Source organism: Hoplias malabaricus, chromosome 2 (genome assembly GCF_029633855.1).
Source record: "Hoplias malabaricus isolate fHopMal1 chromosome 2, fHopMal1.hap1, whole genome shotgun sequence".
Classification (NCBI taxonomy): Eukaryota; Metazoa; Chordata; class Actinopteri; order Characiformes; family Erythrinidae; genus Hoplias; species Hoplias malabaricus.
The window spans coordinates 33,889,964-33,940,755 of record NC_089801.1 but is presented as its reverse complement, the minus strand read 5'-3'; the positions used below and the strand labels follow the sequence as shown (position 1 = coordinate 33,940,755).

Genomic DNA, 50,792 nt, shown 5'->3' with positions numbered 1-50,792 from the left:
TTTGTACTGTGTAAGATAATCCACATTATACACCACTAAAAAAGGGCAGTAATATGGAATGATAACTTTTCATAACCCAATGACCTTGCTGATGTTCATATTCTATAATTCCTTTTCAGAGAGGACAGATAAAAGCCCAGTCCAGCCTGATCCACTGGTTGAAGGATTAATCAATTTTGATGGTGCTGCAAAAATGCTTACCCATCCCACAAGTTCCTTGTTATTCATTTATTTATTTATTATTATTTAGTTTTTTGACTGGCTAACACTGCTGGCTTTGTGGATGTTTACTGTTGGACGATGATTTCCACTTTGTTACAAATTGACCATTCATAAAGTGGTGTGTATACTAGACTTTATTAATAAGTGAAATTGTAGATACAAGCATCAACATATAGAATGGGGAAACATAAAGCTATCAGCAATGACAATGTAAGAAAGAATATGCTTTTTTTCCCTGGAGCTGTGGTTTCTGACTGCTCATCATGAGACAAATTAACACAGGTCAGTGTTGGGGAGCTACCAACATGAGCGCATGGACAAAACCTGATGGAAGCTAACAGTACGTTTTTACATTGCTTCAGGTCATTTTTGAAAATGTACTTATACTTACTGAATATGTACTTACTGGTTTTTTGTTTTTTTTTCAATTTTAACCACACTAATGACATCTGCAATCTATGCATTGTACTATGAGGAAAATTCAGGTATTATAACCAAGGATTTATATGTTCTTATATACATATTTAGAAGTGAATTTGTGTGGTCAGCAGGGGTTCCGGCTAACTTTTTCTCCTCTCTCCTCCTGTCTAAGTCACTAATATTCTCCTCTGCTCTTTAGACACCTCTTTTTTTTTTCTTTGACTTTCCTTGGACAACAGATAAGAGTCTTCTCTGCTCTCTGGTCTTTTCTCGCAATGTAGTGCAAACAAATACAACTTAATCTCCCTGATAGCAAGGAGATGGCAGACCACTGTTGTCCCACTGAGAGCAAAGTTGGAGGTCAACTAATGTTTTGCACAGCGTTTTCTGGGCGGACCGCTGGTGATTAAACAGAATTTTAGACAAAATTTTAACACTTTTCCATTCACAGTCCAATTTACATTTTTTCCTTGATTTGTTCTTTTGTTGTTGTTTATAAATAAGATTAGTAAATAATTTTAATCCAGCACAGTGCCAACATGTTCAGCATAATCATTTTATATCAGGCTCATACTCATTATTATATCTTTCATAGTTGCTGGTAATATTTGTATTAGTTTGTTTTCCAGAATAAAAGTTTCTGTAATTTTAAAATCTGTTTGAGGAGATTATAAATGAGTTATGTCCTGTACAGGACAGTAATCTGAGTGGTCCAAGGGTGGACCAGCAGTGGTACATGAATTTGATTTGTTGATGTATTAAGTTTTTAAAATATTTATTTTTGTATACTATGTATTTTTATATAGATGCATTTCTTATATTAAGGATTTAAATCATGAATTTAAAGAAACCATTAAAATGTCTCTGGCTTCATTGGTCGCTACATGTAAGCATAAGAATATACAGTTTAAAATGCTGATGAACTTGTTGGGTGTAAACTGACCTGTTTCCTGTGGAAGCGCTGGTGGGCTGCAATGATTAAACAGGAAATATCTTAAATGACAAGTCTTCTTAGAGAAGTCTTAAATTGTGTAGTCCAGACAAACGTGATGGTACCTGCCCACTCTACTTCAAATCCTTTCATGAAAATGGGACACACCTTGTAGTTGCCAACAATCAGGGCCATTGCTGTAGCTTCAATCCTATTTGGCACTTGAGTTCAGAATGAGTGGTGTGGAAAGGAGAAAAGTACAAATTTAAATATTTAAATGTAACTGATGTGGCATTGGAAGAGTCAAATTTCATGCATATTCAACTGTTTTTTTGGCATTTCTATAGACTGGAATTTCTCCACATATATATATATAAAGAAAATGAAAAGAGAAATTAAATAAAAGAAAAAAGAAGAAAGAAAAGAAAATGAGGGTACCATCCACTAGATGCTTCTAAATGTGTTTACTTGAAACACAAATTTCTACAATTCCAAACTGAACCAACCATAAACGTTTGTAAAATAATTTCCATACCCACATACATTCAATCAGTTATCAAACAATATTAACATCATTAGGTTTTTTTTTAAGTCTCAGTAAAAATTAGATATATCTCACAAGACAGGAAGACGTTAAAGTCCTTTAATAGTTTATGAGTTCTGTGAGCAGCCTTTACGTAAACAATGGGCGATAGAGGAGTTTCCCTGAAGTAGAGTAGACTTGGATATCCAAAATAGTGCAAGGTCCTTTGAATGTCAGATGAGGAAAAATCAGTTCAACTGTCCATTCATGACATGATCATTTCATCTCAGAGTTTCTCAAAAAGAAAAAAAAAATAAATAAAATAAAAAATAAATGAAACTTCTTGAAAGAGACAAACAGATAAGCACTTCAAATGTACTCAAAGTAAATCCAAAGGTTCTTCATCATTTTCCCAATTTAATCAGTTTCTTCTTACGTGAAAGAACAATATTAATAAGTTAATTATTAAGTTCCTCAAACAAGATTTTACAACAGAGCTGTGAAGCTCACTTCAGCTGAACTCCATGCTTTACAATGGCTTGTCCCTATTTGGCTTGTAAATCATAAATAACACCACTACTACTACTGAGTTAGAATAGCAACTTATAAAAATAACGTGGCAAGTTCACAACACAGGCGGCACCGTGGCGCAGCAGGTAGTGTCGCAGTCACACAGCTCCAGGGGCCTGGAGGTTGTGGGTTCGATTCCCGCTCCGGGTGACTGTCTGTGAGGAATTTGGTGTGTTCTCCCCGTGTCCACGTGGGTTTCCTCTGGGTGCTCCGGTTTCCTCCCACAGTCCAAAAATACACGTTGGTAGGTGGATTGGCGACTCAAAAGTGTCCGTAGGTGTGAGTGAATGTGTGTGTGTCTGTGTTGCCCTGTGAAGGACTGATGCCCCCTCCAGGGTGTATTCCCGCCTTGCGCCCAATGATTCCAGGTAGGCTCTGGACCCACCGCGACCCTGAACTGGATAAGCGCTTACAGATAATGAATGAATGAAAGTTCACAACATCGTGCCAAAATAGCAAACTTGTGATTGGTCCTTCTGTGTGTCAGTCAAATTTAGTAGGTGATTCTTGGCAACATTAAGTGACGACATGTACCAGACATTCCATAGACCTTACTCACCTTTTCTTTTTGTTTATATTGCCTCTCTTACTATTTGTTCTTTTTCTCAACCATAAATAATGAATTCTGCCCCAGGGCTGCCTTGAATCAACTCCACTCCCCACTTTTGATCCTGATCTAGATCTAGATTCGGGCCTTGAATCTTGCACAGTAACCTGCTCTGAATTGCATTGGACTGTTCAGCCCATATTGCCTTCACACCAGTTTATTTTCATCCCACAATATCACTGAGGACCTGTGCTGCACGGTTTCATCTTCACAATTTTCTCTCTCTCTCTCTCTCTCTCTCTCTCTCTCTCTCTCTCTCTCTCTCTCTCTCTCTCTCTCTCTTCAAGCGGAGGAGGATGGGTTCCTTCTTTTGAGTTTTGGTTCCTCTCAAGGTTCCTTACACTTGCTCTGAGGGAGTTTTGCCTTGCCAATGTCACAGTTGGATTTCTGATAAAGTCTTATCATCAGGATCTGTGTAATATACTTTTACTGTACCACGTTTGCTGTACGTTTTAACCCAGCTCATTTCTTTAAGCTGTATTTTAAATGGGTGTCATTGTTGAGGCATGAAAATCTACAGCCTGACAGGATGAAACTAAACTGCCCTCCATAAACATGAAAATCTTTTCTAATGCCAAGTTGTAATTACACTGAGAATGCCACAACACTGACAGCAGGCATGTTAGAACATAAACAGAGAATGAGTCAGATATCCGTACTTCATCCACAAATCTTTCAGTTATTCTTTATGTAATAGTACATTTTTGTTTTATTTTCTTCATTTGTTTTTTTTTTTACAACCAATGAGCACTGATTCAATGATCATTAGGTTATCATTTCATGATGTCATGGACTCTGTGCCCTGCTTTTCCCTAATCCAGTATATTGCGTTTATAGTAAAACATGCAGTTATGACTCCAAAAATAATATGCAGGATGCAATTTTTAGCAATATATTTAGAGTAAAGTATATATAAATCTACCTGTCACAACTGAGCCAAATACACACTGCATTAATTTAATAACAGCAGTTTTTCAAGTTTTTCATTGTGCTCTTGTTTGATAAAATGATTCAACAATGTCACATTTAAATGCTGCATGCACATAATATAGCGAAGTTCTGTGGTCAAGTTCATGCTTATCAAGCTACATGTGAAGAGCAACATGCTTCTTACTAATTTGATTTGATAAACATGTTTTTTTTGTAACATTTCTTTACATTTTAAAATGTTCCATTACCATTCGATCCTGCTGACACATTTGTTTTTGTTTTCTTTTTTGTTTGTTTGTTTTAATTTAGAGATGGCACAATGGTGTAGTAGATAGTGTCGCAGTCACACAGCTCAAGGGACTTTATTATAAAAGAAATAATGTTTTTCAGGGTCGAAACATGCAATGTCATTGCCTGACCATGTTAATTTGCTAATCTCCAAGCCTACTGAATAGGCTTTTTATTTAGATCTCTATATAATTTGCATGAAAAACAAGGAGAGTTGAAGCAGCTAAAATTGGTCATAAACCAAACAGCTCTATTTCTACTCATTCTGTTGGATAACATTGCTAAACCATAGCTCCTCACACTCCTTTTACACTGAGGTAGGAACTTTCTAATCTTTTCTCACACAATCCACAGAATTATTTCTTAGGAGCTATTGTTTGAATCCAAAGTTCTTTTGTGGTAAGGCACACCCTCTTTCAACTTTCGTTTTCTCAGAATTGGCATCTGTATACTTTCCTTTCCTTTTTAACGGAACATCCCTGACTATGAAAGTCTGCATTAAACCAGTAAGAGTTGAGGATTACATTTACAGATAAATGTTACAAAATAACTTTAATTGCAAGTTAGTTTAATAATATTTCGGTGCTTTTTAGAAGCATTTACATTTCTCTGTTCACCATGAATGATTTGCACAATATACAGGGAGACTACTATGCTGAATGATATAGAAAATATACAAATAGAAAAATCAAATATATTTACTTTAATGCTTGTTTTTTCTCTTATGTTCAGTCTCTCTCTCTCTCTCTCACAAGCACACACACACACAGCTACCACACCCTCTTCCAGACTCTTACATTTCTTGTTGCTGAGTCTCAAGGTTCAATATAAATTCAGCTTCTGAAGATCCTCCTGGAGACCACCAAACAAACTTTAAGTTATAGTAAGTATTCTATTTACTATGTATAAACATACTGTCTATGTCTATACATTTTTGTTGATGTCACTGTGGCCAAGTTATTTTCTGAAGATCTGTTTTTTTTAGTTATGCTATTCTATCAATTCTAATTAAGCATTAATAAACCATCTCTGAAGCCACTTTAGCTAAATGTTATATGCACATTTTGTCAAGTAGCACTTTGTGCCTTTGATCCTCATTGGTTATACTTTGATATATCCAATAATTTACATAATATTGCATGTCTGGGAGTCAAATAAATATGTACATATGTAAAAATATTTATATACATGCATAAGGAAGCAAAGAACATTCCCTGCTAGTTGGGTCTGTTGTTACTACTCTGAACTTGGCATGGTATAAACTGTGTATGTAAAATTTGCAGGCAGGCAGGATACCTAATGCAAAATCTTTGTAATGCTTATTGCATATACAAACAACTTCAGGAAGAAAACTGTGATGTGTCCCAAATAGATTTCTTTGAGAGATGTGAAAGCATATGGGAAATGTGAAGTTTATAGCTGAATATAAATTGTCTTAAATTTTGACATACAACACACCATTGAGTGCAGGAACTTATTATATGATCTACACTGTGCACTACAAAGGATGTAGGGAGACATTTGCAAGAGAGTGAGCAAGAGACCAGACACGTAAATATTGGACTGGACTTTGCTCATTGGCATGTGCTAAAAGAGATAAAATTAGACACAATCAGCTATGTCAGCCTATGCTCACTAACATCTTGTTGTGGTGTTAGCACACAACAAAAATCTGACAGTAGAGTGTACATTTCTGCCAAAACATTTTATATATATAATGTATACTGTGCTGTCAGATTTTTATTGTTTGCTAACACCACCACAAGATGTTAGTGGGCTGACAAAGCTGATCTTCACAAAATCTAAAAATATAATGTAAGTGCAAAAATATGGTGTAAACTGTGATCTTACTGTCACAGCTGGGCTGGACAGACAAGAGAGGCGGACGTACATCTACACACACAGGAAACACACATCTACATACACAGGAAACACACATCTACACACACAGGAAACACACATCTACACACACAGGAATCAACCAGGGAGCACTGACACAAAGGGACTATATATACAAAGAGCATTGACAAGGAACACCCGGGACTGATAACGAGAGGGCAGGACTACAAAGGAGACACAGATGAGGGGGCGGAGCTAAGGCAGGACTAGGGCGGAGCCAGGAACAATAATAACAGAGCCATGTGCAAGAGCACATGGTGGGGAAAACAGACATATGACAGGACCAGGGCGTTACACTTACTGGTTTTCTCAGTTCAACATTTTGAAGCTTAAACCAAAAATAGAAAATTCTATGTACATCTTTAGGTTATTTGGTTAAGTAAAAAACAAATGGGGTAATATTTTCAATGATTTTCAATTTTTCTAGTATTTCAAGGAAAATAGGAAACTAAAAATCTTGAAAACTAATGACACAGCATTTTCTTTTCTTTTTTTTTACTATTCTAAATGAAAGAATGGGCAGCATAGTGGCACAACAGGTAGAGTCGCTGTTGCACAACTCCAGGGTCCTTGGGTTGTAGGTTCGAGCCCTGCTCCGTGTGACTATCTGTCAGGAGTGTGGTGCGTTCTCCCTGTGTTCATGTGGGCTTACTCTGGGTGCTCCAATTTCCTCCCACAGTCCAAAAATGCATGTTGGTACGTTGGCTAATCAAAAGTGTCCATAGGTGTGAACGTGTATCTCCCTGCTAAGGACAAGCGCCACCTCCAGTGTGTATTCCTGCCTTGCACCCAGTGATTCTGGGCAGGCCCCGGATCCACCACGACCCTGAACTGGATAAGCGGTTACAGAATGATTGAATGAATGACATATTCTAATATTCAAACATTTTCTTCAACAGGATGATACTCTCCAAATGAATAACAGAGGTATATGTTTATCATTTCTAAATATAGATTACATTTTATTTTCAAATCACCCTTTTTTTAAAGGTTTTTGCACTTTTTACATATCTTCTTGTTTTTCCTAACAAGAAGATAAAAGGACACTTGGAAATGACAATACTCCTACTCCACCCAGGACAAGTGAAAAACAAAGAAGGCATTATAGCCCTGAGAGGACAGGGGCTAGTAAGTAATTTTTTTTTACAATCTTCAATGCTGAACATTTCATTTTACCCTCGTACATTTGATGTTATGGGTATATTTATTTTAGTCAAAAACATACCAAAAGACAACCTTCCTAATGGTCCCAAAAACTCCAATCACAAGAATGAAAGAGACACAGCAGGAAATGTCTGAACAACCTTTCCAAATTGTTAAAGAAAAAAAAAGAAATAATAAAAGCAAAAACCAGAACTTGCGGAATGAAGTCCACATCCTCCAACAATTACTGCACATGTAGGGCTCTTTGGACACAGCACAAGTGCAGAAATAAAGTGTAAGGCCATTGCGCAATCACATGTGGGATATGGTGAAATGCTGTGTGGTAATTCGAGAAGCACCATTACAATATTTACAGTAATATTTGATACACTGAATACTTGATCAACAGTTTTGTTTAGGCAATGTCCAGTCCGATGAACCCACCTCCCTATGCTGGTGACACAGTGCATTTTAATTATGGCGGCAAGCAGCTACAAAATATATTCAGATTATAAGTATTTAATTTTATTGTTCTTATCAACAATAATCATAAACACAATAATTAAAAAACAAATTATTAAAAATAACTATAATTAACTACAAAACAGTACTTGTAATAATATTATAACTAATAATACTAAATATATTATGATAATAATGATAAATAGCAAAATAATATAATGTCAAAATTTGCACTTCAGAGAGTGACATGAGTAAAATGTGGCATTTAGGTTTAGCACCTCAGCACATATTCAAAATTAGAGCCAATATTAACATATTAGAAAAAGAAATAAAACAAACAAACTGCAAAATATCTTTTTGCTATGTTGAACTCAGCAAATACTGGAAATAGGAACTGTGCACATTATTAAGATTGCTCTCACTAGAAAAGGTACAAAATGTGTCATTTAACCACTCGTGTCCAGATTTTTCATACAACTCTGTCTGACACAAACTAGGTGAAGAGCAATAAACATGACCACTGCTCTCTAATAACAAGCATATGACAATGGCAAAAAAAGCAAAAATTGCAATCTGCCAGATGATTGTTGAACAAGCAAATTTGTTCCACAATAATAGGTAATGAGTTCAAATAGCTACAGACACAAGCCCTTAAAATATTTTTATTACAAGTTCAACATTTAATATAAAGGACCAAATTCCTCTCGTAACATACATTATATATGTGTGTAATAAAATATAATTTAGTTCATGCAATTTCCAGTTTTGCAGTTCATGCCGTTCCAGTTATGTTTGCAAGCAGAACTGACTAGCACTTGGTTTTTTAAATGAAATATTATTTGTAAATTCAGATCAGCCTATGAATACTTAATGACTGTTCTTGAAGTGGAGTAAAGCAAAGGATGAAATATTTTACCACACATATTTTTAATAATTTGCCCCTAATGTCATGTGTGCTGTCTTAATTAATTTACGAATTAGTTACTCTTTTATCATTGTCTTTGTAGTGAAACATATCAGAAATGCCAGAAGGATTATGGCAAACGTTAATAACAAACTCTGCAAATGTGAAGACCATAACCAGCTCATTCAATATGTCAGGTACAGTAATATAAATATTAGCACCATATGAATATATGTAAATCACAGTTGAAAAAGTCTATATAATATTATCTTTACATTAAGCATATCATATGTACACTTTCAGAAAAACTGCCTGGAAGGGGTATACTATTAGTCATTAAAGGTGCAAACAGAGTAACTGTACCTTTAAAGATACAACAGTGGCTTTAAAGTCCAATTGTGTTAATTCCCTAAAAGTACATTATATTCTCTTCTTCAAAATGAGAGGTGGATATTTGTAAACTTTCATTATAGAACTGTGTAAATAACATAAGTCCTGGAGTTGAAATATTCCCTAATTAAAGGTATGAATAGGTGCACAGCAAATTCACCAGTGTTAAATCAACACCATTAGTGTAACATTGTAAACTTGTCAACACTCTCAGTGTTAATTTAACACTGATAGTGTTGATTGAACATTGGTGAATTTGCTGTATGTGACAATTTTCTAACAGTGTACAAGAACCTTTAATTAATGAATGCAGCATGGCATAAGTCAGTATGAATATCTTCATTTTGGATTTTTAAAAAACATCTGTGATGTGTCAATACTCTTGACGCATTCTTTGACTGACAAAAATAAACAAGGAAAAGATTTTTAATTTTATGCCAATGGATTTGCTAGTCTTTTGTAAAGATAACTGTAATTGCAAATATTTTTTAATTTGATGCCTTCCACACACTTAAGTTAGGTTATGGGAAAAATATATTGGAAGTTCAGCTTTGCATGAGAATCCATCATGCTACTGTAATACATATGAAATTAAATGAAATTTATTTTTAAAGCACATTTAGAAACCAAAAGGGCTAGCCAAAGTGCTGTACAGTACAAAAACACAGACACATGGGCTCAAGAAACCTTCAGAAAACCACTGTCAATGAATACATCCCACTGCTGCATCAAGAAATGCAACCTGAGACTCTACTGTGCAAGGAAAAATCTATACATGAACTCTATGTATTTTTACACAGACAGTGGAAAACCGTGCTAGGTAAATGAGTCCAGGTTTCAGGAAAAGTTGTTTTTTAGGAAAAATTAATGTCAATTAATTAATGCCCCCTACCAAACTAAGCAATCGGGGAGAATGGCCTTGGTCAGAGAAGTGACCAAGAACCTAATGGCCACTCTGGCTGAGCTCCAAAGATTCTCAAATATTATGGCAGAGTGGATAGACAGACACCTTCCCTCAGTAAAAGTTTCCCTGGTCTGATGAAAAAGAGATTGAACATTTTGGCCTCAATCCAAATATCCAAACATCCAAAAACAGGTCATCTCCTGCTCAATACCATCCTACAGTGAAGCATGACGCTGCAGGGGTATTTTTCTGCAGCTGGGACAGGGAGACTGGTTACGGTTAAGAGAAAGATGAATGGAGCAAAGTACAGAGATATTCCTAATGAAAATCTAATCCTCAGCACCTAAGACTTGGCCTATAATTCCCCTTCCAACAAGACATCAAGACATCAACACTAAGCACACAGCCTAAAGGACACAAGACAAATCTGTCAATGTCCTTGAGAGGCCGAGCCAGAGCCCTGACTTGAACACAATCAAACATCTCTAAAGAGACGTGAAAATAGCTGTCTACTGACAGTTACCATCCACCCTGATAGAACTTGAGAGGATCTGCAGAGGAAAATGGCAGAAATCCCCAAATCCAGGCTTCCATACCTTGTGGAATTATACTCAAAATGATTGGAAGCTGTAATTGCTGCCAAAAGGGCTTCAACTAAGTACTGAGAAAAGGGTCTGATTATTTATGTCAATTCAATATTTTAGTTTTCCTTTTCAATAAATTTGCAAAAATTTCCTAACTTCTGTTTTCACTTTGTTATTCATGTCATGTCCTTGTTTATGTACTTGTATGCATTTTTGTACACAGGGAAATAATCTCAAAACTGGATTCAGTTGAAAGGAGGAAAACTACTGTGGGTGTGTTTGGGAGGACAGGCGCTGGCAAGAGCTCAATGCTAAATACCATCCTGGGGCAAAAAGACTTGTTACCATCAGGAACAGTTTGTGCCTGCACATCAGTCATCATACAGGTTGAAGCCAACATCACAGATTCCAGCTACATAGCTGAGATTGAATTCATCTCTAAAAGGGTAAACATGACAAAACAACAACAACAAAATCGGTATATTGTCATGTAAAACATTTCTACACTCCCTTGCCCAGACCTCAAAAAAAGTTTAGGTTAACATGTAAAGTAATGGCAATAAATAAGCTGTGATTTTAGAGTTGTTGATGATGGTCGAATTTGAATATGCTAATTTTTAAATAACTGACGGTAAAAAGAAGAGACATTGTGTGTTACATATGTTAGTTTTACTAAGCTCTACAAACATACTATAATATAGTTTCAAAAAATGTACAGACATAATTTCATAGTATATTTTATAGAGCTTGTATTTTAATTGTAAACACGTATTTCTATTTTTGAAAATCACATACACTATTGCACACTTTGTAATTTGGTGGGTGGAAAAAATGTACAAGCAACATGGTCAGAAGCACAGTATAACCAGGGGGTTTCACAGATGCAAGAGTAACATGTTTTTCCTCATTTCACAGTCAAATCACTGCTTCCATTTTCTCAATATCATCCACAAATATATATCTCCCAATTAACATTCATTCTTTCATTTTCATTAACCACATTTGGGTGGGTGCAGAGCCTACCCAGAATTATCTCAAGTAAAATACCTACCCTGGACATGGCACCACTCCATCATACAGCATCACACACTCCAGTCACTTAGACACACCCACCTGTGGACACATTAGCACAGTCAGTCCATTTATACAAGCATGTGTTAGAAACCTGTGGGTGGGGCACTGGAGCACCTGGAGGAAACCCATAGTAGCTCTGTTTCATCTCTTTCTTTTTTTTAACCAACATAATCTGCCCCATTGCCTCTGATTTTGTTGTTAATATAATTGCCACCAGGACTGGGATGATGAACTCAAGACTCTTAAGAATGTTTTATCGGGGGATGCTGAGGAGAGAGATGATGCAATGTTTGATCCAGCAATTGAGAAGATCACAGCACTGTATGGAGAAGACAGTGTATTTAAACCCATAGAAGAACTCATGAAGGAAATTAATTTCTCTGGAATCCCAGAGTTTCTCAGATCTGAAATCAAAAAGATAACATGTGATAAAGTAAGTCAAAATGAGCTTGTTCATTGAGAACATTGTGTTTTTGTCAGCCTAGGTGTAGCTAAAAGGGCAAAAAGAAAACATGCTACGTATACAGATAAGTCTTACGTGTTTATGTCTGTGTTTAAATCAGGCCTCAGATCTCTCAGATGAGATTGGGTGTTTCATTGAGCATAATGACCAAAGTCCTGGAGGATGTTATTGGCCGATAGTGAAGAGTGTCACAATAAAGGTTCCCAATTGTAAAGATTTTCTGGAACACGTTGTGCTAGTGGATCTCCCTGGAACAGGAGACTACAACAAGAGCAGACATGAGATGTGGAGGCAGGTAAATATGGCTGTTTGTGTTACAGTAATGTCAAATTCACATGATTTATGCAAACTTGAATACTGATTTGTTATGTTAAAGTTTAACTCATGTTAAAAATAAAAGTTCCAAGATATTCCACTTAATGTTAATGTAGATATTCAGCTATAGACAGAGCTTCCTCTGACTGATTATCAGATTAATTCGCTCTGTGAGTTGGCTGCACCACAATTCACATTTTTAAAATAAACTTCCACATGTTCTGGGTCAATACAAATCTCAGCAGAGAGGTCTCTAAATTCCCAAATTCCCCAAAATTCCAAACTGCTATTTTAAAGGAGCCAGTTTGTAAATCAGCTGAGAGATTACCTATGATACTTCAGTTAACCTGCTTAGAGCAATCATAATTTAGAGCATAACAGCCTGATTAGGTTTAACTTTATTCGAAAGGTTTTGGATGGGTTTGAGATCAGGCCAAGCAAGTTATACCACATGAGCTTGCTTTAGTGGAGGAAAAAAGACATTCTACAATTCTATCACTTTAATGCTACACTGAACAAAGAGAACCAATGACAGTGACCATTGTTGTTGATGTACTGTATGGTCATTTTACCATTTATTGCTAATCCCTAAATTGAAAATTAAATTCTGTTTCATAGAAACTGAGGGACTGCTCTACAGTGTGGATCGTAAGTGAAATAAACCGTGCTGTTTCTGACAAGGAAGCCTGGGAACTTGTTTCTAGCAGCATAACAGAAATGGCAGAAGGTGGAGAGTGCAAGAGCATCTCCTTTATCTGTACCAAGACTGATGATATCAATCCACAGAGCTACATGAAGTAAGGCCTGTTACAATTATTACATAACTGATCACATTTTTTTGCAATGACCTTGAAAAGTGAGATTCTGTTGTTTGTTTATTCTCCTGAACCCGTATTTAACTGAGGAACATACAAAGGAAATTTCCAAGTATTTTGTTCATATAAACAAGTATATGATCTGATGCCTGTAACACATTCCAAAATTTGGGACAGAGGTATTTCCCCTTGTATTATGTATATTTTTGGCTTTTAGTATTTCTACATTAAAACAACAGCTTCTAAATGATTGTGATGTTCAACGAAGCTGTAATAGGGAGAATAGGCTGTAATGAGTATCTTAGGCTGCTACGCCGGGTCCACTGCTAGTTTACTGGATTAAGCAAATTCTGAATCATGGGGCGGAGGGCTCTTGCGAGAAATGTGTAATGCTTTACGGCTCAAATTTCAGGGTGGTTACCTAGCTACAAGAAGAATCTAGCTCAGTCTTCCTGGTACAGACATTATGGCAGAGAGAGAGAGAGAGAGTAGAGAGAGAGAGAGAGAGAGAGAGATAGAGAGAGAGAGAGAAAGAGAGAGAGAGCAGCCATACAAGAGTAAAAACTGGACTGAATTTACAAAATAGACATGAGGACACAAGTTGGAGCAATAAGTAACTTCCTTTACCGGGATTTGCTCACTTTTTACATTAAACATCGATTCTGGTTTTTTTTCAGTGGGTTTCTGTGTGGTTAAAATTGCTAGAGTTACACTTTGTGTCAGTTGCACCCAAACTTTGTTAAGGACAGTCATATAATCAGGTTTTTGAGAGTTACTGATGAACTTGGGCAAGTGCTAGTGCTTGCTAACATTAGCCGGATTAGCTCACTTTTTAGCATTGGACATAGATTGTGGTAATAAGTGCTTTTCTGTCGTTGGCTGTGTTAATAACAGCTAGAGTAATACCAAATTTTAATTACACAATCCAATGTATATTATGAGTGACATATGGGTTTTATCATGTAATCAATGTCATTTTAGTTAATTACACACATTCTCCTGGCTCAACATCAGCTGAAGCACAGAGAGCCATTCATGAACAATGTCCATATCCCTCTGTGCTTTGTGTGTGTGTGTGTGAGAGAGAGAGAGAGAGAGAGAGAGAGAGAGAAATGGAGAAGAGAATAGAGAAATTTAAAAAGTAAAGTAATTTCAACATTCATGTACTCACATTCATTCCCTGTGGTCCATGTGCAGCTGGGTTATCAAGGCACAAACAGCACCTTTCACACATGCAAATCTCATTTTTGCTTACAAAAACCCATACGAACATTGTCCCACATATGAGTGTTAAACTAAATTCATATTTCTAAACTAAAATTAATTTGGTAAGCCAAATCTTTGGGATTCTTTGTACATCTGTTATTAAAATACATTTTTAAGAGAATTAACAAATAACAGATATTTGGTTTTATTGTATTCTCCAAAAATACCAACATTTACTAACCAAAGAACCTAGCTGTGCTTACTGAACATTCATTCATTATCTGTAATCACTTATCCAATTCAGGGTTGCGGTGGGTCCAGAGCCTACCTGGAATCATTGGGCGCAAGGCAGGAATACACCCTGGAGGGGGCGCCAGTCCTTCACAGGGTAACACAGACACACACACATTCACTCACACCTACGAACACTTTGGAGTCGCCAAAGTGGACTGTGGGAGGAAACCGGAGCACCCGGAGGAAACCCACGCGGACACGGGGAGAACACACCAACTCCTCACAGACAGTCACCCGGAGCAGGAATCGAACCCATAACCTCCAGGTCCCTGGAGCTGTGCGAATGCGACACTACCTGCTGCGCCACCGTGCCACCCTCTTACTGAACATGCTGAACTCCAATGGATTTATATTTGTTGTAATTCATGACATGCAATTTGACAAGTATTTGACATTTAGATCCTCAAAGCTCCGAGATGAAGACTTTCAGATTACTCCAGAGGTAACAATAGAATAATTTAAACATTTTACTCTGTGACTCTATATTTAATTTGGTCAAAGTTGGTAAAAATATATTTGCATTGTTTATTATTTATTTGCACAGGATCCTCAATACTCTATGAAGAGAAAAACAGCATGTATAATGCACAGGAATGACAAAGCTAAAGAAATGGTGAAGAAGTTCTTTTTTCAGCAAGACACAGTAAAAGTACTTTCATTCACTTCTCATACACAAAGAGATTTTTGAGGTCCTGTTTTCATATTCACTCACTTAATAAATATCAAAGCAAGTTTTATACAAGTTTCAGCCAACAAGGCTTTGAAAGCTGAACAGTACATATAAAATATTTTAAAACCACACATTATCTTTTTTTACATTTCACTTAAGAAACACTACATAAAACTACAACATAAAAATCAGTAAACAATGTCTATATATTAGCAAACATTTAGTCTAATTAAACAAAAAGCTGTTCATTGTAATAGATTTTTAAAAATGAAAATTATGAATATCAAAATGTATGTTAAAAATGAATTCACTAATTTTCATGGATTTATCAGGTTTGACTGTATGCTACATTAATGAATGGATGCCACTTACTTTCAAAAGGCATAACAAAATAAACACAAATATATCAAATGTTAGATTATCAGAATGCCAGTTACAATATCAGAAAGGCTTCAAACTTCTGTTTCATATTTACTTTCATCCGCTAGAGAAATTTTAACTGTGATGATGACTTCCTTTTTGTGTTCACGGTGAGTTCTGAAGACTTCACCCATGAAAACCCAGTACTGAAACCAGAGGCAACAGGTAAAGCATGAACTCTAATCTCATAAATTACACAGATAAAAATCTGTAATAACACCAGTTTTCTGATCTAAACCAATGTAGAGATACCAAAGCTCCAGAACTTTTTGAAGAAGTACAACAGTATTCATAAAAATCTCTTGGCAAGTGACTACCTTTCTGGAGCACTGGAAATCCTCTTTGTGATTCAAAGTTTCAACGAGATCAATGCTGAAATGGTATGGCACTTTACCAAATTATTTTTATAAGCCTTGAGTTTTTAATGATCAAATCCGATTTTGCCTGACCACATCAAAAACTAGGTGTAAACTCATCCAAAGCACATTGTAATTGGATAACTCAAACTACATTCTGAGGACAGATTGGATGGATGTTAACCACTTTTAATACAATATAATTTTAATTTGTTTTTATATCTGCAAACAATTATGCAGCTGGCCACACTTTACCACAAATTAATCAAGCAAGTCTGGCATTGTATGCAAAATTATTAGTTTTTGCCTATATTTGAATATATATGTGATAACTAATGAAAAGCCTTTTTTACGATTTGTTTTAGGACATAAAATGGAAATGGTACATGATAATATAATTCTAGTAAAAAAAGTAGGATCAAATCTCATCTCTTAACACGTTTAGTGAAAGTGTAAAGGGAATCTGATCAATGTATATTTATACAAATTATCTATGCAAGATGTGAACTGGTTATAAAATATTAAATGAATGCTATGTGAGAATTGTATTTTTTGTCTCCTGGGCTCCCCTATGTGTTGCTGAGTGTAAATCATGTTTACAGTACTGTTGTGAAAATTAAGTTACGCACAAACACATCCATCTTTCTGTCTCTGCCATGAACTGCATTTCATGATTTGTTTATGATCATGCATAATTTGTGCATTATAAGTAATTACATTTAACATCTGAAAGTTATTTGTCAATATTATGTATATATGGTAACTTAAAATAAAGTATGAAGAAGATATTTTTAAACTAAGAGGTAAACTAAGCACTTGTGCACTGGACAAAAAAAGGTACAGTATTCTCTGAAGTAATCTGTTTACATACAAATTTTAAGTAAAAGTACAAAACATAAAAGTAGAAACACTAAAAGCAAATGGCATTCTTTAAAACCTTTTTAATTATTTAATATTTTAGAGAACTGAGAAGTGTAGACTATATGATGACTTGAAGAAAAATCTTCAGAATGAAGTTGGACACTTGCAGGAATACTGTGGCCAAATTTTCAACTCTCTAGGAGAACTTCTGTTAAAAGCAGCAAAAGAATCTGCAAAAAACTCTATTGAAACGGCAAATACAACGATAGCACCGGTAAGTTTTTTTCTTTAAATCAACTCTACAAGTTACAAACACTTACAAAAATGTATTGTATTTATTACTTGGTATTTCTTAGAGCTATAAGGACTATCATGGATTTCACCAAACATTGACAGCACAGTGTAGGAATGATGGATACTGCAGGTCCAAGAAGAGAGGAACAGATCTGAATAAACACTTGGCCCTACTCATGCTAAATCACACTGATGAAGCATTCAGTGAATTCTTCCCGTGAGTGCAACATAATTCAGAATTCAAATATTCATATTCAAAAATTCTAATTAAATATTACTAGTACTTAACAACAGACAATAAAAATGAGCAAGGCATTTTGACACAGAGCAGTACCATTATATATTACCTCTAACACAGAGGCTCACAGTTAAACTACAGTTACAAAATAGTGATATTAATAATTCACATTTCTTTGCATCTTTTTAATCTGTGTATCCCATCTGTGCAAAGAGAGCAGTGGGTCAGGATCATGGGGGCGGACTGACGGAGGTGGATGCACTCGCTAAAACAAAGCAAACTTTATTTTAAACAAAACAAATAACAAAACAGATACAGACAGACACTATAACAGAAAGATACAGGGAGCTGACAGAGACTTAGACAAAGGGAGCTAAACAAACCATACTAGAACACGGAGAGCTAGAGCAAACGAGACAGACAGAATAGAGAGCTAAACAGACTAACACTGGACAGAGCTAAACAGAGTCTTAAACGGAGAGGGCTAAACAGAGAACAAACCTAAACGAGGATCAGCAGAGACAGAACGACTTGGAAACAACATAACAATGGAAATGAGAAATGATGACAAAGGAAACAAGAAGAGAGCAAACAGAAGCGAGGGACAGACGAGACAAACAGACTAGGGAGCGAAACAACAACAGAAACCTGCAGAGACAGACTGACTAAACTGAGTAACATGACATAGGAAATGACAGAGACAGACAGACAGGACTGAGTAACATGACAAGGCAACAATAGAAGAGAAACAACATGACTAGGAAGTGAAACGAGAAACAGACATATGGGTCATATGGACAGACAAATGAAAAAATGAAACGAGAGGGCAGGACTACAAAGGAGACACTGACGAGAGGGCGGAGCTAAGGCGGGACTAGGGCAGAGACAATAACAACAACCAGAGCCATGTGCTACATGAGCACATGGTGAGGAAAACAGACAGGACTTTACACTGTGAAAGAGCTTGCATTTTCTGCAACAGCTCTATATTCCCTGACATTCCCTGATGATAACAAAGACCATTTGTTATAACAAAAACCAAAGCAATTTGAATTTTTAACCTCTGAGAGACATTCAAAAGCACAATCAAAATATTTTCTTCCAAAACATTAAAATAAAATGTCCTTTTCATGAAATGTAGCAGATTAGCCAAGACATTTAATTTGTATTTACATTTTATGCTGAAACTTTACAGCTACTTATAAAATTACATGATTTTTATGTTATTCATTCATTCATTCATTCATTCATTATCTGTAAGCGCTTATCCAGTTCAGGGTCGCAGTGGGTCCAGAGCCTACCTGGAATCATTGGGCACAAGGCGGGAATACACCCTGGAGGGGGCGCCAGTCCTTCACAGGGCAACACAGACACACACACACACACACTCACGGACACTTTTTGAGTCGCCAATCCACCTTCCAACATGTGTTTTGGACTGTGGGAGGAAACCGGAGCACCCGGAGGAAATCCACGTGGACACGGGGAGAACACACCAACTCCTCACAGACAGTCACCCGGAGCGGGTATAGAAACCAAAACCTCAAGGTCCCTGGAGCTGTGTGACTGCGACACTACCTGCTGCGCCACCGTGCCACCCTTTATGTTATTCATTATAAAAAAGAACAAAGAACATTCCAGTGCAGCCCTCATTCAAAGTAATTAGGAGTTAATTATTCAGTTCAATATTCTGTAAAACTGTAATATCTGTTGTGTGATATAAAATACATCTACCAAACAATCATTCATGATTATCAATGATTTGCGATTTGAACTTATTTATCCCTTTCTGTAAAACTGTTGTAAAAAACATTTACAGTGTTTGGAGATCAAATTTGTAATAGTAATGTCCCTCACTACAGCACATAAATGACTACTACCCTATTACTGAAATATTTGTGAAACTTGTGTGACAAATGCTACAAGGTCAATGGCAGTGTGGTTCAACTAGACTTGCTTTATTTTAAGGCACTCTAAATAATGGTACTTAATGCAAGCGTTGAATTTCTCTAACTTCTAATAAATTAAGACTATTTCAGTAAAACTTCATTTTATAATTTCATTTTATTTCAGAGTGCATGAGCCTGTCTCTGAGAAATCACTGCAGGCTCATATAGACAGGTTCACTATCATCAAAGAAGACATGCTCACCAAATATGAAAATTCTCCTGTGCTGATTCACATGCTAAAATTTCTTCAAATGGAGGTAAGACTGTTATCTATTAATGTGAAGGTGGATCAATGCTGTCTATGTAATATGCAAAAGTTTGGACATCTTTTTAAAAATTAACCTCTTGAAAAGAATTGTTTCTACAAAAATTGTTTCTACATTGGTTCTTTGGAAAAAAAACTGCATGATTAATGGGTTCTTTACATTGTGAAAGCGTAGATGGTTGTATACAGCACCAAAAAAAGGCTTCTATAATTGTTAAGTCAAGCTTGTTAGAATAGAATCATTGTGTTTGGTGCCATACAGAATCCTTCTCTGAAAGGTGCTATATAGATCCATCTATATCACGTTAGTGTGGCACCATGGCGCAGCAGGTAGTCGCAGGTAGTGTTGCAGTCACCTACTCTGTGCGACTGTCTGTGAGGAGTTTGTTGTGTTCTCCGTGTCTGCGTGGGTTTCCTCCGGGTGCTGTGGTTTCCTCCCACAGTCCAAAAACACACGTTGGTAGGTGGATTGGCGACTCAAAAGTGTCCGTAGGTGTGAGTGCGTGAATGAATGTGTGAGTGTGTGTCGCCCTGTGAGGGACTGGCACCCCCTCCGGGGTGTGTTCCTGCCTTGCACCCAGTAATTCCGGGTGAGCTCTGAACCCACCGTGACCCTAAATTTGATAAGCGGTTACAGATAATGAATGTATGAATGAATATAGCACATTCTCCATCAACCTAAACAACCCATTCACAATGCAAAGAAACCTTTAATCATGCAAACACTTCTTCTAATGTTCAGGGTCCTTACAGAACCATTTTCTTTACCAAAGAATCTGTGCAGAACCATATTTTTTTAAATGTGTACATGTGGTGTTAATGTGAATATAAATTAAATTTACCTTTACAGACATTGTATTCAAACTTAATTTCCCTAATTTAAACAGGAAATGAAGTTGAAAACAAACACTAAAGAAGAGATTGTTCAGCAAAAAACATTATATACAGCTCTTCCTGAACAAAAAGGCTACATGAGTATGTAAATTTAATATTACATGAACTGATGCATTTCATTTAATTTGAAGAGAGAATAACTAATATATAATTTTAGGTGCCTCTGACATCAGTGGAACTGGATTTATGAAGAAAATGCAGGATATTCTGTTGGACCACACAGGCTCATCAACAATTGAAATGTTCCAGAGAGCAAATATGATTATATTAATGGACAACACAATGGTTTGTATTTTCATACAAACCAAACGCTGTCAACTTGGGTTATGACACTTTTTCATTATTTTCCATTATTAATGTCACAGTTAATGCAGTTCCTATGTATCTAATTATTGCTTATGGTCGAGAAGTTTTTTGTCTGTCTGTTTTTGTTTATTTGTTTTGTTTTAATGAGATTTTTCTTTTCAAAATTTTTACACACAGAAAAATATTAATTTCTCTGTATAAACTCTGATTTAATATTTAAAACCACCATCAATTATACCTAAAATGACCTCAAAAGCTATTTGGACAATTAAGATATATTGCATGAATAAATCTACACTTAAAGTACTAATCATTGTAAAATGGAATATTTGGATATAAACACCTTATATTAAGCCACATCTTTAAATGCCCCTTAAGTAGTCATTTTTGTTTCATGACAAATCTAACTAAATACATGAAAATTGCCAAGTGTGTATGGTTTCATAATATTAACATGTTTAGGTAACACTTTGCAATAACGGTACATTAGTTTATGAGACATTAATAAACCTTAATAAAAGTTTAGGTAATGTTACAATGTCATGTTATTAAATCCTAAAATAATGCTAGTTCATGTTTCTATAATTAAATTATGATTAATTGTAACATTATTTAATCATTTAGTAAAGTGTTATTACCTAACACTGCCTTAAGTACCATTCATTAACATATTCTTATTTTAAAGTACTACCCATGTTTCCTTTAAAAGCATTTCATTGTGGAGGACTTGAGAATAAGCCTAATGGAGTTAATGGAGTATTCACTTCTTGATGCAAACAACTTGACTGGTGTGGGTAAGTAATTTTTACAGCCCAATCCAACTTCATTTCTTTTATTTATTTATTTTTATTATTATTTTCTTTTTTATCCTTCAACTCTATTAAACATTATTTGCAGACTTATACTCAAAATATTCATAGATACCCCATATAATGAGTGCATTCAGTTATTTAATGTGCAGCCATTGTAGGTACTTATATGTCCAATGTTCCAACATGTAATGTAATGCCTCCCAAGAAGAGAAAATGCTGTAACTGCACCAAATCGTGCATTTAAGAGGAAAAGTTGCATGTTTAGCTGTGCACAAATATTGTGCTATATTTTAGTATTGTATTAATTTTTAAATATTAATTCTTTAAATGTTACAGATGTGACCAGAGAGATAGATGAATTAAAGAGGACAGCCGACGATGTCCAGAATGTTCTACAAAGTAACTACAAGAACTTGTCATAATAATCTTCGGGTTTGTTATGGCAATTGTCTAAGTGCAACCAGGAAGGAAGACCGGGTTCCAGAATGATTCTCAGGCCTGAGGAGAAACCAGAGGAATAAAGACAGAGTCAAGTATTCACCCCAATCTCTAGTTTATTCAAACATTTGTTGCAGTATATATAGGACCTTTGTCACATAGACCAATGGTCATGTGTACCATTCGGTAATTATTACATCATGTCTCACACTCCTTAACTGGCATCTTATGCTATACATATTTATGTGGTCTTGTTTTCTCTTGCCAGCATAATGTTTGCAGAGAGCTAGGTCATGTTTTCCACTCAGGAAGTTTTTCAGCATATTTATTAGACTTTTCTAATCTATCTAGAGATCTTACTTCTTTAATTTAACTACAGAAGTGCGTTGTTAAGCACTTTCCCTACAGGTACTGGAAGCCTGTGCTAGCATTTCTCCTGCGGTGTTGCTATCAGCGTGTGAAGAGTGGGAGAAGAGGGTTGCATTGACAATCCAACACAATGGGTAGCACTTTGAACACATAAGTTATAAGTGGTCAGAAACTTGTATATAACTCATGAAAGAATAAAGTTACATTAAAACCACACCATTGTTTTTCTTGTGAAATTCCCAATAAGTTTGATGTGTCACATGACCCTCTTCCCATTGAAAAAACAAAAGTTGGATCCAAAATGGCCCACTTCAAAATAGCTGCCATGGTCACCACCCATCTTGAAAAGTTTCCCCCCTCCCATATACTAATGTGCCACAAACAGGAAGTTAATATCACGAACCATTCCCATTTTATTAAGGTGTATCCGTATAAATGGCCAACCTTGTATATATATATATATATATATATATATATATATATATATATATATATATACACTAATACTAACTAATACCTATACACCCAAATATATGTTCATCTCAGCCATTTTCGACAGTGGGCTACACGTGAAAAGCCCGCCTTTCTGTGTCTCACAGACATGGGTTCGAGACCCAAGTACGTTCATTGTGTCGTTTTTATAACAGCAACCAAAGCTCTCAGTGATGAAACCTTGATTTACTAAAGTACTGTAAAGTATTCTATGTTGCCTCTTCTGATATATATATACACATTTGTAGTATATACCAACATGATAACATCTTTTTACACACACACACACACACACACACAAACGGTATAGTTAATGTACCTAGTTGTACTCTGTTTTTTCATCCTTTTAACTTTAGTAAAGAAAATTGATCTATTTAGAACCTTGAACACTAGAAGAACCTTTGCATGATACAAAGAAACCTTTTTTTTCACTTTTATAGACCTTGATTAATCCTTTCTGCATCCATTCCCTTCTAGCCATTCCCTATTTCAAAAAGACCTGTAAATCAGGCTTACGTGCTGCCACAACTCCTCATCCTAGAGGTGGGAAATAGGAAATAGATGTATTCTGTCCAACAGGGCTCTGCAGGAAAAGTGAGATGTGGTTTATTAAGTGAAGAATGAATTTATAAATCTGTATCTGTTTTACAGAAATGTTGACATTCTTTCAGTGAACTGAAGATAAAATAATATTCAAATCCATCTTGAACTACTACATTAAAGTTATTATATCCCCAACATATAACTTAAAAATGTAATGTATTTATTGTTTCAAGTGGGACAAGATGAAACAGACTATTGCTGGAAAACAATACCATAACACAATGTTGAGGGAATGAAAGCTGCTAATCTTTGCTCTCCAGTTCCTTTTATTCAAACTTATCTTATTAAGTTCACACAATATATTTCATAATGGCCATTCATAGTTCAAAACATCAGGTATTAAAAAAAAATCATGATGAGGTATTTAAAACCAGGTTTTTTAATATACATTTTCTAAACATTGTTATAATTAATTGTTATTAAATTAAATATAAATATTAATAATAATAACATTTAATTTAGGTATAGCCTATATTGTTTTTATTTAAAAGTTTAAAACTGCCCTCATTTCTGTATTAAATCTTAGGTAAAAACGAGAAACACCTGTGTCGTTTAACGATGGTTCAGACTATGCAAGTTACCAACATAGTTACCTCAATAGTTCCAATGACTGTCTTGAGAAACACTTGCATCGCAACACTTGCATCCATCTATGTAAGCAGCTAACGTAGTTAGCAACTATGCTTTTGAGGAACGAACCCCTGATTAGCTGAGAAGCCTCACATGTGATAAACATGTGATTAGTCTGATATTTTCCTGGCGCCCTACACCTGAACCGTAATGATTAGAAGAGTTATGCTCTTTAAAACAAACACTCTGTTAAAAGTTAAACAGCTCTTAATAGTTTATCAGTTACAGGTCCCAGTCAGGATAGGACACCGTTTGGGTCTGGACTTGGACCGCCGGCCGCCTATTCGTGACCCCTGGTATAGATGGTTCTATATAGCACATTTTAGAAAAGGGTTCTATATGGCACCAAAAAGGGTACATCTATTATTACTATTTTAAGCTTGCAACAATTGAGGAACAATTTATGGCCATTCAGAAGCCTTTTTCTACAAGGTGCTATATAAAATCTACATAAAATCTATATAAAACTCTCCATCAATCTGAAGAACACTTTCACAATGTAATTCTATATAGTATCATTTTCTTTACTAATGAACCAGTGTAGAACCATCATACGTGTGAGATTAGGGCATAAACATATAGCAGTTGTTTTCTCACAGATCTCCCACTTGCTCAAAGCTGTTTAATTACTACAGGACTCATCCAGAGATAAAAAGTTCAAACAAAGCATGAAAAAAGATCTTTTGTGTGTGTGTGTGTGTGTGTGTGTGTGTGTGTGTTAATATCTATGAAAATATGGTATCAAGTTATTATTTTTAATACAAGTATGTTATATTCTTATGCTGCTGATTATATATATTACAATATGAATGATTTAAGTCACGACTCTCATATTTTCGCATAATTTGACAAAATGTGTGAGATTTTGCACGTTTCCCACAGTGAGAGTCAGACCAAACACATCTGGAACCATTGTAGTTTGGACTACGGTGAATTAAACCAACATCGTTCAAACTACTGTGGTACTAACAAAATACGACGGTTTTGAGAAACGGCAGCAGTTGTCCTTTTTGTGTACATAATGAATATATATTTCTTTTTTAAATCTTTACATGCTTTATTATTTTTTGAATAAAAATGCATTTGTGTAACTTAAGAAAATGAACTGTAAAATGTGGGAAGTTACAATTGTAAAATGTGGGAAAATACATATCAAAATGCTGGAAATAACACAGTACCAGGAAAGTTCACCCTAAAACCCTGGTAGATACTCTGCATGTTCCATGTAAGTGCACTGTAAATTTCGAGCTGTATCATAAGATGTTACCATATTTTTACAGGGTCAAAATATGGAATGTTTCTGTTTGGACAAATTTGCATATCCTCAAACCTATTGAACAGGCCTTTTGTGGGGTGTGTTTATAATTTGCATGGGAAAAAAGGACAAACTAGAGGCCGACCCAGTCTGTTTTTACTTGTTCTTTTGGACAGCACTGCTATAATGTATTTCTTTACCCTCCACATTAACTGGTAGAAATTTTCTAAACCATCTCCACACATTCCACAAACAAAATTGAAAGAGCTGTTGCTGCAATCCAAAGTTCTGTTGTGGTTTGACACACCCTCTGCAAATGTCATATTCTTAGAATTGACTGGGTAAACGTTTACCTGGAATTCGCAGTCTATAAAAGTCCAGTTCATATTTGAAACCTTTATATTGCTCTATTCGTGTATTCCATGTATTATATACACATTGTAAATGAAAACTGCAGTGTTGAATGTTGTAGAAAAATACAAATAGAACAAAACTACTACATTCACTTTAATGCATTATAGTTCTCTTATGTTGAGTCTCTCACACATGCACGAACACACACACACAGACGCACAAGCACAGCTACCACACCCAGACGCACACTCCATTTTGCTGAAATCCTCTACACTGAATCTTAAGATTAAATCTTGACTCCACTGATTCAAACACCCCGGGATACCCTTGACCAGATTTCAAAATATAGTAAGTATACTATTTATTATGTATATACAAACAGTTTACAAGTCTATACATTTGTGTTGCTGTCACTGTGGCCAGGTTCTGAAGATTGCATAAGAATTAATAAATGTTTTTTTCATAAAGATATGTATGAATTTTGTCAATGGAAGTAGCATTTTGTGCCTTTGACCCACAGACACTCTATTAATTAAAAAGGAGAAATGACACTATGTCTGTGAGACAAAAATCTCATCGTTGTCAGGGATGCGTTTCCCGTACAATGACAGAGCTAGCTTTGAACTAACGTGGTTCGATGCATTATTAAACTAACCAACATCTGAAGTCCGACCGTTTCCCAAAACGTCATACTTTGTTAGTACCACAGTAGTTTGCAAGATGTTGGTTTGGTAGTCTGAACTACTATGGTTCCAGACGTGTTTGGTCTGACTTTCACAGCGGGAAACTTGCAAAAACTCACACATTTTGTAAAATTATGCTAAAATATGACAGTTGTGACTGAAATTATTCATATTGTAATCATATATAATCAGCAGCAAAAAGAATAACGTTACTTGCAATGAAAATAAAATAAAAAAAATAGTAATAAAAGGCAGCAATATGTTTGAAATGTCTATAAATATGACGGCCGAAGGACCTAAGCAGTGTACCTCAGTGGTGTAGTGGGCTGCACGTGACCATCCCGCCTTTCTGTATTGTACAGAAGTGGGTTCAAAGTCCGTATATGTTCAGTGAATCTTTTTAATAATAGGCCCTGAACCTCTGTGTGATGAAAATAGATTCACTAAAGTTCTGTACAGTATTCTATGATGCCTCTTCTGATATATATTTGTAGTATATACCAACTTGATAACATCTTTTTACACACACACACACACACACACACACACATATATAAAGGGTACAGTTAAAGTGCCAATTATACCCTTTATGTCTTTTTTCATGCTTTGTTTGAATTTTTCGGTTCCTTTATTGTTACAGGCTTGAAGTCATAGTAATAGAAGAACACTTTTTGTGCTTAGAGAACCCTTTTCTAAAAGTTGCTTTATAGAACCATCTATAGCACATTGTCCATCAATCTGAAAAACACTTTATCAAACTAGACATGCATTCATCCAATATTGATTTGGTAATTAGGGTTGGGGCGGTAAAACGTTTACGATAGAACTTGTAAGCATGCGGAGGAACTAATGGAAAAGCGCAGACAGTCCCCCTGTCCAGTACTTACCCTAAGCCCTAATGTGGAAGGCCATTAGGCTCAGAACATTTTGGATTCTCAGTGTTAACGTGTAGAGTATAATTTCGTGTTAACACGCAAATATATTTACATGTAAACACACTTTGAGTTAAGTTTGTGTATTTGGATTTTTCATGATAAATGAATGCCACCTACTGGTGTATGGCTCTGTTGCTGAAACAACATCCTTAACGTACCAAATAATGAAAGAATTCTAGTGTTTAATGTTCTGAACAATGTCTTTTGGGAGATTTTGTATAAACATAAATACTATTATATTAAAATACATTGTTGAACAATGTAAAGCATATATTATTTTAAAGCATAAAGCATAACACATATATCCAATCCTTACAGAGTCTTGCTTGTTTACTGTAATGTGTACAGTACATTAATGATGAATCCATTACACCATCTAATGTGACACACCACAAAACAACCTTTGTATTCAGGGGTTACCAACAATATATTATAGAGCAAAATCACACAATGCTATTGGTTACTACCATAAAAATTAGCAGTTTTACTGCCCTGAAAATTAAATTAATAATATCTCTCAGAATCTCTTCCACACGAACCATGTGTAAATTAATTATGAAAAAATGGTAATAAAGTCACAGTAGCTTAGGATTTTGTCATATTTTCTCCATTCATACTGGGACCAATACAGCATCTACAACGTGAGTTAAGGGGAGATCTGTGGAATGCCTTAATATAGAAGCGTGGCCATTGTTAGTCTGCAAAATAAACACTCTTTTAGTGAATCATGTTAAGTGAAACAAGATTTAAAAAAAAAACATTTTAACCAGTGTGCCTCAGCAATATACTTCAGGTTTATAGGTCAATGTATTAATTCACTGCAGTAATATTTTTGTTTACTGTAGAACTACTCACAGCAGCAACTAATACTTCACTACTACAGCCAAGAGATTATGATGTTTTTAGGTTCATAATTTCCCATCAACATAAACAAATAAACCTGGCTTCTTATTTGAATGTTCTATTCGACTTTAAAAGCTTATGAAGTTACATTAAAAGGGCCTAAAGACACATCTTTAGCCAGAAACCTGAGTGTCGCCACTGCAACATTTAAGAGGGAATGGTAAAATTGAACAAACTAACATCTTCATGTGAGTGGTTAACTGGACCCAATAAAGCATTTTAAAAAGCTAGGTCTCTGGCTTGTGCGGGTGGCCAGTTTCAAGAAAATATCAAATATCAGTTAGCATTTAAACCTCAAGAAATTACATATTTAAGTAGCCAAGGGTCTTTAGAAAAGAACACAACGTATTGAATATGTCTATGTCACATAATTACTAATGTCACTCTTTAAATGTAACTGAAAGAGGCACTGAAAAAAAACAAAACAAAACAGAATAGCAAATCCTATGTAGGTAGGGTCCTAGGAGTTAACTATACTGATGTAACCTGAAAGGCAGTGTCCCATTCTGCTCTTAAAGCTCCGACCCCTTGAACGCTTGAACCCATGCTCCCCTTTTCTCACCCTTCGACGATGTCATCAAAGTGCAGACTTCCAAGAAGGCCATTGGGCGCAAAACATCTTGATACATGCACGGTAACCCGTAATTAAAATGTTGTGCATTAACACATAAAATTTTTGTCACATGAACAAAACGAACATGTTTACATGCTTCTTAAGGCTTTTGCCAATGGGAGGGCCTCAAATCCGGGCATACTTACATATACATAATAGGACTTATATCACACATTGTAGCTGACAACGAAACATAAAGTGAACGTAGCCCCTAAGTTTCATCTTAATTATTCATAACATAGTGAGTTAAGTGCTGACCTATGGCTAGATTGAGCCCTATGTGAGCAGTGTGCAGACAGCAACATGAGCTGATCCCCACGGCAATCGGATGTTTTTTTTTTCACAATAAAATCTCTGCCATTTAAAACCTTACCATTTGGGGGGTGGGGTGTAATTAAGACTTGAACTCAAAAGAAGTTAAAAGCAAAGGTTTGGGAGGGGTTGAAATATTTATATATCCTTCTTACCTATAATGTTAAATATTACAATAAGTGTACAATATCCATGCAATATGATTTCAAACACTCCTACACTGGACCATACAATTACATTATAAAGTTACATCATCTCTGCCTGCCCCACACATATTATTGGTCATGTGGACCATCCTCTTTAAGGTAGCACATGCACATAAACTGGAATGTGAAATATGGCATAACTTTCAAAAGACAGTGTAGTAGCGCCACCTTAAGTTCTCTTTGTGAAATACTGCTGAACTAACAGTTCCTACTTACGCATGCATGTTTCAACATTAGGAGTCATTCATTCATTCATTCATTCATTCATTCATTCATTCATTATCTGTAACCGCTTATCCAGTTCAGGGTCGAGGTGGGTCAGGAGCCTATGCAGAATCATTGGGCGCAAGACAGGAATACATGCCAGAGGGGGCAGGAGTCAGTCAGTCAATCAGTAAGCAAAAAGGCCTCTTCTAGATCAACCTAGTCCAGCAAAAAAAAGGAACACTGGGGAAAATTATGAGACAGCACAGGCAACAGGAAACAATAAAGACAAAGACTAATGCAGAGGAACACCTGAGAAAACACAACAAGAGCAACACCACAGATTAACAAACACAGGACCAGGCTTTTATACACAGACTAAGGAGCAACACCTTGAGCAGTGACATGAAGAAGTGGGTGTGGCTTGGGCCAAGATTAGACTAGCACATGGGCAAAAGTAAATAGAAATCACATGAGATACATGGACAGAAAAACACAAAGGAAAAAAGGCAAGAGAAGGAGAAAACCCAAGAATAGAAACCAAAAGAAAAATAAGACCGGAACAGGGAGAAGGATAGGCCAGCTGTGTCAATATGTCTTTTCAGAAAAACAAAACCAAACCAAGTCAATCCCCTCCATCACAGTGTTTTTGGAACATGTTGCTCGGATCAAAATAGTTTTCTTTTTACAGTTATTAATTAAATTTAGGATTTAATGATTTATACGTGAGTATAAATTGTTTCGGTTTACATTTTACACAGTGTATAATTTTTTTTTAAATATAAGGGTTTATATAAAGGTACATCCCATTCCTTGACATTTGCCATTTTAAAAGATAATCAGTGTTATTCACTTAACCATTGTGTGGTTTTAATTATGTGGCTGATCGGTGTATATATCAACAATAGTTATATAACGTTTTATTAAAAATATTATAAATATACATTATAAATATGGACATATCACCTGTCTTGTTCTGCCCCCAGGTTGATACTCCCAAAATGAATAATAGAGGTAATTTCTTTTACTATCCCTAAAGATTCTGAATTTTATTTTTGTACAGAATTTTTGCACATTTGAAATAATTTTATTCATTATTATTCATATTTTTAAAACAGGAGATAAAAGGACACTTGGAGATGGCAACACTTCACCTGCGATGCCTAAAAAACTAAGAAGGCAAGAGGACCCTGAGAGAACAGGGGCTGGTAAATTTTATATTTGTTTCAATTTTCAAATACTGAACAGTTTTCCTTTCCAAAAAAGACCAGTGATGGACAAAGTACACAACCCATTTACTTGAGTAAACGAACAGCTACTCAAGGTAAAATATTACAAGTCCTCATTGTAGAACTTCTCTTGAGTAAAAGAACAAAAGTACAAAAGAACAAAAGTCGCCAATCCACCTACCAACGTGTGTTTTTGGACTGTGGGAGGAAACCCATGCGGGGAGAACACACCAACTCCTCACAGACAGTCACCTGGAGCAGGAATCGAAACCACAACCTCCAGGTTCCTGGAGCTGTGTTACTGCAACACTACCTGCTGCACCACCATATATATATATATATATATATATATATATATATATATATATATATATATATATATATGGTGGCACGGTGGCGCAGCAGGTAGTGTATATATAGTGTATACATATATCAGAGGCGATTGCTCTAAGACTGTAAGGGAAGCTCAGCTTCCCCAAAAATTAAAAAAAATAAGTGATCAAATATATACTGTTGTGTACATGTCATTGAATAAATATACACTACAACGCGCTCAACTTTTGTTCAGAATCAGCTTCTTATCTCTGGTAAATACAGTGCTTTAAACAGTGTTTAAACTCCACAGAGTTCAATAGCGAAGCAGCGAAGTGCAGCGAAACGAGACAAGTCATTGGATAAATGCTGGGCTTTGTCCCACCCATCGGACACTCAGCGTCTCTGGGGGTCTATGGGGCAGTGGGCTGGCCTCGGCTGGCCCGGGCGCTCAGCTTCTGCATGATGATAGGAAGAGCCTATGAATAAACAATGACTTTGAGACGAAGTAAACGAAATGATAAAGCACAATTTCCAAGAACATATTTTTATTGTTCTTATTCCTAATTACAATGTCAAGTTTATAGTCTTACATACTTTTATTTACAAATAAAGTGTTTGTCTTTTTTTCATCATTATTTTTGTAGTGATCAGAAATGCCAGAAGAATTATGGCAGATGTTAAATACAAACTCAGCAAATTTGAAAGCAACCCGCCTAACGAGCTCATCCAATATGTCAGGTACAGTAATCTCAATAAAAGCACTATATTACATTTATAGCACAGTTGACTATGAACACTAGAAGACTATGTATTTTTAAAATTTATTTAACTTTAATTACTACAGTTAACGTCAAATTTGTCAGTATGAATCTACAAACTGTTCCTGCACTGTCAGAAATACTTACTGTGGTGGTACCCTCAAGGGTACATATTCAGTACATTTAATTAAGGAATGTAAACCTTATTCTATTATAATTGTAGATTTTTAATACATAATTTGTAATTAGATGTTAATTTAATATACACCATTTTGTTTCCCAATACATTAATATGAGCAAATAAACAGCCATTGTGCTTTACAGTGTGCAGAAATGGGCTCTCTGCAAAAGGTGTCCAAACTTTTTCTCTTAAAAGAATCAACAAAACATTTCAATTAACTAGGAGTGTTTACACTTATTTCACATGGCTGTAAATAAGGGAAACTGAAAGAAGTTAAATAAAATGTTTCTGAATGTGAAAAGGTACTCCTTCTTAAAACAATGTTTAATTGTTAGAATTTTTGTGCACAGGGGGAAAATCTCAAAATTAGGCTCAGGTATAAGAAGGAAAACTACCGTGGGTGTGTTTGGGAGAACAGGAGCGGGCAAGAGCTCAATGCTAAATGCCATTCTGGGACAAAAAGACTTGTTACCATCAGGAACAATTTGCGCCTGCACATCAGTCATCATACAGGTCGAAGCCAATGTAACAGACTCCAGCTACATAGCCGAGATTGAATTCATCTCTAAAAAGGTAAACAGCCAAAACAAGTTTTCTCTTTCTGTTCACATAAACAACTCTCCGCTCCTCCTCCCCATATTTACTCAGCAGCTCAGTATATTTTAATAACTAAAGTTCTAAGTATGAACAAATTGTGATTTTAGAGCAGTTAACAAATTAGCTTATGCTCATTTAATTGTAAAAATTGACTGTATACAGTTTTGATGAATCAGAGCAACTGTGTATAAAAAAATTATCTTTTTAACATCCGTTTTATATTTAAGATATTAGAATTTTGTTCCACAGTAGACTCATTATTTCTGTATTAATTTGAATGAGTGGCTAAGAGCTTGTAATTATAGTGAAAGATAAACATTAGTTTTATTAGTTATTATTATTATTATTATTATTATTATTATTATTTTGACTTATTTATTTTTAGGATTGGGATGATGAGCTTAAGACCCTTAACAATGTTTTATCGGGGGATACTGACGAGAAGGATGATGCAATGTTTGATCCAGCAAATGACAAGATAACAGCACTCTATGGAGAGGACGGTGTTTTTAAGCCCATAGAAGAGCTCATGAAAGATACCAACTTCTCTGAAATTCCTGAGTTTCTCAGATCTGAAATAAAAAAGATAACATGTGATAAAGTAAGTCAAAGTGAGCTTGTTGAGAATGAGAATGTGTTGTTTTTTCAGTCAAGGTGTAGCTAAAAGCACTAAAAGAAATCATGTTACGTATATTTATAAGTATTATATGTTTATATCTGTGTATTATGTGTGTAAATCAGGCCTCAGATCTCGCAAATGAGATTGGGTGTTTCATTGAGCATAATGACCAAAGTCCTGGAGGATGTTATTGGCCGATAGTGAAGAGTGTTACAATCAAGGTTCCCAATTGTAAAGATTTTCTGGAACACGTTGTGCTAGTGGATCTCCCTGGAACTGGAGACTGCAACAAGATCAGAGATCAGATGTGGAAAATGGTAAATATTGCTTTTCATTAATACAAATAATGCCAAATAATAGTTATTTATGTAAAATCTTTACTGTGTCCATAGACTCGTTGGTGCCTTGTTACTTTGAATCCTAACTCATATGTTACATATCATATAGACAATCAGGTAGTGTCACTGCCACACACTTCCAGGCTCACAGGGTTGTGGGATCTATTCACATGTCAGGTCATTCTCAATGAGGAGTTCAGGGTACCCTGAAAAGGGTAAAGTGTTTACCCTGCCAGAACTAACATCTTGTTAGTGATGCATTCAGAAAATTTGACTGAATAAAATGATGATACCTTGTTACTCTTCTTAGAAAAGCAATTATTTGAAGCAGTGTTATAGAGGGTATGCACTGGCATAACGTTCCTGCTGTAACACATCCACTCAGTCGAAATGAGTGGCAAAACACTTGTCATCGCTTACTAGACTCAAAATGGTTCTTAAGGGTTCTTCAGTTAGGAAATGATTCTATATAAAAAGACCAAAAGTCTTTTGGAGCAACATCTTTTTAAACAGAAACTGCTAAATTGGGTCTTAAACAAGTGATGTCCTGGTTAAACTTAAAGGCAGTTAAAATTGATAGCATTCCATCAAATTGCTGCTCAGTACAGACAGATATATTTGAAGGTTACACACAAAAGGAATGAGCCCCATTAAGAATTTAAAGAGCTGCAGGGAAGACAGGGATAGTTTTGAATGTCACTGCATGTGTACAGCAAAGAAACATGTTCGCTTGCAGCAGTCATTATGTTTGCAGTTGTGTCCAGAGTGAGGAGGCTGATTGACATATAAATAATTATATTAATAATTGAATTAAGATAGGGTTAGGGTCGATAACTGTGGGGCCTTTGAGACCTGAGAATTGTCATCAGTGATTTTGAAAAAGCCCATTGTACTGTAGACTACAGTATTGTAGAAGGAATTTTGGTAAACATCACAGGTATGCTTTTTATGTGAGCAAAGACTCTTATCAAAACAGTCTTATCAAAGCACCTGCTGGATCCAAGTCTAAAACCTGAGACACTGATAGTTTTGCAATTTTTATTATCAACTTTGCCATAGTAATGGGCAGTGCAGCTGCCAGAAAGGACCTGTTCAAAGCTAGGCCTTACTGAGGACAGAATCCTGCAACTGTTATTTTGTAAAGCTAGTATACTTGCTTAATAAAGCTTAATATCCTTGGCTTGAAAGTAATGGAAACATTGTGGATAATCATGTAACAATTAAAGGATATTTAGGAACCTAATATAATTATGTGATTTGGAAATAATGATCAATGGGTATGGTATATTTGGGAGGGGCAAGGAGAAGCCAGTTGTTGACCCCTCAAAGCCTAATAAAGGGTATATGAACTGTGGATTTTCTGCGATGGTCAATCATACCTGAATGCAGGGAGACCAACAAATCTTAATTACAATTAGTTGTGGCTGAAGTGACAGGGGATTATTTGAACATGACAAGACACACAATGTTTATCATTACCATGCCATGTGTTTATTTTTAATTAGTGTTTAGTATTCTGTGAAGAAAAGTTCTGAATTCTTGCTGAATCTATTTGTAAAGTCAGTTGTAAACAGCTCTTCTCCATTTTAGACGTTTGGGTTTTGCTGCATTCACATTGAACGCTGAGCTGACACTCAGTAAGTTTTTTCTGCCACTCAATGGGCATAACTGCAGAGACTCCAGCCAGTTGTAACAACACATGCATGACATTATTTGAATTCTGCTGTGTGTCCCGTTAAGGATTACAGGGTGTGTGTAAGATGTGAGGGTGCAAACAATAAATATTTGAATGACTGTATTTATTTGGTACTTTGACATTTACATACTTCACAATCAAATTTATTGACATATTACTTTAAGTATGCTTATTTTTTTTTGTAAATTGTCAAAATTAGTGTCATGTGAGAAATTTAGCATCATAAGATTTTGGCTGCCTATGGACACATGGATGATGACAGAAAATATCTCAAAGCAGGAGCATGTGTTCTGTTCATGAGGTTCTTACTATCATTTTATGTTAAGACAATCAAACACCTGGACAACTGGAATGACTAGAACTGATATTTGCATATATGCCGCAAGTCTCTTTTAGTTGAGGGGAGACCAATGGGTTTTCAAAAAAGTTTGAAATCCTCTGATTTGGAGCATTACAGCCTAGTTTGGTCTAATTAATTCTAAAAGTGTTAGATGGTTTTGAGATCAGGGTCATGTAGGCCAAGCAGAGACTTCCCCACTTGCGATGATGCAGAAAGGAATTATACTCTATGTAGGGTTGCCACAAATTAAAAACCACAATTTTAACTATTTTAAACTGCACTGAACAGAAGAATCAAGAATTATATCCAGTGACTGTGATTAAACCGTACAGACATGTTTCTATGTTTTATAGAAACTGAGGGACTGTTCTACAGTGTGGATTGTAAGTGAAATAAACCGAGCTGCTTCTGACAAGGAAGCCTGGGAACTTGTTTGTAGCAGCATAACAGACATGGCACCAGGCGGAGAGTGCAGGAGCATCTCTTTTATCTGTACCAAAACTGATGATATCAACCCACAGAACTACATGAGGTGAGGCCTATCGCTATTATTACAGAATTGCAATTCAGTAATTTTATTTCAGACCTAACATACCAAATGTAAATTAAGTGAACTTCCACCTCAGTAATTAAGAGAGACAAAAATACTGAGTTCAATGTCATTTTCGTCTAAAGCCTTTTGTTCTGTTTAGTTAATTTACACCATGAGTTTAAAAAAAAATTTATTAATTAGCAACAAATTCAAAAATATATTTGTAAAACAACTAAAATCTAATCTGTGGATTCTCTTGAACCTTAAGTTAAATGCCAGAGTTCAAAGAAAAGAATTCCAAAGTCCAATTTTTAATATTAATTCTAATTTAGAATTTGATGCCTGCAGTACAGTCAAAGTTGGGCCAGAAGTGTTTTTTCCACAGTGTTATATTACCTTTCATTTTAAAGAATATTTTTAGGGTGGCACAGTGGCACTGCAGGTAGCGTAGATGCCACACAGCTCCAGGATACTGGGTTGCCCTGGAAGGACTGGCAAACCCTCCAGCGTGTGTTCCTGCCTTGCACGCAGTGATTCCAGGAAGGTTCTGGACCCTGAACTGGATAAGTGGTTACATACAATGAATTAATAATCTTGTTAATCATTTGGGAACTGAAGATAACAGTTGTTGCAGTGTACAAGTGGAATTTTCAGCTTCTGATGCTAAATATCTGTGGTCCCCATTGTCATAGACTCCTCCTCATGATGTGCCATACATTTTCAGTAGAAGACAGATAATGTTCTTTAATCAACAAACAATTCTGGAGAACTGCTGTTTTCGCTTCAAACCAACGGTAACACTTAAATATAACATAAAACAGCCCGGGATTTAGTGTTTCCTCATATTTATAGTACATTTTTCCATTTACAGTGTAATGTGATGTGTTTTAGACTTTATGTTCCCTATACTTATAGTGTCATTCTCAGTAAGAATCCACACATATTACAGCGCAGTTCAGAAATCAGAAAATCAGAAAACTTTACTGTCATTATATGAAACCTACGTGCTTTAAAAAGGAAACATTCATTTATTTATTCATTCATTCATTGTCTTTAACCGCTTATCCAGTTCAGGGTCATGGTGGGTCCTGGAGAAGGTGCCAGTCTGTCAGAGGGCGACACACACTCACAGCTATTGACACCTTCTATTAGCTATTGAGTCGCCAATCCAACTTCCAACTTGTGTTTTTGGATTGTGGGAGGAAACCGGAGCGCTGGAATGTGTGGTCTTAGCCCACAAAAAGCAAAGAAACAAAGATACAAAATGATAACCTGACTCCCAAAATCAAGACAAATTCCCAATGACAAGGAAGCCTACACACCCTGGCAATGAGGGAATGGGTATAAATGTGGAAGTACCACGAGCAAGAGGGGAAAAAAGAATTTAACAAAATATCTTCAGATATTAACACTGGGATTAATTTACAGAATTAACAAATTAATCTACATTTGTGTATTAAAAATTAACTATACTGAATTGGACTTTAATGTATAAAATCTGATAAATATCTGTCATTTAGATCCTCAAAGCTCAAGGATGAAGACTTTCAGATTGCACCAGAGGTAACAGTAATATACTGCTATATACAGTCATTTAAAACATTTCTCTCTGTGACATTTTAGTTGGTAAAATGTATTTGCATACTTCCCAGGATTCTCAACAAGTCAACAAGAGAAAGACTGCATGTATACTGCACAGAAATGAGAAAGCTAAAGAAAGGGTGAAGAAGATCTTTTGTCAACAAGACAAAATTAAGGTATTTTTCATTCTCTTCTTTTACACAGCTTTTTCTGAGGTCTGATTTCCACAATGATAGTAGTCTAAGTATAAAAAGCACTCATGACTAAGTAGTAGTAATCTTAAGACTTTTTTTATTTTGTTGCTTTAAAGATAATATGTATATGCATAACATTAATGAACAAAGGCAATTGACCTTTAGACAACTTAACAAAATGAGACTATCTGAAAACCATTTACAGTATCAGAAATCACTAGAAGAAGAAAACAATATGTTATGTGTTTTTGAGCTTTGCTTCCTATTTATATTCCTCCACTAGAGATACTTTAAATGTGATGAAGGCTTCTTTTCTGTGTACACTGTGAGTTCTGAAGAATTCACCAAAGAAAACCCAATACTGAAACCAGAGGAAACAGGTAAAATATAAACAACTCAAACAAAATGACACAGACAAAAACTGTAATAATTTTAAAAATAAATAAATAAAAAGTTCTCTGATCTACACACATGCAGAGTTAACCGAGCTCAAGGACCTATTGAAGATATACAATAATAGTCATACAAATGACGTGGCAAGTGACTACATCTCTGAAGCACTGGGGATCCTCTCCCTAATTCAAGGTTTCAACGAGATCAATGCTGAGATGGTATGGCAATTCACTAAATGATATTATGAGCCTATTTACACCTTGAATACACCCACGTTGTTTATGATCAGAGGATATCCGGATTTTCCTTGACCCAAATTAGGAATATGCTTTCTATTTACACATTTCTATTAAATTTGTAATCCATTGTAATCTAAGCTTGAGTGAACTGCATCTTGGGTGTATTTACACCTGAATTTTGATGCATGAGAAACCATGTTGGTTTCAGGAAGTAAAACACAAATCTGTGTTTTAGTTGTGTATCTGTGTACTTCTAACAAGGAAAAGTACGATTAGATATTATCTGCTCATACTAGGACACATTTTAGTGAAAAGTGTAAGTGAAATCCGATCAAAGTACATCCAGTTGCAATCATACAATCTGGATAGAAAATACATGTTAATGCAAGTTATAAATGGTCTCTATGACATTTTGACATATGACATTTTTTTGAAAGATGTGTGAAAGATGTGCACTATCACCCTAACACAAGGTTGTATTCACACTAAGCAGTTCATACTGTGCCTGTACATAATTGACCCTAATATTCCAGATTTTTTGACTAGTGTGAGGGCAATATGACAACACCTGTATCTGAAATCGCTCCCTATTCACTGGTTAGTGTACTATTTAGTGTGTAGACCATTTTGTAGTGTTGTCCGAATTCTCTGTGAGCGATTTGATTTACTATATAATACACTAGATTATTACCCACAATGCACCATAAATCCAGTGAACAACAGATGTACACTGCTTACGGACTAATATCCCACAACACATAGCGGTTTTTATTCAACACAGCTCGTCTCAAATCCCTAGTCCTTGTCAGAGCATGTCTACGTCTCTGTCTTAGGGCTAAAATCTTTACTAAAACCAACAAGACTGCAATTATGGTGGACATTTTCATTAATGCTGAATACAAATGTGTGTGTGTGAAGATTATTGAATAAATGGAGCTTAAATGGAGCTTAAAGACACTTAAATTGTTTTAATTTGTTACATTTTTATTACATGTAAAAAAAAAAACAAAGACAGTAGATACAAAATTAAATATTACAGAATTCATTAATAAAAACATTTCTCTCGTGTCTCGTGACAAAAAGTCAAGATTATTTGTTTCCGGAAAAAGTAAGTGTTGTCTGAATTCCCTCTTTTGTGTCGCTCACTGCTTCCCTATATAGTGTTCTACATAGTACAGTCTATATAGTAATCAGTGAACGAGTGAACAAGTGGATAATTTCAGACACAGACAACAAATAAATATCATAATTAATTGAATATTTTTATCTCTATTATGATAATGAACGATTATTCTGTTTTTTGCCTCTTATTTCACTGATGAGACTTGTACTGTAAATAATCTCAAGTATTAAAGCTGTTTTTTTTTTTCTAATGTTTTTGGGAGCTAGTCAGTCTCTTTTTTGAGCCATGCACTGTTCATATTTGTGTGTGATTGTGCTTGAAACAGACTGGTGGGATTTACTTTGGGCAATGACACAGTTTTTTTGTCAGTGTTTACATTTAACTTCTATATGGTTATTGTAAGTCAAAAAAAAACACATCCAAATGACATCCAAAGCATTTTTCTTTGTGGCTGCTTAGGTTCTCCTCCATGTTGCTTCCATTTGGCAGACTGGATGGGGCATAATCACATAACATGTGTGGTACTATGGTTTTAAGGGTAAAGTACATGAACACACAGTGGGGAGGCATATTAACCAAAAAATGGATGAACAAGTTTAAAAGAAAAATCTATCTAATTGATATAGGCAAGATTATGTAAATTCTGTAAAGTTCTGAATGTAAATTTCAGTTTATTTTCTATCTAGCTCTATCTTGATTACAGCTATGGTGCTGGGTTTGCTGGAAGTGTCTGCCAAGATATTTGGTAATATTTGGAGAAGGACGGCACTGCAGAGCCAGAGGGAGGTGCTGGGGCAAATCATGTGTTTTTAAAGCATTTTTCCCATTAGCACGTATTTGTAACAAAAGGCCCTAAATGAAAAGCAGTAAAAGTAAATAACATATCCTAAAACTGTTGTAATACCTGTTACATTTCAGAGAGCAGTGAAGTCCAGACTATGTAATGACTTGGATAAAAATCTTGAGAATGCAGTTGGACACTTGCAGGAATACTGTTGCCAAATTTGCAGCTCCCTAGAAGAATGTCTCTCAAAAGGAGCAAGAGAATCTGAAAATAACTGTACTGAAAATGCAAAGGAACTTATAACACCGGTAAGCTTTTTTCTGTAAATTCACTCAATGATTAAAAAGGTTTATTAGATATATTTTATTAAAATACTTTACATTTCTCAGAGGAATAAGCCAGGTGGAGGATTTCACAAAACACTGACAGCACTGTGCAAGAATAATGGATATTTCAGGTCCAAGAACGGAGAAATGGATCTGAATAAACACTTGGCCAAACACATGCTGGAACACATTGATAAAACATTCAGTGAATTCTTCCCGTAAGTACAACGCAAATAAAAATTTCTATAGTTCTACTGCTGTTTGTTAGATTTTAAGTGAACAAGTGCATACCTATTGAAAAAGTCAGTTAGGTCTGATGAGAAGCTTAAGTGACAGTACCAATATAAACAGACTCGGTGTCAGCAGTAGTGCAAATACAGGGATATGAAGCCAGGAGGCTGGTTAAAGTGATTGAGTGCCTGCCTGATTTTCAAAATCACAGTTGGGTATTGGTGGTAATTGATGAGGTTGCTGAGTAGTGTGTGTGGGGGGCAGAGAGAGAGTTCAGCATTCTCACAGCCTGATGGGTGGAGCTATCCCTCAGTCTGCTGGTCCTAACCCTGAGACTACGCAGTCTCCGCCCTGATGGCAGCAGGCTGAAGAAGCTGTGTAGCGGGTGGATGGGATCACCTGCCGAGCAGAGGGCTTTTCGTAGAAGACGGGAGCTTTATAAGTCCTGAAGGCAGGGGAAAGAGGTACCAATGATCTTCTCAGCAGTTCTCACAATACGCTGGAGGGTTCTGCAGCAGGATGCTGTGCAGGCCCCGTACCACGCAGTGAAACAGCTAGTCAGGATACTCTCCATGGCCCCACTGTAGATGGTGATCATGATGGGGATGGGAGCTCTTGCTCTTCTTAGCTTGCAGAGAAAGTAGAGCTGTTGGTGGGCCTTCTTGGCCAGTGATGCTGTGTTGATGGTCCAGGAGAGGTCCTCTGTGATGTGCACACCCAGGAACTTGGTGCTGCTCACCCTCTCCACAGCAGCCCCGTTGATGGATAGAGGGGCATGTTGTGTGTGGGTTCTCCTGAAGTCCACAACTATCTCTTTGGTCTTCTCAGTGTTCAGAGAGAGATTGTTGTGTTTGCACCAAGAAGCCAGCCTGCTCACCTCACTCCTGTAGTGTGACTCATCGTTGTTGCTGATGAGGCCTACCACAGTCGTGTCATCCGCAAACTTGAAGAGGTTGGAGGTGTGTGATGGAGAGAAGTTGTGGGTTAGCAGAGTGAACAGAAGGGGGCTTAGCACACATCCTTGGGGAGCCCCTGTGTTCAGCGCGATGGTGCTGGACAAGTTACTGCCAACCCGTACTGCCTGGGGTCATCCAGTCAGGAAGTCAAGCAGCCAGTTGCACAGTGATGTGTTCAGTCCCAATCTGTCCAGTTTCTGAATGAGCTGTTGGGAGATGATTATGTTGAATGCAGAACTGAAATCAATAAAAAGCATTCTGACATAGGTGTCTTTCTTGTCCAGATGAGTAAGGGCTGAATGGTGAGCAGTGGAGACAGCATCATCAGTCAAACGATTTGATCAAAATTGGTAGGGGTCCAAGGAGGGGGGGAGGGAAGACCTGATGTGTTGCATGACTAGCCGCTTGAAGCACTTCATGAGGATGGAGGTAAGTGCAACCGGGTGGTAGTCGTTGAAACAGGAGGGTGATGGCTTCTTTGGGACAGCGATTATAGTGGTGGCTTTGAAGCATACAGGGACCACAGCCTGACTCAGTGAGATGTTGAATACACTTCTGCAAGTTTGCCAGCGCAGTCCTTCAGCACACGACCAGGTATGTTGTCAGGTCCAGGAGCTTTTCGAGCATTGATCCTGCTGAATACACTCCTTACCTTGTCTGAGGACAGTGTGAGCACCTGGTCTCCAGGAGGGGGGGTGGATTTATGTGCCTGGGTGTGGTTTAGTGCCGAGCGAAGGACCCATTCAGGTCGTTCAGCAGAGAGGAGGTGCTGTCACAGGTCTGTAGCGGGGGTTTGTAATCCATAATGGACTGAATTCCCTGCCACAGGCTCCGAGTGTCTCTGCCTGTGAGTGTCTTGGAGTGCTGCCTTTTTGCCTTCCTGATGCCACGGGACAGGTTGGCCCTAGCTGTCTTCAGTCCTGCCTGGTCTCCAGCTTTGCATGGCTCAGCAAGACAGCATTTCTAACCTTCAGCAGCTTTTGGACCTCACCTGTCAGCCATGGCTTCTGATTGATGGTGATGGTGTCATGGTGATGGTCTTGGGGACAGTTACATCATCAACGCACTTGGTGATGTAAGCAGAGACAGTTTCTGTGTACTCCTGAATATCTGTGGAGTTGTTGTAAGTAGCAGCCACTTTAAACACATTCCATTCTGTGGTGCACGAAGGAAAACAATCAAAGAAAAACCTAACTATAAACAACTGATCAACAGAACAAGAAATATCTGAACAAAACACAGATCTGAACAATCACTAAGACAACCTAAACTTAATTCAGAACACGACAAAACAAACAAACCTAGAAAGCTAAATAAACAGATATCTAAAGCTAAATGTAAACAGTTAAATCCCAAACTAAGAGGGCTAGACAGATATTTAAACAGAAACCTAGACTGAGATAATTAACAGAGACCTAAACAGAGGACTAAAGCTAAACAAAAGGATACATGAGCAGAGCCACTCGTGAGCAGAGACACCAGGAATGTCAATGGTCGACAAACACTGATGCTAAAGACAGGGCTTATAACATAGAGGGCAATACAAAACACCTGGGAACAAGAATCACATGAGGAGACACTAATGAGAGGGCTGAGCTAAAGACCAAGGAGGGGCTAAGGAGGAGACAAGAGAGGAGAGCTAGAACAAAACAAAACAAAGAGCCATGTGCCTGTAAGCACATGAAAAACAAAGGAAATAATGAGACACATACAGGAGGGAAATACTAGACAGGGCAATTCATGGCAGTCTATAAAAGTTCAAAGTGAGTATTTTGGAGTGTGGCAACAGGATGAGCTGTGAATGAGAGCAGCAGAGAAAGGTAAAAAAAAAAAAAACCTGCCTCCACTTGCTGACTACAGTCCCAGAAAACCCAGACAACATTTTCCTCTTTTATTTCAGATTTTCTGCTGTTTTCAAATCAGAAAGAAGAGAACAGTCCACTGTACTTTCTTTTAGTTTGACATCATCATGGATCGTGTGAATCTTCTATTTATTGGTTCCAGCTAGGAACACGTTTTTTGGGTTCCGGAACAAATTTCTGTTAATGGAACTGTTTAATGGAACCCACACCCCTCCTTTTGTAAATGCTGGTCATTGGTAGGTTATGTGTATATTGCCGAGTAGTATCTTCCATCTTCCATCAAAGTGCCATTATTGTGCATTACTGGAACTTCTGGAACATCTCACAGCCAATCACATTGTGGGTAGAAACTAACTGTGGTATATTTAACAGTTGTGCCATGTCTTTGCTTAACGTATTATTGCAATTATGCATGTCAAAATTATAATTTTATAAGAATAATATAATTATAATAAAACCCAACAAACAAAACTTTCAGATTTTGAAAATACAGCCAAAACTTGGTAGCTTTTATTTATTAAAAATCTTGTGTTTACTGCTTGTCTCCTGGTGTAAGTTTAATCTGTGCTCATTAGCTGTATGAGAACTGTAATGTATTGCTTGAACAAAACATGCTGTTTTTTTTCTCTGATTTCATTTCAGAGGGCTGTATACTCTAAAAAGTACAACTTAATTGCATTTGTCATACAAGTCACTGATATTTCATTAAACAGCCAATAGTGATCCAACCAAACTAGGCTCACTTGGTTTTAGTAGTTTTAAATATTTGTACTTTCAGGTAAGTCTGAATTTCTCTAATGTGTCATACAGAGTTGCTGCCTGTTTTGTTTCAGAGTGCAGGAACCTATCTCTGAGAAATCACTGCAGGCACATTTTGATAAGTTCACTATCATCACAGAGGATGTGAAAACCAAATATGAAAATTCTCCAGTGCTGAATCACATGCTGGAATTCCTTAAAATGGAGGTGAATAAGCTATTAATCTATCTATAATATCTATGAAAATTAATGTTGATTAATAATGTATTTCTCTGTTGCTATGAAAATATTTTGACATATTTTGTTAATTTACATGCAATTTATGTTAAAATAAATGAAAAGTTCTTTTAGAGGGAATGTATTCCAGGTGCATTTTTTGTTTAAAACAGGAAATGAAGCTGAAGACATGGTTTAAACTATATATTGTTCAACAAAAAAAGATATTTTATATATCTCTTCCTGAATCCATTCAAACTACAATGCAGCAAGGCTATACGAGTAAGTCACTTATAAAAAAAACTTAAAATAAAGGGCCCTTAACCTGAATTGAAAACGTAACAGTATTGTATTATTTTAGGTGCTGCTGGTATCCATGGACCTGGATCTATGAAGAACAAGCAGGAGTTTTTGTTGAGCTACATAGACTCATTAAAAAGTGAAATGTTCCAGAGAGCAAAGAGAGATATGCTTGAATTGATGGAAAAAACAATGGTTTGTATTTTTATGTCTAAAAAAAATATAAAACACTGTCAAATTAGCAGATGATGAATTGTAAAAAAAAAAAAAAAAAAAAAGAGAGAGAAGAAAAGTAGGCATGCCTAGATTTGCCAGACCGCCATTACCCATATGGCCATTTTTACAGAGGTGTTTCTGGCATTTCCAAAACAGGAAAGCCCCAAAAACATACACTTGTCTTTGGAAGGTCTGGAAAAGCTTTGATGCTTCATACCAATGTCTTTGTTTACATGTGGTTTGCATTATGTAATTGTGTTGTGCTGAAATGAAAAAAGGAGCACAACATTGTGTTCATAATATATAACCCTGGCATCAGATGATTTCCCTCCAAAGAACATAGAAGACCAAGAAAATTTTTTTTAATTTTAAGAATTACAGTTATTTATTTATTTGACGTAACCTGTTAGAGTTAGGATTAAAATTAGAATTAGAATTAAATGTGGTTGTGTGCAGCTGTATGGAGTTTTATAAACACACACCACAAAATGTCTCCCCACTACAAAGACACACTCTCTCGCAAAATAATACAATTTCAGCAGTCCTCCTCTCTCTGTGAGATACAATATGTGTGTAAATGTTGCAGAGTTCCAAGCTGTCCTGCTGAGTTTGTGAACGAACCAATGCCAAGCAGAGGCTCTGGCCAACGAGCATGGTGTGAGTCCCAGAAACACACAAAAATCAAGCGTGTTCCTGTCTTAATTCCTATTATTCAACCACAGTTCGTGCTGAAGAATATTTGATTCCAGCTAGGAACACATTTTTCTGGTTGGCGAACCAGTTTATGTGTTTATGCAGGTGGAAATGTGCCAAGCGGTTCAAGATTTAGTTCACGAACTGGAATGTGAAATATGGCTGAACTAATAGTTCCTACTCACACATGCGTGTTTCAACACAAGGAATCAGTTAGTCAGAGAAATGCCTCTTGTAGGCTGGCACGGTACGTGGCAAAAAAACAAAAACAAATAAAATATTGATTGATCTGTATAAGCCACTTAAACTGACATTATGTTTTATGACATAATTAAGTAAATACATTTTTAATTATGGCAAATATGTCCAAATACTTTATAATTTTCAAGCAAATGTATGGTTTCATAATTTTAACATGTTTCCTTTAAAAGCATTCCATTGTGGAGGCAATAAATATAAATCTAAAGGAGTCCATGGAGTATTCACTTCTTGATGAAAACACCACACCCTACATGGGTAAGTGATTCTTACAACCAATTGCAAATTCATTTTGTGGCATGATAACAACGAGATGAGTGAAATTAGCTTTTTAAGCTGCCCCAGTTGTGGACACAAGTATACAATCACAACCACAGCTTGAATAATCTCTACTGGAAAGCACTGCCGATAAAGTAGCATGGTCTGGAGCAGGTGCACATAAGTGTACGGTCATGATTCCCATTGTCAAACATTGGCTACAGAAGTATAAATATACCCAACATTCGGCTGTAGAGCAGTGAAACCTGCAGAGGTCTGTGAAACTATATCCATATTTTTGGCATGAGTTGAAGAGGTGTTTTGATACAGATCTAATCATCCAGCATCAGTATCTGACCACACTAATGCCGTCATTGTTGAATGGATATAAATTCCAACAGAAATATTCCAATATACTGCATAAAGCCTTCCCCAAAAACTCAATTTTGTTGCTGCAGCAAAGTGGGACACACTGTCTATCATTATCATTATCATTATCATTATTATTATTATTATTATTATTATTATTATTAGAATTTATTATAGAAAAGAGTAATAAGCAGGTATCCATCAATTTTTTATTATATTGTGTATGTACCAAGAATTTTAGTTTTGTGTTGTAGATGTCACCAAGGAGATGCAAGAACTGAAGCGGATGGCAGATCTCATCTGTACTTAGTTCACCAAAGGAATTCATTCATTCATTCATTCATTGTCTGTAAAAACTTCAGTTCAGGGTCAAGGTGGATCCAGAGCCTACCTGGAATCACTGGGCGCAAGGCAGGAACACACCCTGGAGGTGGCTCAGCAAATGAATTGCAATTGAATTTGTTTCCATTGTTTCAGCATTAAACATCATGTTGCATCACTTTAGTTCTAATTCTTAATATTTTGCTTAAGATAAATTTTGTTTTTCTTTTTTTTTAGATGGAACATTTTTGCAAATGCATGCATTGTAATGGCATTATATTGTACATTCTATAACACATTTTTAATTCTTGTTTTGATTATCTACAATATTAATGTATATTGTAGTGTTAGTTTTTAAATAATTTTTGTTACTTTGTAGTCCTTGTTTTTTGTTTATTGGTGTTTATTTATTGATAGCTTCAGTTAATGTGAGCTTGTGGATAAATGTGGGATATCAATAGGTTAAATGGAGATGAAACATTTTTGCAACTACAGGCATTGTATTGGCTTTATATTGTATTTTGTAAAACATATTCTCAATCCTCATTTTTATTGTAAATATTTTATTTTGTTAATTATTTATTGTGTGATTGTATTTTCTTTTCAAGTTTGGTTTTATTAAAATAAACAGGTATATTTGTAGGTGAAATACACTGTGGGTAAAATATGTGTGTACTGTTAAAAATACTTCAGGGATGTATATGAAAATAAATCTGAATCATGTAATAGAATATAATATTTATTGTGTTTGAATGAACATGTACAGCATTTAAAGTTGGACAAAAAATGCAAGTTCCATTAGTGTATATACATTCTTTATGCATAGAAGGTTTCAGGTTAGCAAACTCTTTTAACTGCGTGAAAGATTTACCCTTAACGATCACTGGATTAGGAACACCTATTTTGTATCTACACCTATTGTCCATTCTCTCAGTTTCACTGAACAGGCAGGAGCACTTTGTAGATCTACAATTACAGATTGTAGCCCTGTTACTCTGCATCTCTTACTTTGCATACTTTGTTAGTTCTGTTTTCACACTGTTCTAAAACGCTCAGGACCTCCACAGAACAGGTAAAATTTGGCTTGACCCATGGCTATGTGTAAGTGTGGGTTTCACTGGTATGAGTGTATCAGACACAGGAGTGATGCTGGAATTTTTATTAGTCCCCTTGGGGAAACTGAACCTCTGCATTTAAAACATTTGCTTAGACTTTTTAATCATCAGTGTGATTCCAATCTCAATGCTGGACCCTCATATAGTAGAAAAAGTAGAAAGAGAATGTTAGTATAATGTTTTTCTCCTCATTATGCACCTTCATCACCGTGTCTTGCAGGCTTGTGACAGCGTTTTGCCAGAGATTCTCATGCAGGATCATAACGATTAGATCCAAGGCCTTCAGCTCTGTGTTCAGCACCAGGGACAACATATTGAACACATCAAATAGCTGTGCATCAAAGGGAATGTTCCCAGTTGATGTTGCATATTTCTGTGTTGATAACTTTTGTACTAAAACAGATACCGCAAATCTGATTGCAGCAGTCGATTTATGAGAAAATTCTGGTCTTCTTTGTTATGCTACATGGCACCTTTACGTTGGAAAAACTTGCCCTTGTTCCAGACATAACCCTTTACCCATTACTTGCTGGGGTATTTAGATATGTAATATTCACTTTCATTTCTGAAATACAAGGGTGTCCTGAGACTTTTGACTTACCCAGTATATCAAGAGAGGCAGAGAGGATTTGGCTAATTTTTCATGGGTGCAACCCACATACTCAGCTCTACTGCTCATCCCACAAATGCATGTTCCTTACAAATATGGCACCATTTAAAAAGGAAATGAACAGGCTTTCCAATGGTATACGATTTATTGGCAAGAAGCATTGTTACAACAAAGAAATAATCTACCAAACACAAATATACAGCTCCTGGGACACAGTGAAAAAACCTTAGAATGAGGTAAAATTTATTATGTGGTAGGTGGGTGGCACGGTGGTGCAGCAGGTAGTGTCGCAGCCACACAGCTCCAGGGACCTGGAGGTTGTGGGTTCGAGTCTTGCTCCGGGTGACTGTCTGTGAGGACTTTGGTGTGTTAGGTTTCCTCCAGGTGCTCCAGTTTCCTCCCACTGCCAGTAGGTGGACTGGCAACTCAAAAGTGTCCATAGGTTTGAGAGTGGCACCCCCTCCCTGGTGTGTTCCCACATTGCACCCAGCAATTCCAGGTAGGCTCCAGACCCACTATGACCCTGAATTGGATAAGCAGTTTCAGACAATGAATAAATGAATGTGGTAGGTTAATACTAGGCCCCTGCATATTTTCTCAAAGGCCCTCATGATTAACTAATCCTCCTAAAATCACTATGTTCATCAGTATTACAGATTCCAAGACAGTAACCTTCTATTGATTTAAAGGTTTCTTACATGTAACAACATATTTAACTTAATTCAGTACACACAGATCTATGTATATGAAATTCATCACTGCAGTGACACTGACATGGTGGTTGTGTGTTAGTGTGTGTTGAACTGATACGAGTGGATCAGACATAGTAGTGCTGTTGGAGTTTTTAAATCCCTCAGTGTCACTGCTGGACTAAGAATAGTCCACCAGCTACAAATTGTCAGGCCTTGTGAGGGTCCTGACAGTTGAAAATTAAAAAAAATATATTTTATTTGTCCGCGACCCTGAAATGGAGAAGCGGAAAAGAAAATGATGATGATGATGATGATATTTTATTTGTTTTTTCAACCAGAGTTTGCCATCTATGGCCACGGCCTGCAACCTCTGCAGCAGCAAGTGCAGAAACAGCAGGAGCAGGGCTCTCAAACATCTAATCAACACCACCTCATCTCAGAGTCCTCCAGTTTACCCTGGAGTTTTCTGTGCTAAAGTTAGGTAAGTTAATAAGATGCAGTGTTTCATCTATGTGTGTATGGGTAGTTTGTGTAAAACCAAAGAGATGCTGTTATATCTAGATTTAAAAATTTGATGTATTAAATAATAATAAAAAATACCTATGTATTTTTGATGTGTTTTTGTAGAGACATTGTGGTTATGATTTATAACAACAACAACAACGCTAATAATAATAAATTTTAT

General features: G+C 36.2%; 2 protein-coding genes across 4 annotated transcripts; both read left to right on the top strand.

Annotated features, from left to right (window-relative positions):
- The first annotated feature begins 4,704 nt into the window (after positions 1-4,704).
- Positions 4,705-23,023, top strand: LOC136686419 (nuclear GTPase SLIP-GC-like). Of its 3 annotated transcripts, none has more exons than XM_066660185.1 (20): positions 4,705-4,808; positions 5,224-5,374; positions 7,290-7,317; positions 7,426-7,518; positions 9,003-9,096; positions 11,001-11,223; positions 12,069-12,284; positions 12,415-12,609; positions 13,248-13,426; positions 15,344-15,386; positions 15,489-15,593; positions 16,103-16,199; positions 16,281-16,414; positions 17,352-17,525; positions 17,608-17,762; positions 19,857-19,989; positions 20,885-20,972; positions 21,049-21,176; positions 21,907-21,991; positions 22,346-23,023. In XM_066660185.1, exons 3-20 carry the CDS (start codon positions 7,305-7,307, stop codon positions 22,429-22,431), a joined length of 2,241 nt encoding a protein of 746 aa, XP_066516282.1. In that variant the 5' UTR covers positions 4,705-4,808; positions 5,224-5,374; positions 7,290-7,304; the 3' UTR covers positions 22,432-23,023. The 3 variants fall into 3 exon arrangements, with proteins under 3 accessions (XP_066516282.1, XP_066516281.1, XP_066516283.1); XM_066660184.1 differs by having other exon boundaries at positions 7,423-7,518; XM_066660186.1 differs by lacking the exons at positions 4,705-4,808; positions 5,224-5,374; positions 7,290-7,317; positions 9,003-9,096 and having other exon boundaries at positions 7,423-7,518.
- An 8,100-nt stretch (positions 23,024-31,123) lies between these two features.
- Positions 31,124-45,669, top strand: LOC136676307 (nuclear GTPase SLIP-GC-like). The gene is made up of 14 exons (XM_066653206.1): positions 31,124-31,214; positions 32,195-32,288; positions 32,840-33,062; positions 33,472-33,687; positions 33,828-34,022; positions 36,433-36,611; positions 38,132-38,174; positions 38,264-38,368; positions 38,670-38,766; positions 38,864-38,997; positions 41,060-41,233; positions 41,315-41,469; positions 45,134-45,266; positions 45,637-45,669. Exons 1-14 carry the CDS (start codon positions 31,166-31,168, stop codon positions 45,667-45,669), a joined length of 1,830 nt encoding a protein of 609 aa, XP_066509303.1. The 5' UTR covers positions 31,124-31,165.
- Positions 45,670-50,792: the final 5,123 nt, after the last annotated feature.

What these genes read in the sequence shown, in the direction of transcription:
- LOC136686419 (XM_066660184.1), top strand. An exon ending in ACTTTCAGATTACTCCAGAG is followed by an intron (nt 15,387 to 15,488) that starts GTAACAATAGAA and finishes TTATTTGCACAG; the next exon opens with GATCCTCAATACTCTATGAA. An exon ending in ACGAGATCAATGCTGAAATG is followed by an intron (nt 16,415 to 17,351) that starts GTATGGCACTTT and finishes TTAATATTTTAG; the next exon opens with AGAACTGAGAAGTGTAGACT.
- LOC136676307 (XM_066653206.1), top strand. Translation starts at nt 31,166, where the DNA reads ATGCCTAAAAAACTAAGAAGGCAAGAGGACCCTGAGAGAACAGGGGCT. An exon ending in ACGAGATCAATGCTGAGATG is followed by an intron (nt 38,998 to 41,059) that starts GTATGGCAATTC and finishes GTTACATTTCAG; the next exon opens with AGAGCAGTGAAGTCCAGACT. An exon ending in TGGAATTCCTTAAAATGGAG is followed by an intron (nt 45,267 to 45,636) that starts GTGAATAAGCTA and finishes GTATTATTTTAG; the next exon opens with GTGCTGCTGGTATCCATGGA.